General features: G+C 39.9%; 1 protein-coding gene across 1 annotated transcript; it reads left to right on the top strand.

Annotated features, from left to right (window-relative positions):
- The first annotated feature begins 6,687 nt into the window (after nt 1-6,687).
- On the top strand, nt 6,688-28,241 carry ppfibp2a (PPFIA binding protein 2a). The gene is made up of 23 exons (XM_079465634.1): nt 6,688-6,870; nt 7,730-7,816; nt 8,842-8,955; nt 11,140-11,271; nt 15,538-15,756; nt 16,341-16,433; nt 17,161-17,272; nt 18,604-18,665; nt 19,456-19,531; nt 19,704-19,798; nt 19,888-19,955; nt 20,435-20,477; nt 20,905-20,946; nt 21,115-21,232; nt 22,356-22,485; nt 22,559-22,678; nt 22,759-22,906; nt 23,031-23,142; nt 23,299-23,387; nt 23,476-23,598; nt 23,796-23,921; nt 27,474-27,662; nt 27,750-28,241. The coding sequence occupies exons 1-23, from the start codon at nt 6,823-6,825 to the stop codon at nt 27,951-27,953; spliced, it is 2,550 nt and encodes an 849-aa protein (XP_079321760.1). The 5' UTR covers nt 6,688-6,822; the 3' UTR covers nt 27,954-28,241.
- The last annotated feature ends 39,104 nt before the right edge of the window (nt 28,242-67,345 follow it).

Genomic DNA, 67,345 nt, shown 5'->3' with positions numbered 1-67,345 from the left:
TTCTACAATGTCTGCCAGAGAGGCGCCCTGCCAGTGCCCACGAGTGGAGTGGGCTCTCACTGCCAGCGAGCACGGCGATCCTGGGATTGGTACCCACCCCCGGGTGCTGTCTCCCAGAACAGACAAAGAGCTGCTCAGAGCTTCTGCGGCTCTGTGTGCGGTCCAGACCGAGGCGCAGCGCGCGTACTGGACACAACACATAAAAAGGTTGGGTCTTCCTCTCCGGAGGGGAGCGCCTGCAGGTTCACCACCTGGTCCCGGAAGGGAGTAGTGGGAAGCTTGGGCACGTCGTCGGGACAGGATCTCAGGACCACGTGAGAATTACCGATCCCGAGATCCAGGCACCTTTGGGACACAGAGAATGCCTGTAGGTCCCCCACCCTCTTGAAGGAGGTGAGCGCCACAAAGAGTGCATCTTTCATCCAACTGAGGAAGATTGGCAATTCTAAGGGGCTCACCAGGGCCGTACCAAGGCCCTGTAGGACCACATTAGGGTCCCAAGAGGGTACGGAGCGCGGCCAAGGTGGATCCACCCTTCTCGCGCTCCTGAGGAACCTGGTGACCAGGACGTGCTGACGGGGATACTTACCTGCTGGTTAGCACTGATCCGATCAGGCAACTCCGCGGGTTCTCCTCCCGGGGAGAACACCAGGACAAATTGGCGCCACTATAAGCGTATAACCGCCTAGAGGCGGGGCTCTAGCCTGTAAGACAGTCTCCCGGACCGCTAACGGGCAAGCCCTCGTCCCGTCCAGGGGCCAGGCATGGAGGTTCCAGAGGCCTGCGTTGGGGTGCCACAACGTGCCCTTCCCCTGCAACGGAAGGTCCTTCGTCAGGGGAATGGGCCAGGGGGGGCCGTCGTCAGATCTACCAGATCCGAGAGCCAGGTCTGGTTGGGGCAGTATGGCGCCACTCACCAGAACCTGATGCCCCTTTTCCCTGACCTTGCACAGGACCTGTGCAAGGAGGCTCACTGGGGGGGAAGGCGTACTTCCGCTTGTCCCGCGGCCAGCTGTGTGCTAGGGTATCTGTGAACATAGCCTCTAGCCGCCCCACCAACCAGGGAAGTCACAGCCACCGAGCCCTCCGGCCTGAAACGCGCCGAAAGGGGCGCATTCCAGGACTTGGCGAGCTCGTCATGCACCGCCGGGAAGAATGGTAACGGAGCGGGGCGTGGCTTTTGACCACGCCCCCGAAACCGCGCATCTAGCCGCGAGCGTTCCGAGGAGGATGTTGTTACACCCTGCAACCCGATGCACGCGGCTGCCCGGGAAAGCATGGCCGACATCTCAGCGTCAGTCTCCTCCGGAGCTCGGCTGCCTGACGACAGCAGATCAGAGGAGTCTTCCGCATCCGATGCCAGCAGGCAGCTGTCCGACGCAGCGACAGAGATAGCGTCATCATCCGTATGCGAAGTCTTACCACTATGAGACGGCCGTCTGCCGCTCGTAGGGGACGAACCAGGTGAGCGTGAAGGGGTATAGATGGTCCGCAAGCGTGAAACTGACGGAGCAACATCTATCGGCGTCCCTAAATCACCCCCGCCGCTCGCCGAAACGGCAGCTGAACACGCCTGGGAAACAGACGGGGTGGTGGCAGCGCTCAAAAGCACGTAGCCACCGTGACCGCAACACCCTGATTGCTATGTCCGCACACACGGGACATACCGCATCAGTGAAACCTGCCTCAGCATGCTTGAGCCCCAAGCAAGTGACACAGTAATCATGGCCGTCAGACTCCGGGATGAGTCTGTTGCACCCAAGGATACAGCTACGAGACATGCTCGTAGCCGGAGGGACTTACCTCTTAAGGTCTGTAGCCTTCTGCCGAAACGCCCAGGGGAAGTCCACCGAAAGGAGAAGTCCGCTGCTCCGCGTCATAAATCCAGCAGGTTAAAAGTTTTCTCGAAGTCGAGTATCGCGTGTAGCATCAGCAAACACACAGGTTCAGTGAATGACCGCCGCCATCTTCCTTTATACCCGTATGCACGGGGCGGAGACTGGCGTGCGCGTGCCATTCGCCAAGCCCATTGGCGTTTTATAATTAATTATCTCGGAGAAGGTAGGTTCTCAAGATCAAACCCCAGTCAGTCTCTCACAACGTCGAGAGACCGACTGAAGGGGAATGATGATTTGAGACAAATAAGTGATAATCAAAGAGTGTCTGGTGAGTGGTTGACAATTATCTCGACTTATTAACAATACTCATGTTGTCTTGTTTTCTGTCTTTAAGGTGAAGACATAGATGAGGAGGAATTTCTTCTCTTAGATGAGGACACTATCAAAAATCTCCCCAAAGTTGCTTAATTGCAGAACTGTTTAATTGTGTTTAGCTGCAGTAAATGACACAACCAATGTTTAAAGACTTTTAGAATGTTTGAGAGTTGTTTTAAAGCTGTGGCCTAATGGTTAGAGCGTTGGGCTTGTGATCAGAAGGTTGCCGGTTCTAATCTCAGTGCCAGAAGGTCATGACTGAAGGGCCCTTGAGCAAGGCACCTTACCCCTGATTGCTCTGCAGTAATGTGACACTGTATAAAAACTACTTGTAAGTCGCTTTGGATAAAAGCGTCTGCCAAATGAATAAATGTAAATGTAAAATGTAAATGTAAATGTAAATTAGAGTTTAATTAAATACAATAAAAATTATTTCAAACCAGATATTGGGGTTGTTCTTTTGACCCAGAAGTTGGGTTATATTAACTACAATGTTGGGTTATTTTAACCCAACATTTGGGTCAGGTATTTAACCCAGAAGTTGGGTCAAAAAGAATAACCCATTTTTCTGGGTTGAAATAACCCAGAAATTAGTTGGTCCCTTTTTAACCCAGGATTTGGGTAAAAAATAACCCATAATTGGTTATATTTGACCCAGGAGTTTTTAGTGTGCACGTGAACATTCGTAAAATCGCTCTTAGAAAAGCATTAATGATCTATCGTTATCGAGAAACGCAGCGTAGGCTGCAGATTGGAGTAATATTTTCTTGGAAGATATAATATAACAATTCTGATGCTTTTAGATCTTACAGCAGACCACAGTGTTCTTATCTCGCGTCTTGAGCACAGCATGGGGATTAAAGGCACTGCATTAGAATGGTTTAGATCATATTTTTCAGAGAGAGTGTTTAAAGTTGGGTATGGGGGCCTTACATAAACCGTAGCACCAGTAACATGTGGAGTACCGCAGGGCTCTATTTTGGGACCGATTCTCTTTTCCCTTTACTTGCTTCCTTTAGGATCCATCATTATTATTTTCCATCTGTACGCAGATCATTTACAAATCTACCTGCCTATAAAAAGTAAAAGTGATGACTCGATAAATAGGCTGTTAGATTGTTTTTATGACATTAAACATGGATGGCTTTAAACATTCTACATTTTATAAAAGTTAAACTGAAATTATGATTTTTAGACCTAGCAGTTTTACTAGCACCTCCAAACTGGACCTGGGACCTCTGATGCCCTAAGTCATAAGTCTATGGTAACGAACCTTGGTGTTAAGACGGATAGTGATCTTCAACTAAAGAAACAGATAAATTCTGTTGTCAAAGCTAGTTTATTTGAACTTAGGCTACTTACCAAATTGAAGCCATTTTTATCTTTTAAAGATTTTGCTATACATGCTTTTATCACCACTCGCCTGGATTATTGTAATGCTTTGTATATAGGAGTTAACCAGGCTTCTCTCTCTATGTTGCAAATGGTTCAGAATGCTGCTGCTCGACTCCTTACATGTACTCGTAAACGAGAGCATATTATGCCTGTTCTTGCCTCTCTTCATTGGCTACCATTACTTCTCTTTGTTTTAGAATTAAGTTTAAGATTTTATTGTTTAATTTTAAATATCTTCATGGTCAAGCCCCAGCTTACATAGATGATCTAATTAAGACGCATACTCCCCTGAGGTCATTAAGGTCTGCTGACCAACTATTCTTATTTGTCCCTAGAACACAACTTAAAAATAGGTGAGATCGAGCATTTTCAATCATGGCCCCTAGGTTGTGGAATGATCTGCCTATGCGTGTTAGAGTAGCAGCCTTGACATTTTAAAATCACGATTTAAAACTCACTTTTATTCATTGGCTTTTAAACCAGCCTGAGAGTTTATATTCTGCATTTTAATCTTCTAGTTTGTCACTTGTTTACTCATTTCATGTATTTAATTTTTCTGAAATTATGTCAGTGTCCAGCACTTTGGCTAACCTTGATTGTTTTAAATATGCTTTACAAATAAAATTGTAATGTATTGCATAATATCACTTTGTGTATATTATATTAATTATACTTCATTGTTTACCCAAAATACAAATAAACTTGGAGACATTTAATTAATAGTCAGTACGTTTTAAAGACAATTACTAAAAATGCACCATGAAACTTTTTTTTCTCTTTAAGGTTTAAGTACAAAATTGGCTTTACAGATCAGTGTATTTTAAATTGTGTCAAGAGTTGATTTAAATTATAAAAAATATTTACCTCCTTGTCTTATTTTGATCAGTGACAGCGATCTAAACACATTTAAAGGTTTTAAATATTAAGATGAAAAGACTTTAAGGGCAGCAAAAATGTGATTTACAGTGTGCCTCTTTGTTGGAGCCACACCCCTCTTTGAATCAAAAATAACCAACAGCAGACCCCCTGATTGCCAAATAATAAGAGGACAGTTTAAAGCCATAAACCACTTCCATAGTTAATATACACGTTGCTCCAATGAACAGCTGCTGTTTTTCATGTTGATTCATGTGTCAGATGTGTTTCTGAATACTGAACTTCTGAATTTTATGAACGTGTTAAAGGTGGAGGGGTTGATTTGAAAGGTGCTAACTTTAGCCTGCTAGAACAAAAATTATAATCCCACCCACTATGCGATTCGCTGTTCAAAGGCACGCCTCCTCCAAACTCATGCATGTATTTCGTAAATCCACGTAATGAATTACAAACTAAATCCAATAAATTCTTCTCGAAGCATGTACATACCTGTCCAAAAGAAATACAGCAACCATGGTATCGTCTTTTAGACCCTTTTTTCCATTTTTAAATGTTTTATATATACTTATATAGTATTATATTTGAATAGCTAAAATTTCATTGGATAAATAATTAGTTGTCATAATACTTAATATTTATTGAATTGAATAGAATTAGTAATGGTTGTGTAAGGTTATCTTATACTCCCCCAAAACCACTAAATATTTGACCACACCAGCCCCCTTGACATTTTTTTCACATTTCAACCTCTGAATATAATGTACCTTTATATAATTGATACTATAGTTCCAGCATCAGAATCTATGCCATGTTCAAAGCATCACACAAACTACGCACCCACCTAACCAAACAATAAAACATTTTAATAAGTAGCAATCTACTTATTAGTAGCACAGGCCACTCCCCAGACTAAGTTTACAGCTGTTATATCAGCATAAATACAAGAAGGGTTGTTAAGAACAAGGGGGTGGGGCACCAAAGAAGGACCAGCCTAAAAGTCATTAATAATAATCTGCAATATTCTCACCTCCTCACTCTCAAAACATGGCACCACCCATAGCTGTAGCCAAGGAAGGGCTGATGGAATTTTCCATAACACAACTCATTAAGGTGGTGCCATGAGACGCCACAGCAGGGACCTAGTGCAGGATATTACATGAGAGCTACGAAGTGGTACAGTTGCACCGAGCAAAGACCTGTTCCACCAACTGTAGGTTATAAATTTACCAGGCTTTTTATGACCCAAAGTACTGGGTTGTTTTAACCCATTGTTGGGTTCAAATCTTTGGTCTGAAAATGAGTGACCCCTGTTTGTTACATCACAGCGAGGCACCAAATCTCTTGCAAAAACCTTTACTCATTCGGTTCCTCTGTAGTGGAATGAACTGCCAGCCTCCACCCGAACTGCAGCATTCTTCAAAACGTTCAAAAACAGCTCAATAAATACCTGTTTCACGTTTAATTAACTAACCAATAACTGTCTGTCAACAAATAAATAAATAATATATGTACCGTATATTATGTTGTTGTTCATTCTCTCATTTGCTTACTGCAGCTTTAGTCGTCCTAGTTGCCATGGCCTTGTAAACTAACAGTACTGTTTAGCACGTTGACAAAATGTTTATACGATCTCCTTCTTGTAAATCGCTTTGGATAAAAGCATCTGCCAAATGAACAGATGTAAATTTTGGGTCAAATATAAATATTTTCTGGGTTAATTTGATCCAATTCCAAATATTGTACCTTTTTGATGAAACACTGGGTTATAAACACCCTCATACCTACTGTTGCTTATTACCTGGGGTTTGCCATCATGCCATGTAAAATGCTAACTTGATTATTGTGCGACTCACTCATAAAGCATTTTCTCAATAGAGATACTATAAAACTTGTCTAATACACTAGAGGCTGACTGGTACTTATATAATCTCAAGTGGACGCTCTCGTCGCACTGCTTTTCAGCGAGCCCTATCTCTAGCAATTCACACACATTCTTTACTTGTGTCCTGGGCATGTGTTTGCAAATGGTGGGAAGACCCTTAACAAAGCATGCATTAATTATAAATAGCATAGGGTAAAAAAAGTTAGAAACAGAAAGAGAAATGGTTTGGCAGAAGAAGAAAGTTTGGAGGAGGAGAGTATAGGAGGAAAAAAAAGGGAGGGAGGAAACAAAAAATAGCAGCTGGCAAGAGTGAAGCCTGATATTACAGACTGCTGCACCAAACCAGATGCTCAGGCAAAGAGTGAAAACAAAGAAAGAGGCTTTACTTTCGTAAGACGTTTCAAGACTAGCGGATGTCATCGTATCAGGCATAAGATGTAGTAATGGACCTGCAGAATGGAATTGTACGTGGATTTTTACAGACATTTTGCATGGCTAAAAAAGGTGAGTGAGCACTTATACCGTATACTCCTTGGGCTCTTATTGATTATAAGCAGATTCTTTTTAGCTAAAGAAATGAAGGCTTGCCGAAAACAACATATATTATAACTAAATAATTGAATCGTTTTGAAGTCAGATATTGTAGAGCTCAGTGCAAACATTAAAATGCATCTTATTTAAGTCATTGGCCTGGCACAGGTTTTTTTTGTGTGGTAGTACCACCAATCCAGGTCTGTGCCACAAATAATAGAGACATTTTTTTTAACTGCATGAATTAAGATGTACAGCGAAGTCAAGTTTACGCTCAGTATTTAAAAAAGCCAATTTGGTGCAATGGCTTTGTAAACTCTTTGTATAATATACCTGAAACAACATGGTTGCTTCATTCTCCCTAAACTTTTTTCTTTATTGTTTGTAGTCTCTCTATAGTTTGTATATAATTATGCTTTATACTTGAAAATGTTGCAACAGATTGTGTATAAGACTAATAAAGTTAATCACACAAGTACGCATTCATTTATGTTACAGTAATACAATACAGATCCTTCACTGTTTTGTTTTAGCATTGTTCAGATATTCAACACATCACATGGCTTGTGTAATAAACCTACTTCGAGATGTAAATCTCTTAGGAAATTCTTGTCAGACAAAATCGTTTAATGTAAGCAGCTTAAGTAAAATGAAGTTTGGTAAAGCGCTGTTACAAATTTAACAAAGATTTAAATCTTTTAAACAGGAGATTTAGAGAAATGTATTTCAACCAGTGACCTACTATACACGTGGATCATGGTATGGCTTGTTTGCAGTCTTTTGCTTTCTTCTGTGCTGACTGTAACTGTAACTTTAACCACTTGTGAACCAGGTCAATGTGCAGAGCAAAGGCAACAGTGAGAGCTATCAAGAGTGGCTGTCGCGTCTAGAAGGAGATAAAGAATCTCTTGTGTTACAGGTAAAATATACTGTAACATTTATCTTAAAGGAGTAGTTCACCTACAAAATGAAGATTCTCTTTTCATTTCAAACCCATATAACTTTCTTTTTTCCACAGAACACAAAAGAAGAAATTTTGAAAAATGTTTGTAACAGAACAGCACTGCCATTCACTTTTATTGGCAAGTGAAGTGTTTTTCAAAACATCTTCCTCTGTGTTCTGCAGAAAAAAGAAAGTTATATGGGTTTGAAATGACAAGAGGGCATGTAAATCTTGACGTCATTTTCATTTCTAAGGACATCTGAACAGTACGACTTCACAACACATTTTCACGTATTCGTATTTCCTTCACATATTCATAACTTGAAAATGTAACCCTTTGAAAAGTTATAACCCTTAATTACAATATGGTACAATTCTGACATATTCACATACAAAAGTATATGTGTGAAAATAGAAAATGTACATTTTACACACTACTACCTAAGAAAATACCTAATGAAAAGAATGAAATCATACTGCTGTTTAAGGCGGCATGGTAATATGCATTATTATATTATTTATTCTACTGATTATATGAGCAAAAGACCTTCTCATACTGTCCACACAATCACTGTAACTGTCACTTATTGTGTCATAATTTTTTTTTAAACTTGACGCTTGAACCCTTTTGTGCTATAAGGTGTTAAAAGATTTCCTGTCACTACGGACTGCTGGTGTGTCATGGGATCATGGGTTTTAGATGGATTAGTCCTGTTCTGGCTTGTTGGGTTTTTAATAATAAGTTGTATGCTGCTAATAGGTGCTGAGCAAGTTTTACGGATTGATTATTCCTAAACAACCAGGCTGACAACAATATTCAAGACTGTATCACGCAAATTAATGGAATGGGCTTGACCTGCTGTCAATGACTAAAGATAATAACCGTGATAAAGAAACTGTGATTCTATTGTAAAATATGTATTTTCTTCAAGACATCATTAGGAGCACAGAAGACTGATTTAATGTACCTTGGCTAAACTTAATGTAAACCTGTTTTTCAGGTGAGTGTGTTGACGGACCAGGTGGAGGCTCAGGGTGAGAAGATCAGAGACCTGCAGAGCTCTCTTCAGGAATATCAACACAAGCTCAACTGCACTGAGGAGATGCTTCAACAGGTGCAAAACATTATTTAAGACAAAGGAAAGTTTTAAACTGAGATTTATCTTAAGTTATACAGTCAAACCAAAATGTATTCAGACACTATTGAGAATAGTTTTGGAGCAGAAGGCATCTTCTGTTTGCTTTATACTGCACCAGGGCTACCAACAAGTTTTATATTTCTACTCTGCAATCTTGAAAGCAGGTTTTTTGTGTGTTTTATTGCTTAACAAATGTAATGTACTAACTCCGTTATAGCGCACACGTTTCTTGGATTAGATTGAAAACTAAATTTTAGCCTCTCTTCCACCTTACACAAGCAGGAACTGCACATTATTTCACACATTTAACTTATTAAGTCCTCTCTTGATGATGTAAGAATAATAACAGTTATCCTACTTTCACTCAAATTAGTCATTTCTTCACAGAAACTGGGTGGACCAAGTTCTTAACGCCAAATAGTTGTTTAATGGGGAAGGTCCGTCATCATTACGTTTCATTATAGTTCACAACTATCATTATCCAGAAAATGTAAATAAAGTTGCTAGTTGTTCTTTTAACTGTAATAACTACTCTGTAATTTACTAGCATGTAAAATGTAATATAATGAATAATAATGAATATGCATTTAAGCATGAGATGAGGGGGTTTATTTAGCAAGTCAAGTCAGCTTTATTTATATAAGCGCTTTTGACAATTTTCATTGTTACAAAGCAGCTGTACAAGAAAGCATTGACTATGAGCAAAACATATAAGGTTATGCAAGTCAAAACACAGGTCAAATATCAGACAGACTATGAATTCCTATATACAGTGTTAATTAAATAAAACTATAAAATTCTAGCAGCCCCCCCGGCCAGGCAAACAGTGCAAAACAGTATGCAAACAGTGGCGAGGAACCCAAAAATCCATTGGAGGAGAAAAAACCCTAAGGGAAACCAGGCCTAACCAGTTCCCCTCTGGCAAAAGCTGCTGCCTCTGCACAAGCTCGACAGTGCTTGCACAACAAGGCAAAATAAAAAAATAATTAGATTTAAGATTAATAATTTTGTAGAGTTGCCATGTCCTTTGTGAAGCTCTATCGTCAGAGCATTTGTCAGGTCTAGCAATAACAACCTGTTGGATGTACATTATCCTCCTTATCAAGCGGCTAAATGCCACATAATTTCAGTCACAAAACTTGAAATAATATGGTAATAGTTAGGTATTTTGTCGATGTTGGCATGGGGAAATAGACAGAGTGATACATTTAGCATCTGTCGATATGCGTTTTTTTGGGGGGAAATAACTGACCAATCAGAATCAAGTAGAGGTATATGAAATCAGGTTAAGAATTCGTTGACAGCCGACACATGGCTTTTGGTGTTAAAATTAGGTCAGTGAGGAAAGAGAAATCATAATTTACAGCAACATAATGAAAAACAAATCAATAAAATAAAGCGAGTAAGAAAAACAAAGAAAAACAGGCCTGCTCGAGACATTTAGGATTTTCAAATGATGATGATAGAATCTTATAAATAATGGTATGATTCCTGTACTTTTTTATACTATTTAAATTACCTTTACATTCCTAAACCTTATTTTCTGAAAAGCTAATTGTGCAATTTTGTTTCATTTGCTTTGAAAGCTCTACAGCTGATTAAATATCCAGCATTTGCCTCTCAGATGAGAAGCTTTTTGGGCCATGTGCCTGTGGTCATAATGAGGTTTTGGCCTTCAACTGCGAATCTGATTCCATTCACACAGGCCTAATATTTTCCATATGCCGTCTCAGAAAGGTTCAAAGCTCATAGTAAAGTACCCAACACAAGCAACTGCCTTTTTGAAATGGGGCTTTAGACTCCTGTGTTGTCAAATGGATTCCTGTTCAGTGTGTTTTCCAAAAGTCAGTATGAGTTCCAAAAAGTATAAAGCTTTTAAATGGTTTGCATGGAATTGAGTGTTAGCATCTATTGAAACAATGCACTTTATTGCATTGTTTATCTTTCAGTTTACATGTCTCACATGTAATGTGTAAGCTTTCTCTTTGACATGTGACAGTCCCTACCAGAGAAGAGGGTAAATATAGCCCTCATAACCTGTGTATATTTAGCTATTGTGGGACTGCAGCTCGGCTCAGTCTTCAGATTTGTTTGCCTTAATACAGCTTGCTTAGTTTCTCTTGTTTTTTTTCTGTGATTGTATGGGCTCGGAATCTGTAGGAGCTAACAAGCAGGACTTGTCTGGAAACGCAGAAGCTGGGTTTGATGGAGGAAGTGTCCTGTCTGAAACTAAAGCTCGTGGACATGGAGGACAAACATGCTCAAAGCACTGAGAGACAACATAAAGCTGAGGTACAATTCTGATGATATCTAAACCCGTCTTTTCGATGATTTCATTTAAATTCATTGTTTGTATTACATTTGTTTTTTCCATTAAATTATAATGAAACACATTGTGTCAGAAATATATCAATACTAACTTGTTGCATAAAGAAATATCAAACGGTGATTAACTGACAAAAAGTTGTAAACATTTGTAAACCTTATTACATTGTTATTAAGTGTCCATTTCAAGAGTGTGTGTTGGTTCAATTACATTGAATGAAGGATTTTTGATATGTCAATTTTAAAATACATATAAATGATAATATCTATTGCAGTTATTCAAACATTATGAATGTGGTACTTTGGTGTAAATGCAGATGAAAATTTTTAATGAAGTGATTTTGGTGTTTTTCATCTATGAATTGGCCATTGCCCTAAAAAATTATTTTGCCCCTGATTTATCTTAAAATTAATTTTCTTGACATGCTTAACATGTCGGTACAAATCTTTAGTATTAAAAGTGTTTCAGTTTTGGTAAGTAATCTATACTGTCTTCTTATATTTACAACATTTACAAACGTATTTCCTGTAAATCACATACAACTGATATGCGTTAATGTACCATTCACTTAAGCTACTGTATCAGACATTCATATTTCAGCCACTAGATTCATTTTATTTTTAATTTAATACAACTATAGATGTTATTAGTCGCAACACATGATAAGTGGTGGTTATACATCATTGACCCTATTACAGATTGCGGCAGTGTAGGGTTGTTGTTGTTGTTGTAGTGAGTCAACACATTTGTCCAGTTTTGGTAATTTAGTGTGTGCTATGTTCATGTAATGACTATGTTCAGTGTAAGTACTGTGGTACAAAGATACCTGATGTAAATTATAACTTTCTGGATTTTATGTTGTGTTGGCGCAAGCAGTACTTGTTTGTGTTTTTTTGTACCTCTCATTTAAAGGTAACATGTTAGAGGATAGTACACGTGGGCACATGTGACATTTAGTCATGAGAGAAATCTAGAAGTTGAGTGAAAAATAGCCAAAGTGTTTTCAGCCTTGAAGATATTAAAAATGACCCCAAAAGTATAATCTGACAACTGCTAAGTTCCACACAGAGAAAGAATGGCATCAATGAGCATTCCATAAGCATGCCATACTCTCTCTCTCTCTCTCTCTCTCTCTCTCCCTCTCTCTCTCATACATGCTGTAAATAAGAGGGTCATCTAGTTTACTATGTTGTTGGTCTCTCCTGCCTTTCTGAAAGTTCTTCCGTACACTTGGAACACATTACTCTGCCTCACAAAGCTATATTTGACACCTTAATTGCTTGAATTTCATGAAGTTGATATGTAGTTGGAACTTATTTTCACCACTGTTTTTTTGCTTGGCAAACTAAACGTAATTTGTTTATTATAGGTAATTAACCGATAATGGAAACAGGAAAGCCAAGTTCCAGTTGATGACAGTTTTATGCATTGAATCATAAGTTCACTTGAAATGTTTTCAAAGATTAGTACCCAGACGTAGATGGTATTTTAAACACCACATTGGTAGTTGGTTTGTGTCTGAATGCCAATTGGAAATCCTGGAAAAGAAATCCTTGGCTCTTTAACAAAGGACCTTATATTACAGGCACTTGTATGTGAAATGGGTCACCTAGGTATTTGCACTTCCAAAGATCATTTCAAAAAGCTCAGACGGGTGTGAGTATTGTGGTACCATCTGTCAATCTAATGAGAAATTAAGAACTGGAATGCCCCTTAAATATTCCAGGTCTTTAAACTTAGAGAGTTACCAAACTGCAAAAGTCTGCTTTGTTTTAATGTGATGTGTGTAAGCAGGTTTATCATTCATATTTTTCAAATGGTAATGCTTTCAGTATCACTTTTAGTGTCCACTCAAGAAAGTGTGTCAGTGTCATGCTTTCCCTCCTCTAGGCCAGAAAATGACACGCATGTATGAAGGTGGAGTAATATTAGCAGCAGGGATTTTCAACTGTTATTCAACTGTTCAACTGTCGCCAGAACATCAGCTTCGATGGTGAAATGGCATTGGCTCTCGTGTGTCTCGTAACTGGTTGCGTCATAACGTTCCCTTACATTCTGAAACAGCATTGGCTGTCCTGCTTCAATTGCATTTACTCGCTAAATGTGAGTGTATACATCTGAATGATGCCGTGGTCAGACTTGAGAATTTGTACAGATGGTCTGCGAAAATAGGCGGGAGCAATTCCTTCAACTTTTACATTTCTGTACCGAGAGTTTATGCTGTGTTGTTTTGTTCTCATGCACTCAATTGGGCTCACACACTCAACACACACTCAATTCGCATGTCAGAGTGCTAAATATTTTCAGACGGGCTTGTGTTTCAGGTTTGACGCATTCGCATGCGTATGCGTATGAAGGGAAGTCAATGGAACCGTGGCTTGAAACGGTCAGTGATTGAAACCTACTGTGCTCGAACAACGATATTGTATGACTTTGTAATGCAATAGGACCTGTTCATAATGTTTTTATACTGTTTTTGGTTTTAATTAATGCCTATGGCTTACCTCTCTTTGCTTGTTGGGAGGTGAGTAGGAGTGCTCTAAAATACTAAAGTACTAAAATATATTTTTTTATATATCAGTACGAATAATACATATTTATAAAATCTTTCAGTTTTAATGTTGCAAGTGCAACGAACTGAGTGTGTCATTTTCAAACTTAGTGGAGGCAAAGCTGACACCCATTGTCAGGAATTGGGACAGGAGAAGACCCCAAATGCAGGCAGCAGTGCAAACAACAAATCAACTTTAATAATATAAAACAAAAAACTCAGGCAGGGTTACAGAGAAGCAAGCTTGAACGCAAGCAGTACAAGACAAATCTGCACAGAACATAAAACACAAGGGCATTAAATAGGGAGGCTAACAAAGGATAATTAACAAGGGACGGAATGAAACACTGATGGAAAGCTAAAGGAGGAAACAAGAGGGGCAGGGTCAAAGGCGAGACCGGAGAGAGTGTATGTTATGTCAGAACCAACAATAACATGTCTCACTCCACACAAAACATGAGACTCTGTCATGAACCTGCCACTAAAGAAAGAAAGAAAGAAAGAAAGAAAGACATGACATGATGAGGCAGATCATGACACGCCCCTGGCGTTCACCAATGGGGCAGACTAATGTGACATGACAAACTGGGTAACAGACAACATCGAACAAAACATGGTAAACAATAATTATTGCAGACAAGAATAAAGGCAAAAGGCATAAAGACAAGATGCCGGCTGGATCACCGGTTGGACACCTGCAGGGAAGCAATGGGGGTGTGGCTAGCTCTGTACTGGAGTAGTCGGACGGGGAGTCCCACGACTCCCTTCTCTCACGCCTTCCACGGAGGCTGGGAGGAACTGGGACAGCTGAGCTCGGGAAGGGAGGTGGTTTGACCAGCTCATCTCGAAGCTGCGGCCGTTCCACCAACTGTGGGAACGGCTGAAAGACCAACTCTTCCTGCTCCGGAAAAGGTAGAGGATCGAACATCCTGGCCACCAGATAGGCAGGGACCAGCACCTTGGGAACAGAAGCCTTTACGTTGTTAACGCAATGCTCTTACCCCTGAGCTACAGGAAAGGCAGGGAATGAAACACTGGAATGGAAACCTAACGAGGAAACGAGAGGGGCAGGGTCAAAGACGAGACCGGAGAGAGCTCATGTTATGTCAGAACCAACAATAACATGTCTCTCTCCATAGAAAACATGAGGCGCTGTCATGATCCTGCCACTAGACCAAGAAAGACATCACCAATTTACTTCCTGCTAAATTCAATTTCTTATTCAAATTAAGTTTTTGTAGAACTGACTTTGCAAATCTAGTTACCATTTCAGGTCATTGCAGCATTATCTTGTGTATGTTTGTCTCTAGTACTTGCTCCAAAAACATTAAAAATGCAAATTAACCACTATAAATAGAACCATTTTAAGTTTCAGGCCTCAAGTCTATAGTCCTTGACTAAAGTAAATGTGAGAACTGTCTAAACTGAAAATTGCTGCTCCGACATATCTTAATTGATTTGTTATTCTTGCCTGGCAAACGACCCCTGAATCTATGTAAATAAACACTACAGGAAAAACACTCTAATTTACATCCAGTTAACAAAGGGGATTTCTTTTGTAACCTTGTTCTTCAAATAACTTGAAAAACACATACCTCCACATATCATGTCTCCTTCCCTTAATTCATAATTTTCACTTCCTCTCATCTCCTTTTATCTGTTTTTCTGTCCTGTCTGACAGAGCGTAGTAAATCTGATCAGTGAGCTGCAGGAGCAGATGTGCAGAATTCGGCAGGAGATCTCCTGTAAGATCACAGAGAAGCCAGTTGAGATGGACCCAGAGAAAGGTTGTGAAAGAGTACAGGCGTCTCTGACTGAGCTGAAGCCAGCAGTGGGTCAGAGATCCGGAGCTTTCGTCACACTTGGACACGCTCAGACACAGGCACTGCATGAATCTCATGTATGTAAAATGGCAGTGTGTGTTGCTAAACTTTCCGCATTAAGCATAATAGCAGCAGTGTTTTATAAAAGAGTCTTTTACACTAATGCAAAGGAGCTTTACACAAGGACACAATATAAAACAAACTAAAAACTGTACTTTGAATAAAATTTTAAAAGTGCTTTAGCACTAACTCTAAACGATGAACGTTTTAGCAGCATTTGGTTCAGCTACGAAAGTCTTGAAATGAACCAAGCAGCTTTATCATGAATGCAAGACACTTGCTAAAATTAATTATTGAAAAAAATTGCAAACTATTAAAAAAATCATTGTGGTGTGTCATAAAGTCTATTGCATGTAGGCTCCAACCTACAACATTAACATTGTGTGTAACCAAAATTGTCATAAAGTAGTAGTTTTCTGTAAGTTGTGATGTGTGGAAAAATTTCAGATTTACCGTCTATAGTCATTTTTGCAGAGGTAATAATTTGTTCCCATGACTATCGTTGATTTTAGTTTTCTATGAAATTCGTGCCATAATTAGATTCTGTCTTTTAAGGAGGCTGTATGATATAAGTAATCATTTTAAGTGTCTATTTCTACAGAATGAGCTTCAGGATCTGAAGCTGTTAAAAAATCGAGTTGAACAGCTGGAACAAGAGAAGTCAGAGTACAAGCTAAAGCTAAAGGCGACACAGGTACTGCCACACAAGTGAGACTTAGTGCTTTACTTATGGTTTATGGTGCTGATGGAAAGTTAAACGTGTTTTAAGCACTGTTAGCCATTGTAGAACTTCTGCCAGATAGCTGTTTATCCTCTTTCCAAAACATATCCCACTAAGACACCATTGTACTGTTTTGATTGAAGTACAAAACCATTAAACGGTTTACAAACATTTCCTATGCTTGGTATTGTAGTAATCATGTGACCTTTTTCAGCATTGATTCCCTCTTCCTCTCTTCTCTGTTTAATATGTGTGTCCACACAGCTTAAAGTCCGGGGTAAACATATATTGTTAGAGTTTTTCATACCATAGAACAATCTGTTAGCCAAATATGACTAAATGCAAATGAATGATTAAAAAAAGGAAATAAATTATTTATCAAAATATTGAAAAACTGAGCAGTACTCCCACCCTAAGAGCAGGTCCTCTGTCTGTGCTGAAACCACACCCACTCGCCTCTGTCAGCCTGAGTTCTCTATAAGAGAAGAGTTTACCTGTAGGATTTTAATTCAAACAGTCAATCCATGCTGTGTTTAAGCATTTCTAGCATGTATCATTTCTAGCATGAAATCATTCTTAAAATTCACTTTACTCTTTTATAAGATGATGTGTTGTACTTAACTGACTACTGTAAATGTTTTAGATGTTTATACATGTCAAATGATGACAGGAAGTGTGAATCTTTCTTTCTAACATTTAGGCAGAGATCACAAGTTTGCAGCAACTGTTGAGCTTTAAAAATTCTGAGATTGAGAGTCTACAGTCTCAGCTGCTCTCCAGATCTCCAGTGTCTGTGGATAGCTCTGAGAGAGGTACAAATGCATTTTCTCATGCATGTCAAGACTAACCTCGCCTGCAATGTAATGTTTTTAACTGGTGTCTAAAACTAACAGGTTTATTACCTAGTTACAAATGAATATACTGACCATGCAGACCAATGAACAGAGATGTGGCTTTTGGTGGCTGATAACTGGAAAGATAGATATGAATAGATAGATGGCTTTAAAGGATCCCACAAAAGTACGGAAATATTTGTTTAACATAACAAACATGAATTTGTTATGAATAGAACACACTTGTATAATCCTATTAAAATATAGTAAAGATGATCATTTGGAAAATATGTTTTTATTGTGAATTATGTACAGTGTTCTGTGGCTCTTCAGGTGGATACTTATACTTGTGATTTTGTAGAACATTTTCAGATATTTTATCAAAACGTTGAATATATTTAGTAAAATAAAAATTAATTCAATTTGAGCTTTTTTAGTGTGTATTCCATAATAGAAAATTCCACCCACCACACTGTTTATTTGGCCTTTAAAACATATTGGTTGACAGCTTTATTTTAAATTGTGTGTTCTCGTTTCGTTTTGACATGTTCTCGCCATTAGAAGATATTTACAGAAATAGCAAAAACTATTAAAACGAAATGCAAAGCACATCTGTGCATGTAAAACTCATTTCTGTTTCACTATGTGCATGCTCTTATTGTTTAATGGGACTGTAAACTATGTGTGTGTCTATGAGGTGGTGAGTTTATAGCTCGACTTTATAGCTTCTATATAGAAAAGTTTGAGACCAGGTTGATTCCTTTTTCTTTGTCTGTAAAACATTATTATTTCTGAGTTGTAGACCTTTAAATGTTGACTAAATAAAATCTAGGTAGTAACTACACTGTAAAGACTTTCTGCAGAAATGACTATTTACTCATATTTTAATATAATATTACTGGCAGCAGTTTGCCCGTAACTTACTTTAGATTTACATTCGTGTAATTTACTGGCAACAGTTTGTTCAAAGATAAATGATCATTAAACACTGACAAGTCTTTATCCATACAGAATAAAACTATAAATACAGAAAAAGGTTCCCAGAATGCTTTGCATGAGGCTGTTATTATTATTTTTTTCTGTAAAGATAAAGACTTGTTCATGTTTACTGTTCATTTAACTTAAATTAAACCGTTGCCAATAAATTAGATGAATATACATCTACAGTAAGTTACTGGCAACTAGCTGCATAACTACAGTCAAAATGTTTACAGTGTAGTAGACGTAAACACAGACACACTTCCTTGTTTGTTGTTAAACTGTATGGTATATTTCTTGCATGTGATATTCTTATTTTTCTTTGTCAACAGATCAGGAGGTCCAGAGATTAAAAACTGGGATGGAATCACTTATTGCAGCCAATGATGAAAAGGTAGACTGTAAAACATTTATGTAGAAATTACAGTATTAATGGCAGTAACTTGCCTGTAACGTACTGTAGATTTACAATTATGTAACAGTTTGTTCAAAGATAAATGATCATTAAACATTAACAAGTCTTTATCCTTACAGAAAAATAACAGACTCATGCAAAGCATTCTGGGAACAAAAAACAAAAAGGTTTATGTGGATTTCTGGTTCACAGAATGCTTTGCATGAGGCTGTTATTTTATCTTTTTTTGCTGTAAAGATAAAGACTTGTTAATGTTTCACATTCATTTATCTTTTAACAAACTGTTGCTAATAAATGATAATAAATATAAATCTGTTACTAGCAAATAGCTGCACAACTACAGCAAAAAACGTTTACAGTGTACAGTATAAACTGTAAAAGTATATAAAAAAATTAATAAGTTCAAAAACATAAATATTAATACATCAATTATGGTAGCTGTTATTATCACAGATTTAAAAATAAAATCTGGAAATCCGAAACTTTCCAAACATTCTTTCAACACACGTCTCTCCCCACGGCAATGTCCACAGGGTGAGCCGCATACTGGGGCTTTTGTTCCTCTCGGTGTGTTTATGGACCTGAGTACGCAGAATGTCTGTGAAACAAAATCCAGAGGAGGTTTCTCCAGTACTCCGAGTACTAAATCTCAGATTTAGCCTATGATTTATTGCCTTCTCTGTCTATGATGTATATGTGCTGATGTGACACTTACTGATTGTTGTCATTTATAGCCAATTATTTTGATTTATTGTTATTATGTTTTTAGGACCGGCGAATAGGAGAGCTTACTCAACTCCTCAGCCAGTGCAGACAGATAAGTGACGTCGTGACTTTAGTTCAAGGTAGATCTTACCAAAAATTTTTGAGACAGTTAGATTTTAAGTAATTTATTTCTTTAAAACTCTTCTGTTTTTTGTTTTTATTTCTCTGGGGTTGTTTTTTAGTAGTAGTAGTAGATATAGTTGTTGTTGATTGTAATAATGAATAATATCAAACTGATATCATATTTTACAGCATCTGGAGACAAATCTGTTCCCATCAGCAGTGAGGAAGACGTACAGAACGGAAGTATAAACATGAAATCTTATAAACACAAGGCTCACGCTGAGGTTTGTGTTGTGAGTGATTGTTCATCAATGTAAACTTCAGATTTTCAGTGATGTTCAGTTTCTTATCTGTGCTTTCCTTTATGACAAAGTTGACCTTCAGTAGCTCATCTCCCTTATTGGTCTCTTCAGTTTCTTCACAGAAGGATGTGAACTCAAGGTAATAGTATATCTTTATTGAGACCTTGTGTGCTATGAGATGGAAATAAAATAGTTGTTGTTATTTTATAATTATAGCTCGGTTATAGCTCCATTATGCCTTTATTGTCGTTACTTCCTTAGCATTAATAGTCTTTACTGAAAACCATGCTACCAGTATTTTAAGTGCTGGCCCTCCCGGATGAGTCTGTTTACCCCAATGTTTTTTCTCCATTTATTCATCATTAGAGTTTTGGTTTCTTGACTGCTGACATTAGACTGTCTTAGGGTTCTGTCAATTCTGTTAAGATTGCTTTTATTGGGATGACCTTATTTTTCAATAATTCCATGTACTGTGCAGTATTCTTTTTAGTATTCTGTTTGTACTTGTTACACTTCATTTCCTCTGAAGCTACAATGCAACGATGCAACTTCAAACTGTATTGTATTGTAATATAAACACTGTACATTTAAATTGAACTGAATTGTTATTTTCTACAGATCCTTCAGCATGGACGACATGAAAGCCAGCTCAGAACAAAAGGTTTGGCCAAACCACCTCAAATCACTTCATTAACTTTGATATAATTGTGCTGTGACATGTAGCTGCAAATTCACATTTAATTAATAAATGAATTAATGATTAATAAATCTTAAAATCCCATGAAACCAACCCGGAATGTAGATCATGCAGTTGGTCCTATAAAAAGCTGGGGGAAGGGGGGGGTTGAGTGCATCAACCCATACATCATATTGTAATGGACTTTAATAAAACACAAGCATCTATTGCTGTCCCATGCTCATCGTCGTCAATGTGATATTATCTTTCTGAAGACTACGCGTGGCTAAAAATTCTGAATGACATAGACAATGCATAGTGATGTACGATTCAAATCCAGACTAACAGCTCTCGTCAAACACAAGGCATTGCTAAAAGTCTCATCTTGCAAACATTTGTTGTGTTTTCATAGGCTCTGGAAGGAAAACTGCAAGAGTCTGTCCTGACGGAGGAGGTACAGTGATTGTCAACCAACCAGTTCTCAATCTTTCATCTACACACTTATCTTTTTTAATTCATCCTAGTCTTCTGTTAACTTTAAACAAAGGATGTCTGCACAGCTCCTATCCCGGCCCTGTTGATAATAGTAAACTTCTGATAACATTTTTGCCCACTTTTAAAGATTCATCCAGCTGATAACAGACAACAAACACCCCCAGCGATACAGAGTCTCTCGCAGAAAAGAGAGAGTGAGGCGAGTGGCACATCAGACCAGAGTTCTCCAGAGGACGTCAGCCTTAGTATGAAACTCTTTTATGTCCACTTTCGAATGTGCTAATTTTAATATTTTACCATCTGTATGTCCTATAGTGTGTGTAAGAGAACAGATTTTAACTTGTAAAATAAAGTATGGGCATCCTTTCATGCCCAACACTTTCCATGTAGACAGGAACATATGTTATACGTTCTGATTATGTAAAGTCAATGCACAGGTAGTGAGACCTAGACATGACCAATGCTTATGTAGTATCACTTCTTTTTGTATGTTGTCTCTCGGGCATGGCTCTCTGGGAAAATTAAAGCACAGGATCAGAAGCTTTTAGATATCTGCCCTCTATTTTTGGTCAATCGCTTGAATATATATTTCTAGTCGATTCTCCACCCATGCTCTGGGGCAAAACCACTTCTACCATCCGTTAAAACCTCTCTCCATCTCCCTGATCCTTTGATGGGCTCTAATGAAAGAGCCTTCATATGGACCCCACCTGTTTGGCAGTCTCTGGAACTGAAGCATGACTGAAGGGAGACCAAACCACTGCCAGATGTGGCTTGACGGAACCATGCAGTCAGGGGCTGCTACTGGAGACTAACCCTGCTCCATTGGTCTCTGTGTGAAGAGTGCCGCTGTTTTCAATTCATTTCCACAACATTTACATTACATTCAGGCATTTAGCAAACCCTTTCATCCAAAACGACTTACTGTACAAAGAAATTAGGAGACAATAAAGCAATTTGTCATAAAGAGGCAATAAGACAACAAGTGCTTATACCAAGTTACTAGTTTTCACAAAGCCCTACAAAACATTAGCAAAGAAACTGGGATGAGCTACAGTTTTATGTTGGTTTATGTGCATTTTAAACAAACAAAGGGTCATCAAGATCTATACTTTTCAATGTAAATCTTTCAATTGCCAACTCTACTGCTCAAAGATATTATATTTCTTCATTTAGAACCTGTATCTTCTCCATGGATACCAATATTAGGCGTATTTTTCTGTTATTGTGTTTTCTTTGTTTTCACACATGGAGGGATGAGTGTAAAATGAGCCACCCCGTAAAGTAGTGACAAATTATCATGAAATCGTGTTTATGAGGAATTGGAATGTGAGATTTCTAACTCTTAGAAATCCCCGCCCCTCTCAGGAAACACAGAGAAAATGAAGGACACAACATCTGATCTATCATCACTGTCGTCTGGAGTCGATTCTGGTCAGCAATCACCTGTGTTACAGGAAAATGTAAAAAACACCAGCATATGCAAACTTTGGGGAAAGTGAGTATGTTTGTGAGTGTGTGTTAGTAAAAGAGAGAGCGTGTTTCTAAGAATTGTACGTGTTTGTGTTGAGGATCAAGAAAACAGGTGTGCTCTCAGATGACTTGGAGCCCGCCGCATTCAGGAGAGGAGGGTTCAGGGCCACAGCGGGACCCCGGTTAACACGGACCCCTGATTCAGGACACTCAGCTTGGTAAATGTTGCATTTAAGCAACTAACTGTCAAGTAACTGTCCCTCATATATCTATAACAAAATGTTTTGATGTTCATCAGTCTGCACACGCCATTCTGTACGTGGAACACAGAACAGGTGTGTAGCTGGCTGGAGGAAAGCGGTTTTGGGCAGTACGTAAATTTGGCCCGTCAATGGGTGGATAGTGGACAAACCTTACTTTCTGCCACTCCACAGGAGCTTGAGAAGGTCTACATTTATTATTATAAGAAAAGTATTGTATTATCAATATTTTATTGTAAAGTTTAAAATGACGCATAGTTGCATAAGTAGTTTGTGTTTTATTTACAAAATGTGTTTGTATTTCCTGCAGGAGATTTGTATAAAACATCCTCTGCACAGAAAGAAGCTGCAATTGGCACTCAGAGCCTTCAATAACAAGTCAATGGAAAAATCTTCTGAACTGAATCACATCTGGGTTACACGTACGGATTTTGTCACCAATTAATTACATTTTACATGGAGAATGATCTTAGACAGGCCTTTACGTGTTCTATGAGAATAATGCATGTCACCCTTTCTTCAAGTCTGTATCTGAAATATTATTTTTGATGGTTTAAATTTTTACTTTGCATTTGAAGGCTGGCTTGATGACATTGGCTTACCACAGTACAAAGATCAGTTCTATGAGAGCAGGGCTGATGGAAGAATGCTACAGTATTTGACGGTGGTAAGAGTAAATGATCTACCGGAATGTTAAAAATAACATCTCTGCACATTTATGATGCACTGTAACTGTGCTTGTTTTTCTCTCTCAGAATGATCTACTGTTCCTGAAAGTCACCAGCCAACTCCATCATTTGAGCATTAAATGTGCTATCCATGTTCTTCATGCCAACAAGTTCAACCCACACTGCTTGAGACGGAGACCAGGGGATGAGGTCAGACATATGGGTGCATTATATTTACATTATCGTCGTCTGGGAGTCAAACCCATGGACTTACCTCTGCTCTGCTCATGCAATGCTCTACAAACCGAGAACACTACTTATAGGAATAAAATACATGGAAAATTGGAAATTCATCAGACAATTAGATGACACGTCGTTTTAAACAGTTTTCGCTTTTTTCCATACAGAATAAGACTTCTCCCTCCGAGGTGGTTCAGTGGTCTAATCACCGTGTGATGGAGTGGTTGAGGTCAATTGATTTAGCCGAATATGCTCCAAACCTGAGAGGCAGTGGAGTTCATGGAGGCCTGATTGTAAGTCATTGACTTTCATTACACATTTGAGTATTTCTGCAATCGTTGTGTCCGAAATCGCCTACTTCCATACTACATAGTAGGCCAAAATGAGTATGAATCATGAATAGAATTTCCGAAACCTCAGTATGCAAAAAAACTTAGGCAAAAAATACCCGGATGGTCTACAACTTCTGCTGAGATTCCTGAGTGTGAATCGGATAGACACTTCTCTATCCCATGATGCCACGGGAGCTGAGCAATGGTCAAATTTAGAAAAGTTATTCAAACAAAATGAATCTCATACTCCGTACTCCGTACCCCGTACCCCGTACCCCATACTCCATACTCCATACTCGTACCCCATACTCGTACCCCATCCTCATACTCCATCCTCATACTCCATCCTCATACTCCATACTAGTTCTCGTGCTCATGCTCGTAATCCATACTCCATCCTCCACACTCATACTCGTACTCGTACTCCATACTCGTACCCCATACTCGTACCCCATACTCGTAATCCATACCCAATCCTCCACACTCATACTCGTACTTCGTACTCCGTTCTCGTACTCCGTACTTATACTTATAAACGCCATACTCCATACTTCAAATTCCGAACTCAATACTCGTACTCCGTGCTCGTGCTCCGTACTCGTACTCCATACTCATTATCGTCTAATATATATTATGGAAGCGATGTATAAGCAATTTTGGATGCATCCTGGGGTATATATATACAAACTGAAGAGGGCTAACAGGACACACCTGGGAGACAATCAACAGGAAACGAATGAACAAAAGAACTACAAATGACTACAAAACAGGACGGGGAAACAGGATAAAGTATATCAAAATGTCTAGGTATTCAGACAAAATAATTAGATGGAAAAATGCTGTTCACCCTGAATTAGATCAATTACATTATAATTCTACCAAGCCCAACAACAAAACTGACCCAAACTGTTGGTCAGGAGTAAAATCATGATAATTAGATTAGATTAGATTCAACTTTATTGTCATTACACATATACAAGTACAGTGTAACGAAATGTAGTTTAGGTCTAACCAGAAGTGCAGTTAGCAAGTGCAGGATATACAGTTAGAATAAATACAGAATACAATATGAGAGAATATAATACAGTGGGCATGGATTATAAAAATATTTGGCAGTAGGAATGTTCTGTGAAAATATGACAGAAGGTATATACTATGAACAATAATGTACAGGTGGATATGAACAGATAATAATTTAGACTAAAATAGTGCAAGTGACTTAGGTATGCATAAATTATTGACATTGGCTATTAAAGTTGCAGTGCAATAGGCGAGTTAATGCAGTTGTTGAAGTTACAGTGCAGTGGATGAGTTAATGCAGTTATTAAAGTTACGGTGGAGTATACGAGTTAATGCAGTTAATAGGTTGCAGTCCAGAAGATGAGTTAATGCAGTTTATAGGTTACAGAGCAGTAGATTAGTTATGTCAGGATCTGGGTATCCTCCTTATCTCTTCCTTTATACTCTCGCTCTCATTTACCCCTTTACACACACATTTATACAGAGTTATTCTTCATCTCTCTTTGATACACGTTAACCCTGTTTTCAGCTGTCGCACGTCACAATCAGCGCTCGCGCTGTCTTGCGGTGACACCTGTTTCTCGTCTTGTCTTAATTAGTCTGTCTACTTCTAGCGTTTGTTCCTTCTGTTTCTTGTCGGATTATTTTGTGAGTAAGATCGTGTCTGCTGGCATTATATTTACCCTGTCTTGTTTTTTAGAGCTGCCTTGCCTTGCCTTGCCTTGCCTTGCCTTGCCTTGCCTTGCCTTGCCTTGCCTTGCCTTGCCTTGCCTTGCCTTGCCTCCAGCGACCTGTTGAGATCGGTCAGTTCTCTGGACTCTGTTCTTATCTCCTCCTCAGAGGTTCCTACATCTACGGGGAATTGTTCCCTGAGGCATTCGGATTATTGTTGCATTTAAGGGGACCTGCTCCCTCGAGCCGTGTGGATTACTCTTGCATCTAGGGGAATTGTTCCCTGAGACATACAGATTATTTTTGTGTTGCATTTTTCCTGTTTTGTTCCTGACCTCCTCGGGAGAGTATTTCTGTTCTATTTTTGCACAGCTATTGAGTCTGGCATTTCTGTTGTACATTAAAGCCTCTGGATTGTACCTACCTCGCTCTTGGGTCTTCTGTTTCGTACCACATAACAAGTTAATGCAGTAATTGAAGTTACCGTGCAATAGATGAGTAGATGCAGTTAATAGAGTTACAGTGCAGTAGATAGGTTAGTGCAGTTATGGAAGTGGTCCATTAGTGCAAATGAGCATTCAGTTAAATATTCCTGGAGTGCAAGTGAGCAGTATAGAGTGCAAATGATGCTGTGTGTGTGTAAACAGTCCGGTAGAGCAGATACATGAAGTACTGGTGTGTACAGTTCAGTCATGCATGCAGCCCTGTAGTGCAATGTAAACAATGTTATAGCAGCATTGGAGTTAAAGGTAAGAGAGGTAGTGGAATCAGTGGGGGGCAGAGTTCAATAATGAAAAAGCTGTTTCTTAGTCTGCTGGTTCCTGTCCGGAGGTACCTGAAGCGCCTACAGGAATGCAGGAGAGTAAACAGTCTATGAGCGGGGTGAGAGGAGTCCTTGAGAATGCTGCGAGCTCGTCGCAGACAGCGTTTCTTCTGGACAGACAGCGTTTCTTCTGGAAGTCACCAGCTTTTCCATCACACAATTTCAATGTGTAACAACCTGAAAATGACTTACGAAACAGTATACTTTAATAACTTTACCTTCATTGTTGGCATCAATAGTGTAAAAAGCGCTATATAAATAGAAGTTGAGTTGAGGACATGGATTTTTTAACTGCAGGTCAGGACCCTCTTGTGGGTGCCGTAGTAATTTGTCTGTAGCAGTGACAATAAATAAAGTTTCGTCCAATTTACGAATAACAATGGAAATCGTTTGGTTAGATTTACATAAAGTATTTGTCACGTAATGCCACAGACTCGAGACGCGGCGAATGGAAGCAATACTAGATACACGGAATGAGCACGACAACACTGACGTTCAAACAATAATGGAAAACGATGGGGCAAAGAGAGTGATCCTATATAGCCCACTGGTGTTGAGGGGATCATTCACAGGTGCGGGGATTGCAGACATGAAACAGGTTATGGAGTGTGAAGGATCGTGGGAAGTGAAGTCCTTGGGGAAAGCACGTAGAGAAACAGAGAGGAACCGTGACAGTATTTTCTTATTGCCATTTAATTTTGTTCATACAAACGAGGCAAAACGAATTATTCTCTATGAATGCATGTGCATATTTCCATTTGAAAATATTTTGGTGGGTAGATTGAACTTGTCTAGGTGGGTCTTGAAGTTAGAAATGTGGCAGCCACCGTAAAAAATACTGTTGTCTGCTTGGGTTTTTCCAAATTACTAAATTAAGAAAAAATAATTTCGAATTTCTTGAATTTCAAGACTCCCCCTGCAGTAATACAAATCAACTAAATAAAGTGTAATTTAAAAATTTGCAAAAATCTGCTTATACAGTATATTTTGTTCATCAGATTCTGGAGCCTCGCTTTAACTCTGAAACATTGGCCATGCTCCTCAACATCCCCCCACAGAAGACCCTCCTCAGACGGCACCTTGCTACCAGCTTTAGCACACTTGTCGGATCTCAGGCACAGCTAGAGAAACGGGAATTTGCCAATGCCAGCGGGCATGCACCACTTACCACCACTGCCAAAGTCAGGGTATGATAGTTTTTCATGCTTCATATCAAAATATGAGCTATTGCCCATCACATCCGTAACAGTGTTCCTTTGATTTCTCTGTTTTAGCCAAAGAAGCTAGGCTTTACCCACTTCAGACAACTAAGAAAGTTCAGGACAGAAGAATCAGCAGATTACATCTGTCCCATGGAAACAGGGACCCCGCCGATTCTTAGTGGGTCACCAAAGCGACTCTTTGGGAGCTTCAGAGGCATGAGCCCTGTCTTAGATAATGACTTAAACAGACTGGAGCAGGCTGGGTCCTCAAGTTAACTCAATGCTTCCTCTATTCAGTAAATCAAACCCTGCAGCTCCAGTAAGATCGATTAATGCCAGTACTGCTTCAGGAACCTCAATATTACTGACGTGAATTGGTATTAAAATAGATTAAAATCACCAGCCTACCATCTGAATCTTCTAAAAAGCAACAGAAATTACTGAGTCATATTTGAAAACGGCTGTAGTATCTTTGAAAATGTGGAATGTCGAAAATGCAATTTAATACTTAAATAAATAATTTATACCATCTATAGCAATCTTAAGTAAAAAGTTTCTTTCTCCATTTGTGTGCTCCTTCATTGCTTTTGGAAACATCATAGTAATAAAGTTCTCGCAAATTAAAACGATCCATTAAAAGGCTAGCTTTATATGCATATAATGCCCTGTATGACATCCAAAATTACAAAATATTCCATGCATTACTAACCAGCTTCATCAGGCAAGATCTTGTGTAAATTGTTGCTCCACGGATTCCTGGGTAGACACACAACGTTCATTCATGGTTGCATTTTGTGGTAAAAAGCTGCCTCCCTCTGGGGAAAAAGTGAAAAGGTTCTAATATAGGTTCTCATCCAAAATGTTAAAGATCAGTTTCCACTGGCTCACGGGATACAGACTTTGTGGGATGTGCAAATATGATGAGTAAAAAAACAATGTGTATGAATACAAAATGATTTGAGCAAAGTATTAAATATGGATTATTAATCCTTACTGTGAAGTCACCTTTACAAAAAAATATACAATATGTAATACTTTGCTAAAATCATTTTGTGTTCAAACACATTGAACGAGGCTGTTATTTTATAGTTTTATTCTGTAAAAATAAGGACTTGTTAGTGTTTAATGTTAATTTATCTTGGAACAAACTATATTGCCAGTAGATTACATACGTCTATACAGTGCAACTGGCAACTTGCTAAAATTTCTACAGACATGTTAAACAGTGTACTATATTTATACTATTGTATACTTTTATAGTCTATTCAGGGCTTGAGAATGAGGGGAAATGGGGGACCAGGGAGTGAATTTTTAGGGGAAACACAGTTCCACTTTACAATGCAGTGGATCTTTTATCTATGAAATAGTATACATTTCACATAAAAACAATGAGATGTTCTCTAAAAATATGAACTATCACCACAAAAATGCCTGTTTTATATTTTACTTGTTTGTGCTTTCAGGCTTATCCAAACGTTAGCCAATCAATGACCTAATAAGTTAATACATTTCATAAACAAGTTTGCCCTTTTGGTAAATGTGTAGCTGGTCAGCAGACTTTCAGAACTCTACACGGTAAAACTTAGGTCCTGTGTCCACATGGCTAAAAATGCTTAACAGCATTTTTTAAAGTGCACTCACTCACTGCTTCTTTTGGAAAACCATGTCGGGACTGTCAGGTATTATGTTGTGTACCCCAAAACAGCTAAATTACATGTGTGCAAGAAATGCATTCACTTAATTTGCTATGCTGATAATTGGATACAGTATAAACAATTGTTATCTGGTGTAGCAAATAACTGTTGGTGTTTTCTGTTTGGTTCATGACTAGTCCCTCATATCTATAAAACTAATAAGAACACAGGCCCTGATATATTCAACTTTAATTATGTCAAGAGAGGGCGCTGTTGCCCATGCGAATGTCAGACAGTATGGCGCAAAATTTGTTAGATTAAGTTTCTAGCTATACACTTTCGAGAGGTGTTCTGTCACAGCATTATATGTTCTTTGGCTAGTTATCTTTCTTACTTCCTGCTATGTGGATTTTGCAAGTGTGTGATCCCGCACCCTCACGGTCATACGTTTTCTGCGTCCACCAGCTACATTAACCGGCTGCTGGCTTCGCTTGCTTTTGAAAGGGTCATTTATAATCTCATAATTTGCCATTGTGTGTTGATGTTCTTCACAATCAGATTTTGATTGCCCACCATCCGTTTCGGGAACTGCAGCCCAGATCCTTCACCACACAAACCTCAAGAATATCATCATGAGGCAGTGAAGTAAAACCTGATAAGGGCCACCCCCCTCCCCTTTAAAATAGCCTTGGAATAGACCGTTTTCTAAATGAAAGGTCACGTTTTGATTACACATTTATGAGTTTTGCTGAACACTGTTGTCAGATATATGGCTACGCTAAATATAGGCATATTCTGTAGAATATACGCTGTCTGTTCATTTATATCATTATTTGAGTGCATCCCATGTTTCCTCACATTTCAAGTCACAGTACATCCCCTTGTATTTCAGCTCGGGCAGCCCATTAAATAAGGTGGTCAGTCGTGTTTACAGTAGCGTGTGCCTGCTAATTTCAGTAATGTGATTTTGTGCCCAGCTTGGCATTTTAATGACTGTTATTTATGCCAACCTCCTGCATAAGTGGCTGGAGGAAGTTGCAATGCAGAGAGCTTTGTGAATGACACTACAGTTTGCTGTATGATATCTATTGTTTTAATTAAGTGAAAGCGATAGTGACATTTACAGGTTTCAGAGTTACTTGCTAATGGATGTTGGAAGCACGACGGAAGTAGAAGTAAAATATTACAAGGAAAACATTGCAGAAATTACATAAATAATTTGTAGATGCTTTGTTAATGAGTTTACATTATTTCCCCCAGAGACTGTCCATTCTGCTTTAGTAATAACTCACTGAACATTATGGAATCGCATGTGGTGTGCCAGAACGGCACTCCCATGAGTTAAAGCACTATTTGTTTCTAATGCAGTGGTCCTTAGTGGTTTTGCTTTAGGAGTTCAGCAATGTCCAATATTGTGAGCTAAAAAGGTTTTGCATACAAAATTTAAAGAAACGGTTATTACGATGACATTGATAATTTTTTCATCTTGAATTTTAATGTATTTTTGCCATATTAAGACCAGATTAAAAAAAAACTATTTTGTTTCGCAATTTTTATTATTTGCATTCAGCTTTGTTGCAATTGCAGTGAAAGTCCCAAAATAAAAGATGATTTAATACATTATGGCTTGGTTTCACAGACAAGACTTCGCTTAAACCAGATGCCTTTGTAAAATTAGGATATTTAAGTCGATATTAATTAAATGCCTTAGATAAAAACATTGCTGGTGTGCATTTTGAGGCAAAACAATGACAATGCCATTTCTAAAGAAATGGGAGGGCAGTTTATTTTCAGTTAAAGGGTAGCTGCAACCAAACGTAAAAATTCTGTCATGAATTACACACCCTCTAGTTGTTCCAGACATGTATACATTTCTTTGTTTGGTTAATCACAAAGATAAATATTTTGGAATAATATTAGCAAACAACAGTTCTGAAGCACCATTGACTGCCATAGTAGAACACTTTTGGTTCTGTTGAACACAAAAGAAGATATTTAATGTAGGAAAACAAACAGTTCTATGGCACTTTTGACTACCATTTAAATTTTTCCTTCTATGGTAGTCAATGGTGCTCCAGAACTGTTGGTTGCAAACATTATTCCAAAATATCTCTCTTTGTGTTCATACCAACAAAGACATTTATACATGTCTGGAACAACTAGAGGGTGAGTCGTTCATTTATCAATTTTCATTTTTGGGTTACCCTTTAAGACAGCTCTAGTCTGGGACTAGTCTTAAGCCTTGTCTCTGAAACCGGGTATATGATTTCGAGATAGTTTCAATACAATTGAATGCCAACTTGTAACTATTTTATAAGCTAATACATACAGTATATTTTGGTTCAATTTGCTTTTGTGTCAGTGACAGCTAGGGGTGGGGTTTCATTGTTAATTTATTTTAATGTTCTGTATGATTCACTTTGTATCCGGACAAGCAGGTTGGGTGTCATGATTCCGCCATCATGTCATGTTTATTCTTGGTCTTGCAGCGGAGTCATGGCATAGCCTTAGGTTTTGTGTGAGAAAGACATGGCTTTGCTTTGATTCTGACAGGCCATGTGCTTTCTCGTGTCTCGTCAGTGTTTCCCGCCCTTTTGTCTCGTTAACCTTCCCTGAGTGTTTCAGTACCCACACCTGCCCATTGTTATCTCCTTTGTTAGTCTCCCTATAAAATGCCCTATTGTCTTGTGCTCGTTCATTGTACCTCTTCCCTGTACATGTTTCCAAGTTCTCTGGTCTGGTCTGGTCTGGTCTGGTCTGGTCTGGTCTGGTCTGGTCTGGTCTGGTCTGGTCTGGTCTGGTCTGGTCTGGTCTGGTCTGGTCGGGTCTGGTCTGGTCTGGTCTGGTCTGGTCTGGTCGGGTCGGGTCGTAGTGCATGTATGGTTCCAAGTTCTTTGTTTAATTCCTAGTTGTTTATGTTTGCCCCCCTTGTGGGATGAGTTTGTTTTCTGTTTTGTATCCAGTTTAGTTTGCGTTTTCCCATCGTGGATGTTTGTTTTGCCGTGTTTTTATAATTAAAGTATATTGTTAAACCCGTCATCCCCGTGTCTGCCTGCACTTGGGTTCTTCCACCACGTCCATCCTGTGATTCACGACATTGGGAGAATGGATCCCTTTTCAGATACATTAGTGAGTCCTTGAATACACTTTAGATATTCTAATAGACTATTAGTAACTTTGCAACTGTATGTCAAATAACTCTCACTAGAGTAAGTTTAGACTGGCATGTTGTCTGTAGTAGTTGGGCCTGGCCTGCTTAAAGTTTGAACTTGAAAAAAACAATACTCTGGATTTATGTAGTACTTTAAATAAAATTGTATCTGTTAGGAAAATCCCTTGCGTGGGACAGATGGGTAATGACGTCTGGATATGTAATCTTGAGTGCTAGTGGGATTTGACAGTCATGTCAAAGAGATGTTTGTCTCACTCACTCTCTGATGCTTTGTCATAAAGAACAGCCAAACATCCCAGTGTGTTATATGAGCTTGAACTCATTGGTAAGGTTCACGCTGAACATCAGGCAGTTCAGATTTATATTATGTTAGGGCAGCAAAACATTGAAAATAAAAAAGAAACGTGTGAAATGAGAGATTCATGTCACTTACCTATGTTACTTCGTTTTTATTTATTTTCAATTAATCAAGGTCATGTGATATTCTACTTTAATAGTTGGTGTTAAAAAAATGTGTTTCCAAGGTTGTTTCCTGTCTTCATGCAATATGCCCTCACCATCCTTTGAACCAAACCTACGCCCTTGCTCTGTAAAACAGCTGGTTTGAGGGAAGGGGTTGGAAATATAAGATGAACTCAGACAGGAAGTCTTTTTAGAGGCTGAGCAATTTTTGATGAAAGATTAAAATGTATAGGCCTACTTATGGATCATAGTGCAAAACCAAAAATGTATATTAAGAAAGTAAATAAAAGTACATTTTCATCGTTATCATCTTTCAATTGCCGAAGCAATAATGATGTTTTCCTTAGCAAACACGGGTGTTAGAAAATAAAACTTTATATGTTCAGGTAATATTAGGTTTTCCTTTAACACTTTTTCGTCAAAATAAATGGGTGAAAATACATGCACCAGCTAGAAAAACACACGAACTTGTAGGAAAAATAATGAAGTATGAAAACGTTCTAATTTAACAACTAGTAGCATTCAGATGAATTTGCCACGCTAACCCCCATTTCTCCCTGACTCAGAGGGTAAACAGGCTCAGAGGAAATGGCCTAATTTTTGACCTTGCCACAGCCTTTTGAAAAATACAGTCCCTAAGACATCAAACTTCTTGGCAAACCCTTTGACCAGCTAGCTGCTAATAAATATCATAAGGTGAGAGCCCCAGGTGGGGCATCCTGCAGGAAAAAAGCGGTTTTATCCGCTGGTCTGGTGCATTTGCTTTGACAGCCTGTGGGGTCATGGAGGCTAGTGACTTACATGCCAAGTTCTTCAGACAGGGCCTGTTAGGTGAATACACTCTGTTATTGTGACCTCTAGCACGTGTGTTTGCGCAGCTGCTGCCACTTTTGCATGCTGCTGGGTTAGGTGTTCTTAGACAACCACTTGGACTGAGATAACTTTCTGTGGGCTGTTGATGTTTCAGGAAAGTCGGGAATGTGGTACTGCAGCAGATCCGACTGAACAATGTTTTACTTGCATAGGGTTTTGAAAGATGAAAGCAAATAATATCTGAAAGTCAATGTGGAGATGAAATGGTGATTTTGCCAAGTAGGGCATGTTGCTAGATCAACACTGAAACGACATTCCTGTTCGGGGAATTAACAGGTTTTAAAAAGAAATCTCAAACCCAAACCCAGCCCGAAACGTGATCATATACCTAAAATCTGGTTTATATTGGAGGACAGGGTTGTTTATTTTTTCATGTGCCCAACTCGGTGAAATCATGTTAAGCAAATGGAACATTACTTTATAAAACATTCCTTGCCATAACCATATAAAGTCGGTACAAATCAGCAGTTCAATCAAACCAAAGTCAGACATGCAGCTGTTCAACTTTTTAAAGTAGAGATGTATATGTGCTATAAGAGCATACACACACGCACACTCACATACGCACACACACACACAACTTCCATTTCAAAAATGACAAATCACTGCCATTTTAAAACACAGTTTGTCACAGTTGTCAGACTTCTTAGTTGAACTGATTTAACATTAAAATAATGTGCATGACAATCTCCTCCTTATCCTTACAGTCTGCAAGTTTCTGAACCAGTAGAGGTAAATAATGGGTGATAACATTTCGCCTGATATTTAAATAAATATGCTTAATATTTCAACAAATTATTATCCAAATAATTGTTAAAGCATAATTTCCAAAGACTATATAACCAGAAATGATCTCATTAATAATTGAATAACCATATATTTTCTGAAGCTCACTGGTGTGGCGTGTCAGTCTGCAGGCAGCTCAGCAGGACCGTTGAGGTCTTTCCCAATAAAAAAAACATTTCAGCAGAAAAGACATGGTTCTAAATATAACTTAAACCATCATTAAAGAACCTTTCAAAAACCATTTTTTAAATTCAAGATGGTGTTTGAAACTGTGCAGTAATTTTGTCTGCTCCTCAGTTTGATAGCTTCTTTAAGGAGTGATGATACATTAGATTGTGTTTCTTTAAAGGAGATAATCGTAGGGGTGTGAAGCAGAGCTAATATCTGTATCTGTTTCTGTATTCTAATATAACCAAAGTGAGCATGACTTTAACTGGGAGATTACACAATTACACCACTCCATTTCCTCTATGAGGTTTATTAAACAAATATGATTCTGGGCTGTCCCAGACAAGAGATGAGGTCATGAAACAATCGTGATTTATGTGGTAGTGGGTTGATCCTACATTCCTAGACATTTCTGTACTTTTAAAGTAATTTACCCAGTATAATATAGCAAATTTATCTATACAGTAAATAACTGTTATTTCTATTGCATTGTGTGAAGCGGCTTGTGTTTTTGTCACAGTCTTGTCTGTCTGGGGAAAGTGTAATTTGTCAGGGAATCTCGTTATTTGACCGTTTATTTCTGTCGCCCCAGCTGCCAGAAAAGTTCAGTTATTTTTCACAAGATTTCTTTTTTTTTACAGTTTATTTTTTAATGTTGTACCCGCCTGTATCTGGTTATAGCAATCATTAAAGTGTTTTTGTTTAATACTTACCTCTGTCTGGGTTCCCATGGATGTCCCATTACAGTTTTGGAGCAGCACTTGGTTTTTGCAGAAGCCTTTTGATTTTTTTGCAGCCGCAACAATTTATGAAGAGAGATACAACTAACAGGGTCACATCCTTCCACCCTGAACAACTTGGGTAAGATAATGCGCTGCTCAATGGGTATATGTACAGTATTTAGAACGTTTTCCAGTTTATTTTGGATATCTAATTACAACTAATGCAATCTAATCCAACTAGAGCATAAAATACAGCCAGCTGGTTGTAATCGCAACTCTGACAGTGTGATCAGGACCTGACATGAAGAAGAGGAGCGATAACTATTGTCTGGCTGTGCATTCGGTTAATTGTTATGCATATTTATATTTAATTTACGTGTAATACATTGCACGATTGTACTCTGTTTATAGTCTATCAATAATGGTAGGCTAGATGACAGAAACACCTTTCTGTATTCTGCAAGTTCAACAGCACCACTCTGCACATCCTCCAAAATGATGGTCGTTTGTCATAACTTTGTCAATGTGGTTAATAACTAATTTCCTTTGCATTTTAGACTGTAAGTTGGATGTACAGTAAATGTATTTTAGACATAATTTTCTACAGTGTGTTAGAATAAAAATGATCTTTAGATCAACTAACCCTTTGATTAGATTAATACAGATATGAGTTAACGTGGTTTTGTGTTATTTTTAATTAAAGTATTTCAAATGAACAGATTTGAAAATGTTTAAATTTAGTTTTCACACATTTTCATTTTATTTATCACTGTCGATAGAAAGAGTTATAGAGCTGCATTTCGCAACTGATGGGGAGAACCAATGAGAATAACTTCGGGTTTGGAGCCATTTAGGGACAAAAAAAATCTGACATCCAGTTCTTGATCACGTCGACACTGTTAGATAATTGCACAGCGTCCACATGTTGACCTGCTCTTGAATGAATATAAATCTGTGTGTCATCAGCATAAAAGTGATAGTTAATGTTAAAAGATCTGAGTAGTTCACCTAGTGGATATATATATATATATATATATATATATATATATATATATATATATATATATATATATATATATATATGCTGAAGAGTAATGGACCTAGTACTGACCCCTGTGGGACACCAGTATATATAGTACCAACCTTAGATTTAAAGTCACCCATACACACAAATTGCCTGTGGTCAGTGAGATAAGACCTGAACCAGTCAAGAACTGTCTCTGACAAGACCAAATTCAAGACAGTTAAGTAGCAAAGCATTGTCAATGGTATCGAAGGCTGAGCTAAGATCCAATAGAATGAGAAGGGCCAGAGTCAGAAGCTGTTAGCAAGTCATTAGTGACTTTGACCAATGCAGTCTCTGTGCTGTGCAGTTTCCGAAACCCAGATTGATGTGGTTCAAATAAGTTATTATCAATTAGATGGTTATTTAATTGTGCTGGAACTACACCCTCTAAGAGTTTCGCAAAGTTGGATAGATTCGAGATTGGCCGATAGTTAGAAAAGATGTTCACGTCAGTGCTTGGCTTTTTTTAAATGGGAGTGACAGCAGCAGTCTTAAGTGCAGAAGGCAGAACACCAGTTTACAACGAGTGAATTATTATAGCAAGCACTGAGGGACATAATTAGTCAAAGCATGAAAAAGGACTACATGGCAAATGGTCAAGCATGCAGGTGAAGACTTTCAAACCTGCCTTCAGCCTGCCTTCAGAGTGAGTCAGATTGTACTGAAGCAAATTTAAGGACCGGGTACCAGAGAAGGTTTGTGAGTTGAAAGTATAAACAGCAGGCCAAAAAGAACTACATATAAGTTTGCGGATATTCATGTTCTTTTTCAGAGAAAGACTGAAGAAAATCATGACATAACTGATCAGATGCAGTCAAGGAGCTGGAAGCATCTACATTGAGTAAACTGTTAATTGTGTGAAAAAGCTTTCTAGGATTTTTTCAACAATACATGAGTAAAATGTAGATCTTGCAGTATTAATAGCCACTCTATAAAGTGCCATACGGTCTCTCCAAGCTTGATAAAACACGTTTAAACCACGCGCCACCTTCGCTCCAGTTTACAACAAGCAACCTTCTGAAAGCGCAAGTCATCTTTATACCAGGGGACCGACCGTACAAATGAGACATGACTTAATTTTTATCCTCGAGTGAAGCAGAGGACATATCATTTAAGGTAGAGAGAATTTAATTTGCAAAAGCACCTGAATTAATTGATTGCCATTTACGGAATGTTAAAATTCGTGTGGACTCTGGAGCAGTATGAGGAACCTCAATTTCAAAGAAGATCGCTGAGTGGTCTGAAAGACCTACATCCATGATTGAAAAGTTTGAGAGAAACAAATATTAAGACCAGACATTCAAATTTTTAAAAAGAGGTACAGGCAGGGTGTACACTGTATTGCAATTTGTAAAGAACTATAATTCCACCACCTCTACCAGTAGACCCTGAGACATCAAAAAATCCAAAGACCGCTGTGGACAGCTGATTAAAGAGCAGACTAAACTCTGTTTATCCCAAGTTTCAGTGAGAAACAGCAAATCCATCTTATTGTCCAAGATAAAATCTGACAGAAGCAGAGCTTTATTGTTTACAGAGTGCACATTTAATAGCGCAGCAGTTAAAGGTCTTGAAGACACGGCTGCGTTATAGTTCGTCTCACGCGTTAAAGATGTTAAATTAGAAAAGTTAACATCTTGATGCCGGAGATTCGAGGACGATGTAGAGCCTGAGTGGCTAATGTGTACACCTGGAGCCGGTAAATGAGATTGGCCGAAGACAATAAGAGGATAAATCCAGCGGGAGCCAGATAGAAAATCGGCCCAATTTACACTCCTGGGCAGCAGAAAGGGGAAGTTTTCCGTAGCAACAGACTGTTTTGAGTTTAATGGCAATTCCTCCACGTTTCCCTCATCTCCTCCGGCGCTTTCTCCAGGGCACGTCAAGAGGACATCGGCACAGGTAGTCTGGGGTTCGTTTGATACACCCGCAAATTTAGCCGTTTTTTTGAGTGTGTGGAGTCCGACAAGTGAGTATCAATAAGATATTTTCTAATATCCAGAAGCATCTGATGATCATAAACCAGGGTAGATGAGCAATTCAAAGCCAATAGAGACATAAAGAGAGCGACAGGACTGTGAGCGCCAGACACACCGGCGCCATCTTGGAAAAATTTACTGTCAAGGTGAAATTTTGTTATAGTCCTGTAAATCCTAATTACAGTAAAAACCCTACCGGGAAGTATCTTCCCGCTAGGTTCCTTAGTGTTTTATTCCTGTCACCTGCCAGTCGCCCACCATTTGTTATTATTCCCCAGTTTGTGTTCTCCTTATTAACTCCCTTGTTTCACTATCCCTTGTCGGTTCATCTTATGTTGAGTAACTAGCATACTCATGGCATTATGGCACTGATGGCATTAACTAGCTTGTGTCATATGTCTAAACTACGTCATATGCTGTCACCATCAGATGCAGAGAAGCTTATGTATGCCTTTATGACATCAAGACTAGATTACTGTAATGCACTATTAGGTGGTTGCCCTGCAGGCCTATTACAAAAACTCCAACTGGTCCAAAATTCGGCAGCTCGATTTCTTACACGTACAAAAAAGTATGAGCATATTAGCCCGGTTCTGTCAACCTTGCACTGGTTACCTATAAAGCATCGCATAAACTTTAAAATCTTGCTTATTACCTGTAAAGCCTTGCATGGTTTAGCTCCTCACTTTCTGAGAGAACTTCTCATGTATTACAGTCCATCACTTGCACTACGCTCTCAGGTGTCAGGTCAGTTGGTAATACCTAGAATTTCTAAATCAAGTGCAGGCGGCAGATCCTTTTCCTATGTAGCGCCAAACTTTGGAACAGTCTTCCCTGCACTGTCCGGGAGGCAGACACACTCTGTCAGTTTAAATCTAGACTGAAGACGCATCTTTTTAATCTTGCATACACTACACTATCATAATATATATATTTCAAATATCTATGCTGCACTAGTTAGATCAACTGGAACCAGGGACACTTCCAATAACAACTGATGCATTTGTTGCATCAAAGAGTGCAGAACAGTACTCTACTCCCAGCCAGTCTTGTCTCATTGTTCCAAGGTTACTAGAGTGGGCAGGATGCAGTCCAAGGTTACCGGAACGGGCAGGGCGCAATCCATTCCCAGACCTGACAAATGCTGGACGAAGGACGTAGCGACTCTACAAAACTTCAGCCGCTATTAGATTATGAATGATAATTTAAAAAATGTATTTTGCCTTGTTGTGCAAGCACTGTCGAGCTTGTGCAGAGGCTGCAGTTTTTGCCAGAGGGGAACTGGAATCCCCTGGTTAGGCCTGGTTTCCCTCTGAGGTTTTTTTCCCCTCCAATGGAGTTTTGTGTTCCTCGCCACCGTTTGCATACTGATTTGCACTGTTTGCCTGGCCGGGGGGGCTGCTAGAATTTGATAGTCTTATATAATTAACACTGCATATAGGAATTTAGTGTGTGTCTGATAATTGACCTGTGTTATGACTTCCATAACCTTTTATGTTTTACTTATAGTCAATGTTTTCTTGTACAGCTGCTTTGTAACAATGAAAGTTGTAAAAAGCGCTATATAAATAAAGCTGACTTGACTTGACTTGTCATACCCTATAATTTAGTAGGTGTCATCATCGTACAGTCTTTCAGCATGTCATACCCAAATATATTACATCCGTGTCGACAGTGTTTCCAATTCACACAAACTATTCACCCATGAATCAGACACATATTTCTCATGAACTTGCCAAGGAGAATTAAAGCATATTTATTTTTTAACATATTTTGCATTGTTTAAAGGTCAAGTGTATGAAATTGACTAACATCTGCGTAGCAGGACGCTATGGGGAACCAGTATAATCCCTAGTTAGTCCCGGAGCCGTGGCTCGGAGATATGGTATGGAACACGTAATCCCTGCAGAAGGCGGAAAAGCCGATTGGGCCTACGGGACGCTGGACGATCCAAATGCCTGGACTTGCTGACAGCTTTCCTTGCGATGTAGAGGCCCCTGCCTCTCATTTGGCACAAGCACATGCTGCAGACAGCATAGCTGCCCTAGTGTACGTCAACCGTCAGGTGGCGTTCGTTCATGGCAGATGTCTCAACTCGCCCGATGCCTCCTCTGGAGTCAGCAGTGGGTGGTGTCCCTGCGGGCCATTCATATCCGGGACAACCTCGATCAGCCGACATGCTCTCTTGGCAGGTCGCTCCGTGAAAGTTGGCGACTCCATCCCTGCGGTCCAGCGCGTTGGGAGCAGTGCGGGCATGCACAGGGGGTCCTGTTCGCCCCTGCACAACTCCCATTGGCTGCTTAGGTACTCCCTAACCGAGACCTCCTCGGTACGGATGCCTTCGCGCACAGCTGACCGCAGGGCAAGCGGAAGTACATCTCCCCCTCCAGTGAGCCTCCCTGGCCACATGACCAGAGTTGCCACCACCCCCGGCGAACTAGGTGGTGGGGAACCTGCAGGTGCTCCCCCTCGGAGGAAGTCCCAACCCTTTCCCTGTAGAGCCCAGTACGTGCCCTGCGCCTCTACTCGGACCGAACACAGAGCTCTCGCTCTGAGCAGCTCTTTGTCTGTGTCAGGGGAAAGCAGGGAGGCTGTCCCAAACAGAGACTGCCGCACTGGATCGTGGACGCCATCCCTTGGCTTGCCGATTTTAGGACCCTGACCCCTGTAGTGACGCTCACTCGGCCAGGGTGCAGCCTCCTCATGGGCACATCCTCAGGCGTTGCCTCCCTGGCAGCGCTAAGGGTTGGGCTGTGTCCAGCCTATTTCCGCACAGGCGTCAAACCTGTGTCGGAGACTGACAGGGAGCCTCCCTTTTTCCTCCATTGGACGGAGTATAGGCATTCCATCCATCACTGAGCACTTGAGGGGTACAAGCCTGGCAGAGCAGCTCATATCCATGCCCAGTATATGTGAGTTTCATCAGGAGGTGAACCCTTGTACCTGGGCTAGTGCTCCACATGTAGTGACTCCCCTCATTGGGTAGTCCCGTCTGTCGCTTCTCACTTTTGGTTCCCCTGTTGGCGAACCTGTGACCTCCCCTCGGTGGTCTCCACCGCTTATGTGCACCCCTGGGTTGGGCCCCGCACTACTACTCCCATGAGGTCTCCCCACTGGTGAGACAGTGTAGGTATTCCATATATGATCTCCCTTCAGTAGATGTGGTCTCCGTAGAAACCCCCCCCACCGCAGACAAGGTGGTAGTGCTTCCCAGGGTTCCTTACGGAACAAAGCCACCGCCTGTACGTCTGATAGTAAGAACCTCTCGTCGTGGTCACACGAATTGATATCTTACTACACCACTAGAGGGTTACGATTCGCGAGGATGCTCATTCATGACTCGCCTAGGCTGGTCAGTGTCGTTTCGCTGGAAATCGTGACGCGGCACAGCACCGTGACGTTTTCGACAGGAACCCCATTCTGTCAGTCTCGACACAACGTCGAGAGATCGACAGAAAGGGAACGTCTCGGTTACGTATGTAACCCAGGTTCCTTGATGGAGGAAACGAGACGCTGTGTCCATCATGCCACGATCGCTGTGCTGGCCCGCAACAGAGAACGAGAGTGCCTCTCAAGTTCCTCAGCCCAAAAAGGTGAATGAATGGGCACGCCTTCTTCCCTTTTATACCAGTATGTACGGGGCGGAGTCCCATTCGCCAAATTCATTGCCCTTTTCAAAGTAGAATCGGAGATGAAAGGTTCTCAAGTCAAGCCCCATTCTCGACACAAAGTCTCGTTCCCTTCATCAGGGAACCGAGGTTACATACGTAACCGAGACGTTTTCCCATAGCATCCTGCTATGCAGTACGAGTGAAGTATTGATAGGGAACAAAGATGCCTTCACCATAAAAATAACATTCCATGTAAGGGGACCCACGGTGTATGTAGAGAGAAATCGCTCATTCGAAGGCAATAAAACATTATGGTTCATTATGTAAGGTCTTTATACACCTCTAAAACAAAATATATTGGATTTCTGTCAATAGATTCTCCAAAAAACTACAGGCTGGGCCTTTAATTCTAACATTTTCTTTCACTTTGAAATACATCACACTAGTAAAATGAGTTTATGAGAGGCAAAGGATTTTATGTTGATTTTATTGTTTTGATATGGCATTAGGTAAAGCAGTTTAGTAGATTAGCATACTGTGGGATTCAGTTGGGACTTATCTAGACTGTTCGGTAGCACATGAATCAGCTGGGCAGATGAGAAAACAATCTTTGTATGTAAAGGGGTGGCACCAAGGGTCACCGAAATGTAATGTTCTTGTGTTTCAAGAAGTTGGACCCTGTTCAAAGCACTTATGCTCTCTCCTGTACTCTCCCATGGGTAGCGAACCATGGATCAGGTTTATTTTGGATTCCGTCTTGTAGGATCTCACTTTCGCAATATGACTTTGGTTGTATGAACGAAGACAGGACCAATGGTCTGTGGAGTGAGACTAGACAATGCATTGATTTTTCATCAAAGCATTTTAAGATGTATATCAGGTGTGTTTAAAGAAACATTCAAAGGAATTAAGTGTTTTCTGTCTTTTTATGTTGTCTTCTTATTTTCAATGTCCATTTAGAACAAATGCCATTTGTTGGATTTCCACCTAAGGCAGCCAATACTGGTATGTTGTGTTTGTTCCAAATATTTAGAAATAGTCTTATATTGTAAAGGAAAAAATAAACCATAAAACAAGGGATACCCCAAAATTGCCAATCGTTAAAGGGATACTCCACTCACAAATGAAAATTCTGTCATGTTTGAATCACCCTCAGATCCAACCCTGTATACATTTTTTGTTCAGATGGAAAAAATATTTGAGAAAAGGTTAGCAACTGACTGAATTTTCATTTTGGGAGGAGAATCCCTTTAAACATATTTACATTGGACTGTCATACATGACACAAAGGATAAAAAACAGCAAACATAAGGTATATGCCTTCTGTGTTTGTCATTACAGAAATTCCTTTCATAATTTGCTCACTCTGATGAAATCCTAGATCCAGTCTATGTGATTGAACACTGACGGTATTTATTAAGTCACAACAAATCACATCCATAGGTAACCCTGACAATTCACAAAACAAAACACAGGGTATAAATAGTGTCTGGGGGAATGAGGATCGGGTGCGGGTTAAATCATGGCATGAACGGCTGCAAAGGATCCTGGGGAGTGTAGTCCGTGAAATTAAAGTTCCGGTGAAATGGAGCAGGTGAAACTGAGGGAAAGCGATGATGCTTGGGGGGATGCGTGGCTGACAGACCAGAGAGGATGTTAGCAAGGTCACTTAAAAAGTCTTCCAGTATTTCAGTTACGCTTTCACAATGAGCATTGTGTACATTTAATAAAGAAAATTGTGGAACATTTGGCTCACATGTTAAAGTGATTCATAGGTAGCCAGTTGTTAATGTTAAAAGTTGATTAAATTTCAGGCTGTAAATGAGCGTGATTAAAGGATTTGTTCCATGCCGGCTACAGAATGTATAACTGTGACACAGAGAAAACATCTGGGCCATATTTTAGAAAAAATAATAAAATAAAATAATAGCTGAGTAAAACATAACTAATCGTCACATTTACAGAAAATTAGAGGCTAAGGACCAGCCTGAGTACAACTGATAGTAAATTACAACATAATTAACATAATCACGCATTTTAACAGCATCACTAATACATTGCTCATGTCAGGAGGCATGCCACATCTATTACCATGCTGGACTCATACATACTTTGTCCTTTCAATCAAGCTTGTATAATGCCTATACCATAAACATGAATTAATTTATCATTTTAATGGCCACAGACACTCTATCCTTTATTCTCCCGAATTACTCTTAATACATGTCTGTGTGAGTTGGACAAATAGTTAAAAAAAATCAATTTTGTCATACAGTGTGGGGCAGAGCACTGTAATACTAATGCTAAATATACAAGGTTTATGGGTACACACTTGCAGTATTGTGTCTATTCCAGCAAGGGGCATTAATGTCCAACAGTACATATACACAATACGGTATATAATACACAACATGACAAGATCTGTCACATGGATTTTGACTTGTGATTCTAGCTCTTTTCTCTTCTTAAAGTAATGTTTGTAATGTGCACAGTGTTAAATGTAGGTCACAGTCAAATATTAAATACGTGTAATGTGCACAGTGTTAAATGTAGGTCACAGACAAATATTAAATACGTATTATTATATAAATGTGTCTGCAAATAGCAATTTCAATTTATGAATTTGTTTTCTATAGAACTTTTTAACAGTGTTGACAGTCATTGCACTCCACAGGACAATAGTATCAAAGACTTGCATATGAAATTGGAAAGTGTCAGTGGTTTCAGTGATTTGAAGTGAAATAAACTGACATCAGGAAAAGATCCAAGATCTTTGGTCTAGCTTGGCCATAAAATAAGGATCATATTATTTAAGATTCCATGCCATACATACGTACATACATGTATAAAATGTTCTTCAATTACAATTATAATCACATTATTTTTTAATACCAATAAACTAGTCTTTTTTTAGGGTAGTGAGTGAAGAAGGCATAATGAGTATTGCCTGACAAACTGATTGTTGTTCTTCATTTCCTTAGACTCACTGCTAAAGCCACATCAGCATTATTGATGAGCCGCTCTAGTCACCTAAACATAAAACTATTTAAAGATAAATATTTTATGCAAACTGTGTATTGATGGATTAATGTTCAATTTGTATCTGCAGTCTGCAACAGTACTGCACTATGTTGCAGTGTTGTGTTTTCAAAGTATCTCTTATCTTTCTATTTGAGTTATTCTGGAATTTAACTTTTTTCAACATTGGCGTTACATTGAAGTATTCTGACACCGTAAAGATCCAAAAAGTGTGTGCTTACTGTTCTGAATTTCTTCTTCACAATATGTGTTAGTGGGGTATAAATGTACTGACAATGTACCCATTTAGTAAAGTTGCTTTCTAGTCTTAAACCTTGTAGGGAATAGGTTTTTAAATATGCGAAAATGGTTACCTTTTATCTAGACATCTTGTTAGACCCTTGATCAGACCTTTTCTGGTTAAAAGAAAGCAATCAATAAAATCGATCATGTTTGTTATTTAAGCAATGATGCAAATGATATCTGACAGGGAAGCGATTGTTTAACAAAGTCTTTCACTCGGGCTCTGATGAGATTACTGATCCCAATGAAATACTTCCAGTGTGGCCAGTGATATTGTATTTCACTCAATTTCATAATCCAACAATCGGACAGATTACACTGATGTATCTTCACACATATTAATACATGTTTCACAAACCCGTGGCTCAAAACCATCTCCCTGACTCTATACACTTCATGACACTTCCTACAATTTTCTTCTATGAACTGTAAAATGACTCTAGACCCATGTCTTGTCTGGCATGAAGAGGGAGTGAACATGCACAGTGGTAAGTATCACGACGAAGCCTAAATTATGTTTATTTAGTTGTAAATTGCTTAGTGCCCAGAGAAAATAAACAGAAGAATCAGGGTGTCTACTGGTCGTTGCAGAAATGGCTTTGATAGTGAAAGCAACATACTTTGTATTGGTGCATGGAAAATGTGAATTTACAAATTGAGAAATTATACCGTTTTGTTATTGTCTCATGACAAGTAGTTTTGGCTATTGCTAAACTTTCTAAATTTCAATGAAAGTAAGACCGAAATCACTGTCTTCGGACCTTCAGATTCTGTGGCTGCCCCCATTTTAAATCTTGGTGGGCTGTCCACTTGTGTTAAGCACCATGTAAAAAATCTGGGTGTTATCTTTGAAGTTCGATGTAGTGGTAAAATTATACATTTTCCAGTGGAGACTCCTGTCGAAGGTTAAGACTTTTCTATTGTTTCAAAATTTTGAGAAAGTCATTCATGCTTTCATTACGTCCAGACTTGACTATTGTAACTCACAATTTTTGGGGATTTGTCAATCTTCTATCTCCCGACTACAACTGGTTCAAAATGCGGCAGCTAGATTTGGGACTCATAAACGTGCTCTTATCGCTCCTGTTTTAAGATCGCTGCATTGGTTAGCTGTGCACTACAGAGTAGATTTCTGATCTACTGGTTGAGAGAAATGCACTGCCCATGACAATAAAAAAGGCTCCATCTGTGTCTTCCTTTAAGACTAGGCTAAAGAACTTTTTATATCTTCTGTATTATTTCTTCTTACTTTTTTTGGTCTCTTTTGTTGTTGAAGGACATTGGTCAACATCTGGTTATTAATAGTGCTATATAAATAAAATTCCATTGCCATTTTTTCTTTCTGGTCAATAAGATCTCATTCATGCTGTGGTTAAAAAAGAATGTCTCACTGCAATTCATTTAGTACATTTTCAGATTTTGTGTGTTAAAATGCCGTTTTTGTTTCATTTAAAATACACCATTTGTCTACCATAACAACTATTTTTAGATGCAAGTCTGTACAAGATTGATTTATCCTAATTCTTTTCCCTTTCCTTCTTAAAAAAATAAAATAAATAAATAAAAATACTAACCTCACTATTCTTAGCTTTGTATACTGTGCTAGGCTTTAATGGACTAGTTTGATGCACTTATGTATTTTGTTGCCTATGTTGTTATAATCGCTTCAAATGTTTCCTCATCTGTAAGTCGCTTTGGATAAAAGCGTCTGCCAAATTACTAAATGTAAATGTAAATGTACATGCATCGTGTGTTGATGATTCATTAAATGAACATGACTATCACAATTTACACCTCCTGTGATTAAAAGCTGATAGAGCCACTGGAAACTATTGAAAGCTCCTAGAAGAGTAACTGAAGGTTCATATGTTGTTTTAAAATGATCTGTACTGATACTGAATACTGAGTTGATCAATTATGAACTGCCATAATTTAACCAGATAACAGGGTAAATCAGGTAGATCTATAAAGCTGTAAAGACGATAAGAGTAAATGTTCAAGAGTGAGTAGTGTGTATGTGCACGCAACCAACCCTCAAAATTGTCTTTGAATATTTGCCCAATTTCTGATACACTACTGTCACCAAAAGAATAAAAAAATCGATCCAGGTTTCCCAAATATACCAAATCGCCATTAACCATTCAACCGAGATGGTCAAAGAAGAATAACAGACTTACTCATCTGCAGGGGGTTGGATGGCCAATGTTTAAAAAGTGCCAGAGCATCTCAGTGTCTATGCTCTTTAGCAACTTTTCTAATGATATCTTGATTCATTTCTATGAATTCTCTCCCCCTCCCTCCTCCAATCAGTGCAGCGATAAGAGAGAGATTGAGAACAAACAACACATGATGTAATGTCTCTTTGGAAGGACTGCATGAACAGGTGCCCTCAGATTGATGTCTGGATAGTTTGGATGTTTATTATGTAATGAGTGCTTGAGTGAACCGTACTAGAAAATATAAAGGATCAGTATGAATAAACATTTGCATTGTAATACAGAAACACAGTGATATTAGTAATGTTTTGTGTTACCACTTGTTTAATGGTGCTGTGAACCAACAGGAACTATTTCTCATTTGTTTCTCACATGTTTTATACCAGACTATGAAGCATTTGAATTATGCATATCAAACATTTATTTCTCACGCTGTTTTTTTAGCAGTGTATATGGGCAGTGCAGCAGAAGTTTGGGTCACACTGGCTCTTGGACTCTGCCATTGTTCCCAGTTAAATATTTCTCAATGTTCTAAACTTTATTTTCCTCCGGTGTTTATTGCATGTAAGATAGCGAATTTTAATTGAAGAAAAAACATGCTATAAAGCCATAAAGCTTGGGACAACTACTGGCGATCTTTATAATGCTGTAAAATGCATATCTGCACGTCTCTTCTATTACCCTGAAATAACAACCTCACTTCAACTTTGTACCTAAATCAATACGAAAACCGAATCTTACCAAATTTATTCAAGTCTCATTTGGATATGTGAGCCAGTGGGAAAACTATTTTAGAAGTAGAAATCAGGTATCAATTGGGTTAAGTAAAATTGATATCAGTTATCGAAGCTCATGACAAAGAATATAGTTTAGTATAAACTAATTGAAGTTTGGTATCAAACTGGTGCATGGTGGACAGACTCCACTTAATAGAAGTTAAGAGTTAAATATGAAATGAAATGTTGGTAGGGTCTCCAACATTTTCTTTGAAACCGGCCTTCGAATTGCAAAGGCTGCCTCTGGTATATATCATATAGTATCAAAGAGATGAGTTTTTAATTTAGATTTAAACGTTGTCGCTGTTTGATGTCTGTCTCTTGCTATGAGGTTGTTAGAGGTTTCGGTCAAGTAACAGTTATAAACAAACGTTGCAGTAACTGACGAGACGGATGATGTGAGCTACACTTTCTTACTCCCATTGTTAGTCAGTTATCATTTGCATAAAATTAACAATTCTCTACTTTGTTGTGTCACTAGACGTGCCCACTTCCTGTTCGCCGATGGTCACCAACGCTTGTGTCTCTGGAACTAGCCAAGCGTACATTGCGTCAATGTTCTGCTGGTAGTCACTGGTGGTGTGCATGCCGCTTTAATCAACTTTTCTTCATGTGTCATAGTTTTTATCACCCCGATTTTATGCACATTATTTGATCAGAAACGAGTGACGGAAACGTCAGATTTTGAAATAAAAAACCCTAATCTGAATAAATGAACATTAAACCCACAATACTAAGCGGCTGTCACAGTTGATGTTGTCTTTCTAGTTTCTGGGTCTTTTTATTTACTGATGGTATAGGTTACCAATACCACCGCTTGAGGAACTTAATAGAAAGCAGATTATATACGTATATTTACATATAGTCATTTAGCCGACGCTTTGTTGCAGCGGGCAGATCATTCCACAAATGTGGAACTGATCCAGATATTTTTTACCTTTTTGGCATGACACCACAAGACCTCGTTCGTTTGCATAGCGTATGGATCTGGTGAGTACATATGTCTGCATTAGTGAGTGAAGATAAGGGGGTGCCAGATCAGTGGTTGTCTTGTAGACCAGGAGCAGAGTCTTGAATTTGATGCTGAATTTTATATACAGAATTTGTATATGCCAGCTGTCCAGATGAATGAGCGTTAAACATGTGATTTCACATGTGATTTTACCCTGAACTCTGTCACCTTTATTACTTTAATAACACTCGCTCTCAAGTCACATTTCAGAACAACTCACAGCATGTTTAGAAATCATTAACAGAGCGCAACAGATAGCATGCCAACAAGCAAGCAGATGAATATAGCGAGTGATAACAGAACAGTACATTTTCATGAACAAGGGAATTTGAAAGGTGGATGTTTGAGATGGGATCAGAAAAATTGGTCTAAAACAAATTGCCACATTGTTAAAACAAGGCAAAAACTCTTATTATTGGATGTCCATTTTCTAAGTTGGTATGATTCTTAAGGGTCTTCATGACATGTCTATACATTGTCAAGTACAGCTCTGTTTACGACAACCTTTTTCAGTGCATATCCCTTTAAATGATAGTCCTCTCTTCCGACCATGGCCGTGCGCTGCAAACACTCCCTATGCACTGCTCACAGCTCACCACAAAGCAGGTTGAAAGAATTAAATGAATTTATATGCTAAAAAAAATGTACATTGGTTAGCTAGCTGCGTTACCCGTGTACCAAATGGGTGGGAAGGGGCAGTCGACAGCCGTATAAGGAGACTGTGTATATGACTCAGAGGTGGTTTTATTCAAATAGCTAGGTGTCTATGTAGAAACTGGACAGAATTTTAAAACGTCTCACGGGATGACACACAATTAATTGAAAAAAAGTTTTTTCTCTTTTCTCTTAAAGAATCATTTTAATTTAAGAGAATAGCAAAGTCCACAACACTACAATAATAAAAGAATAATTAACAGAGATGAATGAATAAACATTCATAGTTCATTTTTATACTGAAATATTTTAAATATATACTCATCCTGGCTATCTTTGTTACATAAAGTGTAAATTTGTTGACTGTTATTTTAACGTCTCTATCATGGTATTTTACCAAAATTGTGTTGTGTTTGTATTTCATGACATTGCTAATTTTATTGGCAGTATTACGCCTGTTTTGTTCCTTTCCTGTATGTTCCGCGGATGTAGTCATATTAATAAAAAAATGTTTTCTAATTGTAGAACTGCTACAGTTTTCATAATTTCGTAAATACTTCTGTGATGCTTTTCAGTACACTACACTGTGTATGATAATTCATTTGGAGTAGAGGCTGAATGTCTGCTGGGACAGAGGTAGAGGTTTCAAATGTAACGCTCAGTCACGTGTCCAATATGTCATGTAGCCTAATATATAGCCCCTTCATATATACATTTTAGTTTGTTTCTTTTGACTTTTGAAGGCCATGGCTTTCCAAATGTTAAATGTGGTGTAAAGGCCTATCTTCAAAGACCAATAACAAGTTGTAATTAGGAGAAAGGCCTTTAAATACCGTAGAGAAGGCAGAGGAAAACATTATTAAGAGATATGGCATGAAAACAGCACGATTTAAGTCTATCCGTAACCATTACACCCCAACTGCCTATATAATATTTGATGCACTGAGATGCATCAAATATTATATAGTTAGTATAGTTAGTGGGGGAAGAGCAATGAGATGCAAATTCTTAATAAATGATTCTGAAGTTACAAGAATTGTAAGGTGTGCATACTATTTATGGAGATTTAATAATAAACCTAATTTTAAGTATGTACACATAAAACCTTTTTAAAAGGGTTTCAAATTACGAAATTAGCATAAAATCAGTTGTGAATTTTAAATCGCAATGGGTGTGACTGGAAATGTAATTGTAGTAAAGTATTATAGACTACATAATCCACACCCACTTTACGCTCATCAAAAACGGCCTAATGGTTAGAGCGTTGGGCTTGTGATCAGAAGGTCGGCGGTTCTAATCTCAGTGCCAGCAGGTCATGACTGAAGGGCCCTTGAGCCCTGATTGCTCTGCAGTAATGTGCCACTGTATAAAACGTACTCGGTTACTTACGTAACCTCGGTTCCCTGAGATACGGGAACGAGTACTGCGTAGCAGGACGCTATGGGGAAAACTCCTTTTCCTCCGATGACTGAAGCAATTCAAAAGCGCAGTGAAAACTGCACGGTGATTGGTTGGAAAAAAGCAGAGCTTTGAACCAATCGTAGCGGAGCTGCCGGACCAATGGCGATGGCACCCGCCAAAATGGGCGGGGCTTATGGCTATATAAGCGGACACATCGCCGTAGGGTCTTCAGGTTACTTCGACTGAAGCGACAACACAGCAGCTCGTAGCACAGCAAGGAACGCAGTACTCGTTCCCGTATCTCAGGGAACCGAGGTTACGTAAGTAACCGAGTACGTTCCCTATCGATACTTCACTCGTACTGCGTAGCAGGACGCTATGGGGAACAAGTATAATCACGCCGTGCTACAGATGGAACGAAAACCATAAATGGTCTCGGAGCCTGGGCTCGGAGACGGAGTAAAGCAGGGAAACCCTGAAAGCGGTAGAGGCCAAGCTAGAAGGTGGCCTAGACCGGTTATCGTCCCAGAGTAATTAAGTGCTGGCGTGGCCATAGCCATGGCTCAGCGACCTAATTCAAGCAGAAAGGACCCGGGCCTGAAGGGCCGGAACGTCCAGGTTATAAAACCTTGTAAAAGTGGACGGCGAAGCCCAGCAGGCCGCCGCACAGATATCTTTTATAGAGACACCGCTATACCATGCCCAGGAAGAGGCAACGCCTCTAGTGGAATGGGCTCTAATTCCCGTGGGGCATTGAAGGCCCAAGGAAGAGTAAGCCAGCGATATAGCCTCAACTATCCACTTCGATAGTCTATGTTTCGAGACCGAGGACCCTTTGGTGCGGTCACCGAAGCACACAAAGAGCTGTTCCGACCGTCTGAATGGGGCGGAGCGCTCAAAGTATATTCTTAACGCTCTGACTGGGCAGAGCAGACTAAGCTCTGGATCCCGCTCTGAGGAGGGGAGAGCAGAGAGCGAAATAACCTGTGCTCTGAACGGAGTAGAGAGCACCTTAGGTACGTAGCCATGTCTTGGTTTGAGAACGACTCTGGCGTCGCTAGGCCCAAATTCCAGACAGGATGAGCTCACAGAGAGAGCCTGTAAGTCACTCACACGCTTCACCGATGCTAAAGCGAGAAGCAGAGCGGTCTTGAGCGTCAAAGGACGGAGGTCCGCAGATAGCAGCGGCTCAAAGGGAGGACCCTTTAGAGCCCTCAGGACCGTGGGCAGATCCCAAGAGGGAACTGTAAGAGGGCGAGGGGGGTGTAGCCGCCTGGAGCCCTTCAGGAAACGAACGACAAGATCGTTCTTGCCCACTCCTTGTCCTCCGATGTGGGTATGTGAGGCTGAAATAGCCGCCACATAGACCTTGAGTGTGGAAGGGGCACGGCCGTTATCCAACAACTCTTGTAAAAATGACAGTATCAGTGATACGTCACAGGACACTGGGTCAGCGCCGCGTGTTGTACACCAGGAGGCGAAGACAGACCATTTGAGGGCGTAGAGGCGTCTAGTAGACGGAGCTCTAGCTTGTGATATGGTGTTCAGTACGCTCTCTGGGAGGTCCGTAGGCTCCCGTCGAGAGGCCAAAGGTGCAGAGCCCACAGCTCTGGCTGGGGGTGCCATATCGTGTTCCCTGCCTGAGAGAGGAGGTCCCGCCTCAGGGGAATGGGCCACGGGGCTGCTATTAGCAGCTGGGAGAGATCTGCGACCCAAGGCTGGTTCGTCCACAGAGGGGCTACCAAAAGCACTCGGTGAGCTTGATCCCTGATTCTCCTGATCGTCTGCTGCAAGAGCGCGATCGGGGGAAAAGCATAGAGGAGCCGGTTGGGCCAAGCGTGGGCCAAGGCGTCCTTGCCCTTCGAGAAGTACATCGGGCAGTGAGTATTGTCTTCTGAGGCGAAAAGGTCGACTTCTGCCTTGCCGAAGAGTTTCCAGATTTGTTGAACCGACATGGGGTGGAGCGTCCATTCGTCTGAAGGAACATTGCTCCGAGATAGCATATCTGCTCCCCGGTTCAGTTTGCCTGGAAGGTGAGTTGCCCTCAGTGAGCGCAGATTGGACTGGGCCCATTCCAAGAGGTGAGAAACTAGGGAAAAAAGGCGTCTTGAGGAGAGGCCTCCCTGGTGATTTATGTAAGATACTACCGTCATGCTGTCTGATCGGACTAAGACGTGACGATCTTTTAGCACCGGTAGGAAGTAGCGGAGGGCCAACCATACTGCCTGCATTTCCAGGTAGTTGATATGGAGGCTTCCTTCCTGGTTCGACCAGAGGCCGAAGGCCGGGTCGCCATCGCACAGAGCCCCCCAACCCGTGTTGGAGGCGTCTGTCGTGACCACTTTCCGACTGGATGTGGAGCCCATGGGCACACCCTGCTCTAGCCAAAGGGGATCTTTCCACGAGGCTAGGGCAGTTACGCAGGCTTGATTCACCACAACACGCAGTCGACCAAGACGCCAAGCGTGTGGAGGAACTCTGGGCTTCAGCCAGTACTGGAGGGGGCGCATCCGGAGGATGCCCAGACTCAGTACCTGAGATGCAGAGGCCATCAGACCTAGCATTTTCTGAAAAACCCTGAGGGGGCGTGAAACCCCGGGTGTGAATGAGGCTGCGAGCCGTCGAATGACCAGAGCTCGGTCTGGAGAAATTCTGGCGGTCATGCGTTTTGAGTCGAAGACTGTTCCCAGGAACAAAATGTTTTGGCTGGGTGACAGTGCGCTCTTGGCAAGATTGATCCTGAGTCCCAGGCACTCCAGGTGGCTGAGGAGGAGGGATCTGTGAGACTTTAGCTCGTCCTCCGACTGGGCTAGAACAAGCCAGTCGTCGAGGTAATTCAGAATGCGGATTCCCTTCTGTCTGAGAGGGGAAAGAGCCGCGTCCATGCACTTCGTGAAAGTGCGGGGAGCTAGAGAAAGTCCGAATGGAAGGACCGTGTATTGATAAGCAATTCCCTCGTAGGCGAATCTCAAGAATCGTCTGTGACGAGGGGCTATCTGAATGTGGAAGTAAGCATCTTCCAGGTCCAGGGAGAAGAACCAGTCCTCTGGGCGTATTTGCGAGAGGATCTGCTTCATCGTGAGCATCCTGAAGCGCCGTTTCATAAGGGCGTGATTCAGATGCCTGAGATCGAGGATGGGGCGGAAGCCGCCGTCCTTCTTTGGTACTAGAAAGTACCGGCTGTAGAAGCCTGACTCGATTTGGTCTGGGGGAACCATTTCTATGGCTCTTTTTCCCAGTAAATTCCTCAACTCCGTGCGCAGAACGTGAGAATTTGAGTCCTGCACTCGGGTGGGGACGACCCCGCGAAAGCGCGGGGGTCGACGAGCAAACTGGAGTGAATATCCTTGGGATATTATTTCCAGAACCCAGTCTGATACCCCGGGGATGGCTCTCCAGGCCTTGGCCCGGGTGGCAAGGGTTTGGGTGTAGAGAGGAGATACGCCGCCTTTTGGGGGCTTGACTCCCAGGAACAATGGAAGAGGAAGTTTGCTCTTTTTTTGACAAAGTTTGTGTTTTATTAAACATTTTGCAGAATGTGGTGTGGGCGTTAGAAAAGGCCCCGCACTTACAACATTGCATTTTAACAAAACATTTTTGCCGGCACCCGGAACTGAACGGGGTGACCTGGCAGACATGAGAGCAGTCTTTGAAGGAGGGCCGGCTGGAGCGGGCCCTGTAGCCTTCCTCTTCCTCGCATAGGGCTCAGGATGGGGCCTGAGGCGCAGGGTCCAGCGTGATCTTTGGCCGGGGACCTTGTCGCTGAGGATGCGGGAAGCGCCGTCCAGATCGGGAGCGCTGACGGTTGTCAGCTCCCGAAGCCTTCTGAGCAGCAGGGGTTCTTACCGGCTGTTGCGTCGAGGCTGGCTTAGGATGGCTCGCCACCGGCCGAGATCCGGGTCTTTTAGGCAGAAAGTGCCTCATGGCTTGCGAAGACTTCTGCGCTGCCGTGAAGCGTTCTGCGAAACCCTCCACCGCCGGTCCGAAGAGGCCGGTCGTGGAAATAGGAGCATCCAGGAAGGGGACCTTATCCGCATCCTTGATCTCCGTGAGCGTCAGCCATAGATGACGCTCAAGCACCACCAAGCTGGCCATGGATCTGCCTATCGCCTGGGCCGTGGCCTTGGTGGCGCGTAGAGCAAGATCCGTCGCGCTCCGTAGCTCTCTGAAGAGCGCAGGGTCAGGGTCGGACTCATCCATGCCTTGGAGGAGCTTGGCCTGATAGACCTGGAGCACAGCCATGGAGTGAAGCGCTGAAGCCGCCTGGCCTGAGGACGAGTATGCGCGTCCAGCGAGGGCCGAGGTGGTCCTGCACGGCTTGGAAGGATGAGACGCTTTAGCCCTCCATCCGATGGCGGCGGGCGGACACAGATGTGCGGCCACAGACTCATCGAGGGGGGGTAGCTTCTCATATCCTTTTTCTCATAGGAAGAAGGTCGAAGACGGGCCGAGTAGGGGGCGCGCCATGACTTCGTGAGTTCGCCGTGAACTTCTGGAAAGAACGGTGAGTTACGTTGACGAGGAGCCTGACGGCGCCCCGGCAAAAACCACTCGTCCAAGCGGCTGCGAGAGGGTTCCTCTGGGGGAGACCACTCCAAACCCAGCTCGTTGACAGCCTTCGTGAGGACCCGGAAGAGCTCGGAGTCCGCACTGGGGGCGTGTCCGCCGGGTTCTGGAGACGGCGAGGGGGCGGGGTCATCCAGCGAGCCCGCTAACTCCTCCCCGTCTGAAGCCGCTAACGACATGGCGTCGTCATCCTCCGGTTCGTTTCCACCGAACGAGATCATGTCACAGGCGGCCGCCAGTGGACGCTGATCTGTTCGGGTGAAACAAACCGGGGAAACATCTCTCTGCGGGGAAAGCGAGGCACGGCGTGCCGGCGTGAGCTCGCGTTTCCCCGAGCGCTTAGCTCCTCTACCCCGCTGCTTCTGTCGCACAGAGTCCTGTGCGAGCAGCGGCGGCGGGGATCGAGGGGCGGAGTCACTCTCTGAAAAGAAAGCTATCCGCGAGCGCAGAGAGGAGAGACTCATACTCTCGCAGTGAGAGCATTCCGTCTCTTTTAGCGCGTTCTCTGCGTGGGAGAGACCCAGACATGAAACGCACTCGTCGTGACCGTCGACAGCGTGCAGGAAAACCCCACACGAGCGACAGGGACGACGCGGCATTGTAGCGCAGTGAAAACTGCACGTAAATGCCGCAGGAAATTTGCTCTAAACGCTCTCTGAAAAGAAAGCGTGAAAATTGCTCTTTAGATTCGCCGGATAGCGGCAGGGAAAAGACCGGCTGGATCGCTAAGCCGCTCACACGCGAAGACGCCAACAGAAGCCGCCGGAGCGAAGCCGCTGATGAATCCGCTGGAGCGAAGGCGCTGAGCCGAAGGTCGAATCCGCTGCAGGTGCTCTCTCGACGGCGAAGCAGTCAGTCTCGGGAAGCGAAGACGAGTCGTCGCTGAAGGAGAAGAGATCTGAAGACCCTACGGCGATGTGTCCGCTTATATAGCCATAAGCCCCGCCCATTTTGGCGGGTGCCATCGCCATTGGTCCGGCAGCTCCGCTACGATTGGTTCAAAGCTCTGCTTTTTTCCAACCAATCACCGTGCAGTTTTCACTGCGCTTTTGAATTGCTTCAGTCATCGGAGAAAAAGGAGTTTTCCCCATAGCGTCCTGCTACGCAGTACGAGTGAAGTATCGATAGGGAACTACTTGTAAGTCGCTTTGGATAAAAGCGTCTGCCAAATGAATAAATGTAAAATGTAAATTTCTGTGAAATGAACTAACCCTTATCTTAGAGAGTGAGTTGCTACGGTTACTAACATACCCAGAAAGTTACCTCCGTCTTTGGAACCGAAAGTTGAGGTTATCAACTAACCTACCCATAAACCTACCCAGGTATGGAATATTCCCAAGGACTTTGTGCATTTTTGTTTTTCAACACACACCAGTTTCCAATAAGATTTGTTGTTGGCTACCTGAAGCAACTCCTGCAGCAGTATACAATTTAATTTCTTAATACAATCGGAAACTCAAAATCAATTTAAATGAAAGCATTAACTTAGATTGTAGTGTACAGTATGTAAATAATATTTTTTCTTACTTTCCCTGTGGGGATCATGTTTTTTTTTCATCTAAATGGTTGCAATTTTGTTTGGGGTTTCTCGGGCTTTGACAGGTAGTTGCTTACCAAGGTGCCAAGCATCAAGTCCGTCCAATTACAGTTCATGTACGTCTGGGGCAACAATGCATAGCACCTCTTATAATGGACATATAGACACCAGTACATTTTGCAGAAATTAACTGGTAGTAAAAATGTGTTAAATGGAATGGAAACTTGAAAATATGTAAGAGTCCATCATTCTACTTCTGCTTTGACAGGAATTCACATTTTCCTCATAAAACGCAGGTAACAAGTCTCATGTCACCGGACATCATGACAAATCATCATCCTTGGTTATACAATGACATTTAATAGCTCCATAAACCTTTGTGTTTCCTTCCTCAGTAGTCAAGGTGTCAATGGCTTTAGTGTAGATAACAATCTGCTGAAATGAGTTATGGGTATCATGAGATAAATTAAAAAGCAATTCAGTAGCAGGACTCAGTTATAGAAAGGCAGCTTTATTTGTAAATATTTGTATTGGAAATTTACATACAATTATGTAGTATGCAATTTTTTAAACATTTATTTTTTGACGGTTAATCAAAAAACTAAATATATAATGAACACACAATCTCTCTACCTACCTCACATTGGTATAATTGTCTCAAACACTTGCAATATCAATGCTAAATCAAGGTATACTTGCAATAATAGGAAAGGTAACATTTTTAATTACAAAACTAGTCTATAAGAAACCATTTCAAAATTCTGTATTTTTACAAATAAATGACAATAACATTTCAGTTTATTTTGGATGCAATTGTCATTACCATGATGCAGAATGATTTGCCTTTACTATGACTTGAATAATCTCCATTTGCATCTGGCAATTAAATAGCATTTTCTAATGATTTGAAGGTGATACCTAACAAAAGGTGACACCATTATAATAGATTAAAACCCTAGGGGATGCTGTGGTATTGAATAACTAAAACAATGATTTATGATTAAACAAAAGATATGGAACATATTTCCCAAGCACTAATCCCCCACATGGGAGTTACCTACCGGGTACAATGACCCCATCAATAATTAGGTCAAATCCTTTTTAAATTCAATATTATTATCTATTTTAAGTGTAATGGTGCATTAGTGTTTTCTCTCAAATAATCTGTGTTAAAGTACTGGGTTTTATGTGTAGAAGCTACTTTAAATTGCAGATTGTGTTATTTTGCTGATATGTTTTTGTAGTGTGCTCAACATGATGTCCTTAAATGTAACCCCTTATTGAGGTGAATTAATTCGCGAAATGGTCTACCCTATATTACAATTAAAACGTATCACTTTGCATTGTGAATTTTTCCTTTTATTTTATATCCAAAATTCATGCTTTATGAAATAGAAATAAAACAAAACATCAACGAATATTTTTTTTTCTTTGTCTCACATTTTGTACACTCTTAAAAAAGGATGTGTTCACTATTAACACAATGTTTGAGAAACACATTGGTTTATTTTAAAACATTTCTGTTGATTTTGTGTGAAATGTTTAAAGTACTAATTCACCACAAAATGTGTTGTTTTGTCTGCTATTTTTTGCAACACCGTCACAGCTTGTTTTTCCCAAAGTGTAGAGCTTCTGACATAGGTATTCATACATTTACATACATTGAATTTAAATCTGAACTTTTTCTATCTGCAGCATGGCAGACATAAACAGATTTTACAGCAGCTCATATATGAATGATTTTGACCTACTGACGTTGAGCATCAACATTTTATAAACTTTCTTTTAGTAAATAAAATTGTTAATATAATAGTGAAAAAAATCTTCTAAATGTGCTTTCCAGTCTGCATAAATAGGGTCTGGCTCATGAAATGGAGATTTCCCAGACTCGTTCCCATATTAAATACGCAGAGAAATGGGGCTGAAAATGAGGCTGAAAGTAAATGTTCTCAATGTTTCCATTCGTCTGACACACACTGACAGGCCCAATGCCTCCTCGGAGCTGGATGGAGATTTGGGCCGTCACTGTCTGTGACAGCAGAGATTAACACTGTAATCCCATTTGAGCGCTGTGGGAATATTCTCATTTTTCTCCGAACTGGAAAGTATTCACACACTTTAATGCTTGTTAATTAGCGTGTTAATGAAGATCTTTTATGCTTGTGAAGTCACTTCAGATCAGTTCTGTGCTCTCTTTATTCTCTTTATAAATAATATTTTGTCAAAGCACTGAAATGTAAAAAAACAAAAGCATTTAAATTAAAAGCAAAAAACTACAGAAAATTGTATGTGGTTACTGTATATGCGCATTCATTTTTATTCCTAATCATATGTAAAGAAAATCCTGCTTCCAGTATCATGAGCTCATTTGAGAGTGGATTTGGTTTTAAAATGTAGTAAAAAGACTGTGGTGCTGGCAACAGTCAAATTAACAATGATCCTAATTCAGGTTTCATTTTGATTCCTTTGCAGTGCAATTGAGAGGGTTTAAGTAGAGAATCCTCTACAATCTGTCGGACTTTTGTTTCTGTCAGATTGTTAATACTCTCATTTCTTTGAACGTTTTACTGAAATCTTACAAAAGTGCTTCTGTACTTCATGGTGTCTTAGCCTAAAGTGCAAGTCATTATGTTGAATGATGTCTAAATGTGTGCCTTAGGAAGATTTAACCTTCTAGAGCACTCGGTTGCCATACTGCGTTTGGAGTTTTTTCATATCTTTTGTAGATAAAATTGGTTGATACAGATTTCCAGCCATGCTAATATACATTTACATTAAGTAATTTAACAGACGTTTTTATCCAAGGCGACTTACAAAGAGTTCAGGGATAAATAGGCGACACGTCATACAGGAGCAATAATACAATAGGTGCTGATACAAAGTTAGTTTCAACAAAAGCTAGACCACTACCTGTTGAGAGAAAGAGAGAGGGTTACTGTAAATCCTTTTTTAAATTATTTGTCTGTCAAGTATTCACAGAAGAGAGGGGTTTTAAGTAGTTTTTTGAGCACACGCTACAGCGTTCAAATGTTTGGCCTTATATCATAACGCAAGAGTATTATATAGAACACAACTGTACAAGGGGGTTCAACAGACCAAAAATAGGAGAACCTACTCATATATGCATAGTGCTTAACAGAGAAAATCATACACGTTTGGAATTATGACAAGGGTCAATAAATAGTGACAGAATTCTTATCGAATCAACTGATTTTCTCACATTCAGCAACACTACAGTCTGATGTGCATTTTTGTTTAAACGAAAGGACATCCTGTCTGATATAATTCTCATGCTCTATGATTTAAAGGCCAGACATGTGAACGCTGTAGAGTGTACTTGGCTTTTAAAATACCATAAAGCCCTGTCGAGACTGTCATGTAATGTACAGATTACGTGTGTGTCTACACCATGATCTTAACATAAGCCTGACGCAAACCTGAAGCCTGACACACAGTAATACAATTTATAATAGAGTAATGATCAGTACATCTGTGATGATATATGCTTATTCGTGTATGTTTAAAAGTGATGCAACCATAAAAACATTAGACCTGACGTAAATATATATTTTCTCCTTAAGTAACTTTTCCCATTAAGGTTTCTTTTTTACCTTTGAAACATACAAATTGACCTTTTACCCCTGACTAGTTAATTTTATAACTTTTAAAATAGAGGGTCAACTCTCAGGGATTTAATCTTGCAATCTGACCTTAAAGATCAATGGAAGATAATGAATAATGAGGATGTTAAGCGTGAAGACACATCACCTATATCCAGGTGAATGTGCAAATGTTTGTGTATTTTGAACTGACAGTGCAAGTGAGTATAAAAAGAGCTCCGTCGGTATCTAAAATTCAGACGGTCTCAGACTGATCAATGTCATGCACAATAATTAAGAGAGCCACTATTAAATGCAATGCAAATGCTAGATAACCTAACAAATATTCATCTTGGTGAAATCTGATTTTTTTTTATTTAAGGCCACAATATGGAAGAATTTTGATGTGAAATATCCCATAATCATTTGCACAGTGTGATATATTTCATGAAGTTGTGTACTAACATTATCCCGAATGTTCCCAAGAATGTGCAAATCCACATAAATTCCTATCTAAAATAACGGCCCGTCCCTTGTCTGCCTTGTATTTGTAGCATATCAGTGACTTTACCCGTTGCTCTGCAATACTCTCAGTTTCTGGTTGGAGAAACTACGGCAACGCGGAAGTGGGAAGTGGTTATACAGCATCTGTATAACTACCGTATACAGCATACCTAGCATTACATTCCACGTTTCTTGCAAGCTAATTCATTACGATGATATAAAATAAAATTCATTCATCACCTCGTCCATGAACATGATGGCCGATCTCCATACTTCTCTGGATGGTGAAAACGACATGTCCCATAATTCCAACCTCCTAGAAAACGTAATTTAGCTTCGCTTTTTGTTGTCGTTTTGAAATGCACAAATTTACATATTGTGGCTTTAATAGAAACAAAACAATATGGCTAACTTTTGCCTTGGATATTATTAACCACAGCAAATCTGAATGTATTTAAAACGCCACAAGTCTGTCTAAAATCTATAATCTAAAGTTATTTTGAATTAAATAATATATGGATAAACTGCTCTATAGTTTGATTACTCTGACAATAATGGATTAAATGTCTCCTGATGCCAGTGCTCGAAGGGTGTCAAATAATCTGCAGGAAAAAACAACTTTTCTTCTGAAAAAGCCTTCCTCGAACCCTTCAGGCAGTCTCGCTCCATCTACAAAACCCCACTGTACATTCATTAAAGTCCTGTGGCAAGTGACATGCGGTGCTCTGACCACCCAGCCCATAGAATTAGTGGATTATGACATGGGAGGGTCTCCGTCACCATGGTACAGTCTCTTTGGTATCAGGCATTTCCCGTGTCCCACTGGCACCTCACTAAATTAAGATCTGCTAAAGTGCGATTGAGTATTGTATACTAACCTGCAGGGTGCAGAAAACCGAAAGGGAGAGAAAGAGAGGGGTGACAGATCTATATTCAGTACTGTGCAAAAGTCGTAGGCACATTAGTATTTTCACCAAAGTAGGAGTAGTCCATACACTGGAAACAGACAAAGAGACCAAAAACGGTGTAGTAAAAGATTTCCTTTTTATTTTGCATATTCATGTGTATAAAAGTAAGAAAGGTAAAAGGTGTCCGCTTGGGCTTTTTTTTAACACCTTTCATTTTTATCACTTTTATACACCTGCATACATAAAATAAAAATGTGTTACTCGGTGACTTTACTCGAAAAGTATATTTACGGAAAGTAAAATAAAAAAATGACAGAGACTTGCTTCATTTAAAATGTATTCTGTTACAGTTACAAGTTACTTCATGAAAAGTGTTTAGTAACTTAATCCGAGCACCAAAATATAAAAGTAAAGTAATCTGATTACTTTTGGATTCCTTCCAGGACACATATAAAAATACTTTTAAAACCACTTATTATAATATTTTGGTGCAAAATATGATCTACCTATTTAAGAAATATTTAAGGTTCCCTTTCTGTCGGTCTCTCGACGTTGTGTCCCATCTGTCGGTTCGACACAACGTCTCGTTCCCTCCATCAGGGAACAGAGGTTACATACGTAACCGAGACGTTTTCCCGCTGGCAGCATCGTCTCAACTAGCTGCGTTTCAATCTGCATATGAGATTGTAGATGTGTTATTTGTGCATGCATCAGCAAGTGGCTCACGTGAGGCATCAATGATAACAGAACGAGGAATTACTGTATAATCAAGCAGAGCTAAAAAATAAGCGTTATTATGCCAAAACACTGATTTATTTAGTTTGAAACCATTGTAATCCTAAAAGTCTTCTCATTTTTTTCAAAATATAACTGTAATCTGATTATTGAATCACTGGTTGACTGGACAAGCACAAGTGTTGAGACCTTAACTTAATGGCTGGAACAACCAAATGCAATTATTTTAACGAGCAGAACTATTTTCTGTCGACAGGGTTCTAATATTAGTGTTGCCACTATAAGCTGAAATATGTGGAATAAAAGCAGCTCCACAGGAGAGACAGGCTGTAATGAAGAGGGAGGTGAAAGCGCCTGCAGTCTCTCTCTGTGTGGCCCACATATGCTCTGGGAATACACACACACACATACACATGTGCACTTAAGCGTTTACACAAAAACACATAAAACATTTATTCTTTCATGAGATTATGGCGTGGACACTCCGGTGTCCCACTGAGATGAGTGAAACAAAAAAGCTTGTATTTATTAGAGCAGCATATTAGAGTAGCTTAGATGTTCCCTAACTATCTACCAGCAGTGGCTTTCAACTAGTCGATTGCAGGTCTTTCCTAACAGAATCAAAGGCATCAGTGAAAAAGCTATGTTGAATGCAAATAGTAGCCATGTAAATATGCAAGTCAAAACACAGGTCAAATATCAGACAGACTTTAAATTCCTATATGCATTGGTAATTAGAACTCTAAAATAAATTAAACTAGTGGCAACGTAGGCCCCTAAACTATGGAAAAAATATATTTAAAAACTTAAAAAAATGAATATGTCTGTTTGAATTCCTGCAGCGCAGATCAGCGTGACTTTAAAGTATAGCGAGAGAAATTCGAGTGACAATAAAATGAACCAATCATACTGTCTTTCTAAGTGGGTCGACTTCGTTTCCGCTAACTTTCTGGTGAGTTCCGCTCTCTCTGCCAACCCTGGTCTCTGGAAATTTCATGGAAAGGAGGAAAAACTGATAAACTTTATCCAAAACCTTAGGAGGATGGATTTAAGTCCATTGAACGGAAAAATTTAAGTTATTTAAGATCTATTTGTTCTTTTGCAAAGATTTATAGTTTTAACTCATTACATGTCTTATCCAATTACGCTTAACAAGCTGAAAACAAGGTCATGTAAATGCGTAAAACTGTATTATTTTTTGGGGGGAAAGGTCATAAACGCATCTATTGCTAACATTGTAATATTAATTTGTTTTGTTAGCATTATGGCTGTGTCGTGTCATTTTCTCACATAGAGGAGGCAAAGCGTGACACTGACATGCATCCTCAGGTGCAGGGGTATTCAATTCCAAGTTCCGAGAGGTCCAGTCTTTATATTTTCTTCCAAACGGAGGTCCGGACAATACGTGTTTTGAAAATAAATAAATATTTAATCCATTTAGCCAAGTTGGATTTACTGTATAAAAGATATGATCTATTATCAGGCCATTTATTTCATATTTTGATATATGTATGTACAGGCTCTGTGGTTTTAGGGGAATGCCCTCTTAATAGAAGTCTGAGAATTAATATTTGTAAATAAAACAAACTACTGACAACATGCAAACAGAAAATGTAATGTAACAATTAAAATGCTTTTTAACTATTAAAATCAGAATTATTAACTAAATTAGACTTAGACAAAAAACTTCACAACAGAGAATCACATCACACGTACTCTCACGAACATCAATGTAATTGATCTTTTGTTGCTATATCTTCTTATATCTTTATTAAGTGCCAAACGCATTTCATTTTAAGGATATTTTTTGTCTTTTTAAAATGTCATTAATGATGTATAAAGCGACGAATTATTGTGTTAATAGATGAAAGGCCAAAAAATGTATAATGCATTTTAACAGTAACATTTACAATATAGGAGATTATCATTATTTGACGTAGCCTACTGTGTCATTGATTAAAATTCAGCATATGTCTGTTGCCTTTCACCAAAAGAAACTTTAACATACAAGTTAATCCCAGCATTAAATTCTCTCTGCAGTCTCACAGAAGCTTAATGGAAGGACAAAGTGTCATCACTAATATGTTACATTATGCCATTAGCAGCTCTCTGCATGAGCTGGCCAACAGGGTTCTGTACACTCTGGTTAATATCACCATGACCTATGCGAAGAAAACAGAAATCAATCTAACTTAGTCCAGCTTCACTTTTATCCCCTTTTCCTATTCACCATGGAGGTTCATAATACCTTAGAAAACGCTGTCCATTAATATCCATCTTCAATACAAAGACGGTTAATAATTTGGCACAACTCACAGAAATACAAATCTGAATATTATCCTTTCTGCAGTTAGCGGAAATACCAAAAATCTAAATAAGCATTATTTTTAAATATGTATCTACCATTATGCAACTTGCTGCCGTTTTTACCCAAAAGCAACTGTCAGAGCATTGAAGGCCTTCTTTTTTATGTCTGTTCTCTGGGTATCAAATCCATGATTGTTGAGATGCTATGTAATGCTCTACCAGTTGAGCCACAGGATAGTATTTCATCTATGTGTACTGCCATGCACGTTAACTTATAATGCAGTGTAAGGAAAATAAATATTGTAATGAGTTGTTTATCTTTCTCCAAACGCACATCTGGCCCATAAGATGCAATTCATTTAAAAACAAGCGGGTAAATTTATAACAGGCCTGACAGTGCTATGAATGGGCACCATTCCCACTCCACACACACACATACACACACGCACACACACACACACACACACACACACACATGTGGGCTATTATTTGTGAGAAAGCATCTTTACCGCTGGGGTTGTATTTCAGAGAAACGTGGCAAAGCACACTAGCGTACTGGAAACAGCAAGCTACAACAGGAAGCTTTTTGTCACAATCTAAACCATTGTTATTGCGCTTTCATACTTTATCATGCTGACCCATTGTCAGAAGGTAGTGATATGCTGGAGAGATAGACAGAGATTGCAGCAGTTCTGGAGAACTTAACCCATTTTGGTTTGTTGTATGAAGATCAATACATTTCGTTGCACTGTACTTGTATGTGTGTAATGACAATAAATTGAATCAAATCAAATCAAATCAAATCTAGTCTAAATTGAGTGCATTTGCCCTTATATCATTTCACTTGTATTGTTGGTGCTGTTAATAAAAAAAGGGGTTTTGGGATGGTCTGAATTAAATATAAATGTTTTCCCGAGGAGTTAGATGGTATTGTAGTATTGTACATCACATGGACCGCGGAACACATCTGAACATCTAACTCTAACATTCACACACAACAGGCCAAGCCTATTTACACATAAACGCACAGATTAAACTATAGCAAACAACATAAAGTACATCAAGTCCAGTCCAGTCCACAACCACAACTCATCTTGCTGCTCTAAATCAACATTATAGTCATTATCATCACAAGTCAAGACTCATAATCAGATTGATGTGCAGAGCCGCACAGACGCACACACACACACACACACACACACAAAACAAAGTTTTCTGCTCGTGTCACAAAATGTCAGCCAGTTAAAATCTTTGAACCTCTGATATTGAACTGATCTTGCTCGTTGTGAAGACCCAGTCCCCTGTACCTTTTTGGTCTTCATAAGAACAGCAGGGTTTTGTGAGATCCCCTCGCAGCACTCACTTGTGGCTGTCGGTAGCTTGGCTTGAAGCCATAGGAGAGCAGCTAGCCAAGGCTCGTCGGAGTCCGCGGTGGAGATGGACGCTCCGGGTCTGTTGTTGAGGCTACAGTGGAAGCTGGATTAGTTTGCTCATTTTGTTTAGCCAGTTTATTTGTAAAAAATCTGACATTGACTTCTGTCCCTTCATTGTCGCAGCCTGGTAATGCCGCCAGCGGTTAAACAGGTGCCCGCCGTTAGCTCGTGACGACGCTCTCACATGACAGACCTAGTAACTATGTCGGCGTAACGTCGTAGTTGA

The sequence above is a fragment of the Barbatula barbatula genome (assembly GCF_947034865.1).
Source record: "Barbatula barbatula genome assembly, chromosome: 10".
Lineage (NCBI taxonomy): Eukaryota > Metazoa > Chordata > Actinopteri > Cypriniformes > Nemacheilidae > Barbatula > Barbatula barbatula.
The sequence above is the reverse complement of the archived record's forward strand: the minus strand, read 5'-3'. Positions and strand labels throughout refer to the sequence as shown.

Excerpts from the sequence above, each read along its gene's own strand:
- ppfibp2a (XM_079465634.1), top strand. The coding sequence starts at position 6,823 with ATGGAATTGTACGTGGATTTTTACAGACATTTTGCATGGCTAAAAAAG. Across the intron at positions 11,272-15,537 it reads AGAGACAACATAAAGCTGAG|AGCGTAGTAAATCTGATCAG; the intron begins GTACAATTCTGA and ends CCTGTCTGACAG. Across the intron at positions 22,679-22,758 it reads GATTCAGGACACTCAGCTTG|TCTGCACACGCCATTCTGTA; the intron begins GTAAATGTTGCA and ends GATGTTCATCAG.